This window comes from Miniopterus schreibersii, assembly GCF_964146895.1.
Source record: "Miniopterus schreibersii genome assembly, chromosome: 8".
In the NCBI taxonomy this organism is placed as follows: Eukaryota; Metazoa; Chordata; class Mammalia; order Chiroptera; family Miniopteridae; genus Miniopterus; species Miniopterus schreibersii.
Genome location: NC_138109.1, coordinates 74,035,972 through 74,108,060, shown reverse-complemented (window position 1 = coordinate 74,108,060; position 72,089 = coordinate 74,035,972). Strand labels below are relative to the sequence as shown.

General features: G+C 40.4%; 1 protein-coding gene across 1 annotated transcript; it reads right to left on the bottom strand.

Moving 5' to 3' along the window:
- Positions 1-32,012: 32,012 nt before the first annotated feature.
- BLOC1S5 (biogenesis of lysosomal organelles complex 1 subunit 5) lies at positions 32,013-69,257 on the bottom strand. The gene is made up of 5 exons (XM_081145022.1): positions 69,108-69,257; positions 63,041-63,123; positions 50,150-50,279; positions 40,791-40,849; positions 32,013-32,477 (listed from the first exon to the last, which is right to left on the bottom strand). Exons 1-5 carry the CDS (start codon positions 69,220-69,222, stop codon positions 32,298-32,300), a joined length of 567 nt encoding a protein of 188 aa, XP_081001148.1. The 5' UTR covers positions 69,223-69,257; the 3' UTR covers positions 32,013-32,297.
- Positions 69,258-72,089: the final 2,832 nt, after the last annotated feature.

Below are 72,089 nucleotides of genomic sequence, written 5' to 3'. Positions count from 1 at the left end.
ACCTAATTTTTCAAAACATGTTGACTCCTTAAGGGGAACCAATCCTGACCCTATGAGGCAGGCCTGGTCCTAATCTTGTTCCCTACGCTGACCCGTGATGGCACTTAGCACATTACGATGCCACAGCAACTTGTCTCTAAGTCATTGCCAACTGCTAGACTCCGAATTCTTGGAAGCCAGACACTGTCTCCGATTCACCTTTCCTGTTTCTAGCATTTAGCCTAGAGTTCAGTAAATGATAAGTCCTCATGTGAATACACATAATCGTAGGTTTTTTTTAATCTTTTAAAAAAATGTACAACCCAATGAATCATGTAGAGAGAATGCTCCTATATAACTACCAGAGGTCAAGAATTAGAAAATAACACCCCAGAAACCCCACCTTGAGCCCCCTCCCAGTCACTTCAAGGATAACCACTATTTTGACTTTTTATCACCACCAGGTATTAGTTTTACTATTTTGAGCATTGTATAAATGGAATAATATAGAATATATCATTTTTTATCTAGCTTGTTTCACTCAACATTATGTCTGTGAGATTCATCCATTTATTGTATGTAGTTGAGCTAGTTCATTGGAGGAGGGGGCTGCAAAATATTCCATTATATGGACACACCACAATTTATTTATACATTTTGCTGCTGGTGGATCTATGTCTTGTTTCCAATTTGGGGCTCTTATAAATCATGCTCTTATAAATAGTCTTGTATGTGTCTCACGGTACACGTGGGCGCACATTTCTGTTGGGAGTAGCCTCGCTAGGTCTTGGAAAAGTCATGTTCGGCTTTCGTAGATAATGCCCAACTTTTTCCAAAATGTGTCAGTTTACGTTCCCACCTGCACTATATAAATTTCCATTGCTTCACATCTGACCAACACTTGGTATTGTCAGTCTTTAAAATTGTAGCCATTCTGGTATGTGCGTAATAGTATTGCATTGTGGCTTAATCTGCATTTCCTCATGACTAATGTGATTGGGCACCTTTTCACATGTTGACTGGACAAATGTATATTCTTTTATGAGCTGACTATTCACATTGGTTGCCATCTTTTCTATTGGGCTTTATGACTTTTTCTTATTAATTTGTTTGGCTACAAATCTTTTGTTATAAATGTTATAAATACATTCCCCCGTTCTGTGGCTTACCTTTGCATTTTCTTAATTTTATTGTTTGATAACAAACAGTTACAAATTTTAAAGAAGATCAAGATATTAGTCTTGTTATTTGTGGTCAAAGTTTTGAGTCACCTGTGTAAGAAATCTTTTCCTTTCCAAAGATATGGTCCTAAATTATTTTCTAGAGGCTTTATAATTTTACCTTTCACATTTGAATCTGCAGTCCCCCTAGAATTAATTTTCTGCACGGTATCAAGGAAGGGGCCAACTTTATATTTATCTTGCTGGAGGTTTATAATGATTTTGCAATCTTTGGCTTTATGTCTTTTATCAATTTTGAAAAATTCTCAGCCATTCTCTCTTCAAATCGTGCCTCTGTCTCCTTTTCTCTCTCCTTTCCTTCCAGGACTCCAAATGCATGTTATATTTTTCATGACATCCCTGGCTCTCTTCTTTGTTTACTTTTACTTCACTAGTTCTTGCTTCAGCTGTATCTAAGCTGCTATCTTATTTCTTTAAATACTATATTAATCAGTTATTTTAAAGTCCGTGTAAGATAATGCTATTATCTAGATCCCCTGGGAGTCCTTTCTATTATATAGTGTTTCTCTTGGGAATGAATCACATTGTCTTAACTCCCACGGGCAGGGTTATATTTGATTGAGTTATGGACATTGTATATGAAAACTTGTAGAGAGAATGTAAGGCCTAGGATGATGTTATATTCCTGCAAAGTGGAATGTAAGTTTGCTCTGTACAGTCATCTAGGGACACTAACAATCTCAGTTACCTTAATCCAAGCAGAGACTGAGTTAATTCACAGATGAGTTACAGTGTCTGTGAGAGATGGCCTATTTCTGTCCACACTTACTATGTGGTAGCCTTTCAACTCCAGGTTGCTGGGTACCCCGCCTGCTGCCCAGACACACCCCAAACTCAGGTTTTGGCTCCCTAGTCCTATGAACTTGTCAAAAACTGCTCAGCTTTTCAGTCCCTCAGCTACCACTTTCTAAGGAGAAAGTGGGCTCAGATGCTCCCTTCTCGCTAATTCTTCATTTTCCCAGGTCTTGGCACCATAATTATTCATTAACATGTTAGCACTTCACGTATTCAACCAATTAAAAAATTGTTCTCTGAGGAGGGTTGATCTGAATTGACTAGTCTGCCATTAACAGAAGCAAATCTGCACCATAAATGTTTTATTACCATCATATATTAAATATGCATACATTCATGGTAGTGTGCTGAGGGCACAGCAGTGGAGATAGTACATTTTATATGAACTAAGTGTACAATTATTTCTAATTCATCACAGAATGTACCTGCATTATTAATTGATAGCCAGAGAGGATATCATTGTGGGTTTTGACAGGGTAGTAGGAGGCAAATGGTGCGCCTTAATCCCCTAGATTTTAGGGTATGGAGGGATCACTTGGGTCACCTCTTTATTTTACAGAGGTAGTAATAACCCCAGGCAGGTTGAGTAACTTACTCAAGATCACAACAACCAGCTAGTGGCACAAGTAAATTTTTAAATGTTATCACACTCCCTAGAGCTCCGAGTTTTCTTCCTTAACACGCTGGTTTTGTTGATTGAGAAAGCTTCTGCATGAGCTGGGATTTCAAGTATGTTTTGATCCTAAGACAGAAATGAGGCTGGGCCTGGCTAGTGTGGCTCAGCTGGAAGAGTGTCCTCCCTTGCACCAAAAGGTCGCTGGTTCAATTCCCGATCAGGGCACATACCTGGGTTTTGGGCCTGACCCCAAGTAAGGGGGTGTGCGGGAGGCAGCCCATCGATGTTTCTCTCTCTCTCCCTCTCCCTCTCCCTCTCTCTAAAATCAATAAAAAAAATTTTTTTTTAATTATTTAAAAAAATAAAGAAAACAAGGCTGGAGTATTTGAGGTGATAGGATATTAGGTACAACTTGAAAGCAAAGGCTTTGAGGCAGAGATGGGCTGATTAGGTGAAGAAACTGGTGAGCTGTTTGGATGAAAACAGGGGAGAAAGCAGACAGGGGACTGGAAAAGTCAAGGTTATCCTGCGAAAGAGTCTTAAAGCAGAGAGGCTCTTGTTCTTTTATGTGCAAAAGGAATGACCCTGTGATTTGGGTGACAAAGTAATTTCATACACCTGACCGTAGTAATGGTAAAATCAGGCAGGAGTGATGGGACGGAGGCAGCTGACTATGCCATGTCGTCGGTGCAGTGGTGCAAAGCAGGCCAAGGTGAAAGGGAGTGGCCAGGAAGAGATGAAGGCCATTGTGAAAAATAAAGTCAAGTAGAAGTAAAAATTTTGTGGAAAATTGAATTTTTTCCCCCTGGACTCACAGATTTTATAAATGTAGGATACCATTTATTCTTTAGAGTTCTCAAACTAGTCATAGATGAGTTTGCAGTGTCTTTATATTAGTTATTCCATAAGTTCAAAACATTATTACTTGTATTGTATGTTTCTATAACATATCTGCTAATAAAGTACCTGCTCAGGTGCTAGGACCTTTAATGGGAGACTTCTTCTATATGTTATTAGCATCACTCCTGAGCCATACTAATTTGTCCATTCACACACTAATTCACTCACTTGAGAAGCACTTATCAACATTTATGCCAGGAACTAAGAAAACAGACAAAAGATAGGGTCCCTGCTGCCAAGAAGTTGCTTGGCATACTGATGGAATTTCCCAGTACCCCATGTTGCTCTTGGCTATGCAAACATTAGATTTTTAGATTTTTACTCAAGGTTATTCCATTTACAAAAGAGGCTAAATGTTTTCATTGAGGTTGCCATTAGGGTATTAGGTCTGAGCACAGGCCTCATGTCAGGATCCGAGTAAACACCAGGTCCAGATCCTTTGCATGGCGACAAGACTGTATCACTTTTTCTAAAACTATGTGAAAACAGCAAAGTGATATCTTATTGCTTTTACATCTTTAAATTTATTGATTATTGAGAGAGAGAGGGGGAGAGAGAGAGAGAAACATCGATTTGTTGTTCCACTTATTGATGCACTCATTGATTGATTGTTGTGTGTGCACTGACCGGGGATTGAACCCACGACCTTGGCCAGGGCCTTGCTTTTAAATCTTAATGACAAAACTGAGAGCTAGTGCTCTGCTGAGGAAGGAAGAAAATGGCTCTGTCACTCCTGTATGTTTGCTGGGATGCTAATGTCAAATGGGCTGGGGACATAAGAAATGCTAAAGCTTAGATGACACTGTTGTTTACAGTGAATTAATACCAAATCATACTGAACATTCAGTTCCTCGGTCACACCGGCTGCATTCTAGGTGCTCAATGGTCACACGTGGCTAGTGTCTACCCTATCGGACACCACAGATACAGAACCTTCCCATCGCCACAGAAACTTCTACTGAACAACACTGGAAAAGGAATGTGTCTCCTAAAAACGTTGGAAGTTGAGATTGCACACGGTGCCAACGGCTTTAGATAGCAATGAAAGGAACTACATTCATGTGCCACATAATAACATTTCGATCAACAAGGACTGCATATGAGCTGGTGGTCCCGTTACGATTATAACGGAGCTAAAATATTCCTATTGCCTAGCGATGTCATAGCCCTCATGACATCGCAGCGCAACGCATCACACAGGTACCCCCGTGTTGCGATTGGCTACAGTATTCAGCACAGTACATGCCCTACAGGGCTGTAGTCTCAGAGCCGTAGAGGAACAAAGTTTGTCACCACAAAACATGTCTATTTGGCATAAGGATTATTTTAGGCTGGTTAATTTTAAGAAACAGCAGACATCGGGAGAAGCTCTGAAAACCAAGAAGTTGCCCTTTGTAAAAGACACATACTTGTAAGGAAAATCTCCTTTGTAAGGGTGTGTCTCTCACTATACCAGGGAGAGGGGGATGACCTTATCTCTAGAAACTCATCAAAGCAGAAGACCAGGATCTCTACCTGCATAACAAACTTAGGTCTGTTCACTGTGGTTTTTCTGGTAACCTCTCATAACTGACTGTCCCCATCCCCAGCATCTTGTTCTGCTTTTCAGCTGAAGTTGGTATTTAAGGTGGTGGCTTCTGTCATTTTGGCAAGTTACTCTGTTTTCCTGGGTACTTAGGAGGTCTACATGCTATTCAACTTTTGTTTGTTTCTCTGCTGTTAATCTGTCATTTATTACAAGGATGTTACAGCCAACAACCCAGAAGGGCAGAAGGAAACTTATTTTTCCTCTCCTACAGAGCAGTCGGCTATACCACACAGCCTCGGTGTGCAGCAGGACATAGCATCTAGGTGTGTGTACACGCACTCCGCGATGTTCACACAATAAGAGATCACCTAATGATGAATTTCTCAGAACGTGTCTTGGTCGTTAAGTGGTACATGACTGTGTATTAAAAGTCATGAGAGATGTTTTCCAAAAGTTCAGCTGGATCTTTCTAGCATGTAATTCAGCCAAATAATAATGATGGAAATAAACTTTCTGCTGCCTTTGGGTGTTTGGATGACTTACTGTTCTGAATCCTGTCTGTGGGACATGCAAGTTGCACGTCCCCGCGTCCAGCACCAGATGGGCCTGGGATTACTTAATTGTGTTTTCTATGTGTCACCCAGCTGCTGGCTGACAGAAAAGGCTCTGCAAAGCAAAACACTGAAAAAGGGAAGCACATTTGTCCTGCACACTTAACACACTGCCGCCAGCTACTGGGTTCCATACTATGGGGGGGAATCCCTTTTAAAAGCGGGTACTCTCGTTCCCGTGGTTGGCCAGTAAGGTTTGCCCTGGCCCTGGTCACATGGGAAGGACAGGATGGAGCCATTTCTCAGTGGATTTTTAGTGTGACTTACCTTGCTCATATGGACATTGTACACTATTCTACGCTCATTTACTTGCTCAAATCCGAGCCAGTTTGATACACTCTACTCTTGATCTTTAAACATAAGCAGTGCACGCGTGCAGTATTTCCCATGTGGGTAAACAAGATCGGTAACAGTGTCAAGCCTGTAACTGGGGCTCAAGGAGATCGGCAAGCATTGGTTTGTGTCTTCAGTCTACCCCCTGGTGGAGGGATTCATTACTAGTTGGAGCCAAAGGAGGAAAGAGAAAAAGAGCATGAATTATTTCCTGAATGTCTATTCAGTCCCTCCCTCAATAATCTAGGTTTGTTGCTTATACAAGGTTGCAGGCTCCGCGGGGGAAGACCTGAAACCCATTATTTCCCTTTGAACGTGTCCTTTCCTGGGAATGGCAGGAGTGGTGCCTGGCAGGGGGGCCGACCTGCCAAATGCTTAACTGGGAACCGAAGGGGCCATCACTCTGGGGGCAAAAAGAGACTTATGAGCTCTGCGGCCCTGTCAGCTCTGGAATTCTTCCCCGGGCCATGAATAATACCTAGTGATTCAGAGGAAGGACCGTCCATGCTTCAAAGCAGGCCCAGTTCATTGTGTAATGTTATTCTGAGGCACTTGAAGAAGCCAAAAAAGAAGGGAGTTGGGCAGGAATTCCTTCCTTTGCAATGATCAGCTTCCATCCCGCGCCATCAGATTTGATTCCCCATATCTTTTCTTGCATAACTACAAGTGTTATGACTGAACACAAGTGACCAGACTTCAAAAAAAAAAAAAAAATCCAGCCACAATATTTGGCTCTCTGGCTGCCTGTGGCGGTAAATTCCTTAGGCTGGCCACATACTGTGTGAAAAGCTATTTCCTTTGATTTAATCATGTCCCGGTTCTTAACTCCATCGGGTGCTGCTTGTGTTCACTTCAGAGAGCAGGCAAAAAGAAAAGTCTGCCCATTTTGCATCCCCCCTTTCACCAGGCAGTTTAATCTAACTATCCTCTAACCTTTTTCTTTCATATTGCACAGTAATTTTTAAAATCAATTCCTTTTTAAAACTAGCTTTAAAACAATTGAATATGTAATACAAGAACTGATTAAAATGATTTCGGCATCCTAACAAATATAAAAAGTAAGCATCTCTCCTACCGCACACCCGTGTCCCCCCCGTCCCCACCTCCAGGCCAGCCGTTATGGCCAGCTGCTGGTGTGCTCCAGAAATACCCAAACCACGTACCTGTGTGTTCCCTTCTTTACAAATGCATTTCCACAGAGTAAGATATCTTGGCAGTCATTCCATTTGGCCATCCTTTTTCCTGGCTTCATAGTATTCCATCTTGGCTATACCATAATTTATTTCAACCACTTCCATGTTGGTGGATATTTATGTGTTTCTAGTAGTTTGCCCATATATGAAAAGCTCCAACAAAGATATTTGCATACATATCTCAACATGCGAATACAAGTGCGTGTATTTTAAATGTTGATAGATATTTCCAAATCATCCTCTGAAGAGGTTACATCAACTTATGCTCTCACCACCAGCTGTATGTGAATCCTCACTCCCCACTTCCTTGCCAACACAATGTATTCTAATCATATTTTACCTTCCATCAAACACCAGTTTTAGCTGAAAAACCAAAGTAGGTGTAGGAACCTCCAAATAAGCTTTGGGTTCTGACACTGGGCCATCCACACAGTCTCTTGTAAAACCAATCTCCCCTGTATACGCCTTAACTAATATCTAACAGAGCAAAACAAACGAGATAGAAGCAAACAAGCAGTCAAAATGGGTTACAGGAACAAACCAACTAGAACTGTGTCGGCAGTTAGACAGACATGAGTGCAGCATGGATGACGGGCCTGGCACAGATCACCGGGGGAGAAGCCCCAGACGCCTAGCAACGGACAATTGTAGGGTGGCCTTTCCTCCCCTAGCACATCTCTGGTTGTATGGTTTGGACCCCTGACCTTTCCATCCTAGAGATAACATCTAGGCCTCAGTTGTAGTTCAGCTCCAGGCCCAGAAAAGCAACACCACCAGACCAGCAGCCCCACAGCTGACCTCAGAACCAGCTGCACTGGAGAATGACCCCTGCCCTGGTGCCCACCAATCAATCAGTGGAGACCCAGACCCTGAAGGGACACACCTGGAAAGCTGCTGAATATTCTATTGAGATCCTTCCCTGGGACCTCCGCTCAGCTCTCTACCCTTAAAACCCTCATGATGAGGACTCTCGCTTGCCCTCGTTGGCAGGCGTGTCACCTTAACCTTCCTCACCTTGTGGGCTCCAAGGGCACTCCCTTTGCCTCTATAACTTGTTTCCTCAGCCCATTTCTTCTACGAATTACTTCTACCTCTGTGATTTTCTAAATAAATGTTCTCTTATAGTTTGGGTCTTGGCTCTGAATTCTTTCTTGGCCAGACCTCAAGTACCGAGGCTTCTGAACCCAGGTCCAGCCTGACCCCACTGGTCAGACACCTGGTGCCATTCTCGCTGCTGCCAACAGACCACCTGAGGTTTCTGGGAACCACCAGGTCTGTGAACTTCTCAGTGTGTACCAATCATTGTTTGTGTATGTGCCTTCTGGGGGTTGGAGGCAGTGAGAGGAATCCATAGTTATCAGGTTCTCAAAATGGCTATGACTTCTGCCGAAAGAGCTAAGAATCAGTTACCTGGATAATAATAGAGATAAGCCAGAATTGCATAAAAATCCAAGTGCTTGATTTTATGGCTTAATGGAGATAAACTAAATAACACTGTAAACTTAAACTATTAATACATAAAATAATGAAATCACACTAGAGCAGTGATTTGTTAAAGTTCTATTACATCAACTAGAGGTGTTAACAAGAAATAACTGTTCTGTCATCATTTCATGAGAGTATTTTAACAGCGAAGAGTAAGAAAGCTATAACCTTAGAGTAAACGGCAGTCCTTTACGTCGAATACATTTAACTCTATTAAAACTCACTAAACTGACCCTCATTTCTCATTTCATCACCTAGCCTGACAATCTGAGTGACACAGACAGGAAAACTCTGTCACGTATGGTCATGTCTGGACTGGCACTGGGAAACGGCTATCGAGGACCTGCTCTCAATTCACAAGAGCCAGAGCTCCCTGCCACCGTCTTGTTTTTGATATGTGCAGCTGGAAAATCTCGAGGAAAGAGCACCAGATTCTGAGTCCTGGATTTGCCATTAATTAACATGGGTTAAACTACTTATCACCTCTTTGAACCTCAGTTCTTAATGTCAGATGAGAATAACACCTTCCCTACGTACTTCACAGGACTGACAGGTTCAAATAAAATAAATATGTGAGCAAGTTTTTTTCCATAAACTATAAGGTACTAACATTTCCTGGGCATTTTACAAGTACCAGATACTGTCTGATACAAATATTATCCAATCTAGCTCTTGCAGCAACCAAGGGAGGGAGCTGAGTGGGGGTCCAAGAGGGTAAAGTAATATGCTAAGTGTACTTAGTGAGTGAGGGTGCTGTCAGGACTCAACCCCAACACCCAACAGAGCAAAACAAACTCGGTGGAAAAACAAACAGAGTGGGGCACACGAACAAGCCAACTAGAGGTTTCGGGTCCCAACAAGTTTGTGACTATCTAGTTCCAATCACATATTCTTAATCGTCCCGATACACTCGTCCCTAACTTGCTAGAACTCTTACTATTATTATTACAATTCCTTTATTCCAGCGGCTGGTTGAATATACAATAACTGTTAATAATTTGCCAGACTCAGGCTCCTTTGATGAGTTAGCAATACCTATAGATGATAGCTTTTAGTTTAATAACCAAAGGATTAGCTCAGGGGCCATCCAGCCAGTACAGGCCACTTTTTTATCTCCAGACATTAACCTTTGTAGGTAACTAGAGGGCCGGTGAGGTATAACCACTCGTCTGTATTGCAAAGAAAGAAGGTTGGGTATGATTGTATTCAAACCGGACATATGTTATCAGGTGAAGATGTAAAAAAATGAGGGGAAATGGCATATAAAACCAGAAACGTCAAGTCTTCTGAGTAGTCAGTTTACTAAATCTTTAGTAAATTGTAGGTAGGCATTAAAACAGTAGGTAAGGCTTGCTTAAGCCAAAATATTATGTCATAAGGGACTCTCTGGTACACTGTGTTTTCTCACTCATTTTATTTAGTGACTTATCTAGAATAAAATATCATTAAGCTCTTCTTTTCATGAAGACAATCATTTCTTAGTTAACTTAAAGTTGAGTGTAAAAAGAGAAGAAACTCACGGACACGGACAAGTGTGGCAATGGCCGGAGACCTGACTTGGGGTGGCGAGCACACAGTACAGTGTACAGATGCTCTGTTGAAGGACTGTGCGCCTAAAACCTGTACAATTTTGCTAACTAGTGTCGCCCCAATAAATTCAATGAAAAGGAAAAAAATAAAATAAACGTAAAAATAAAGTTGACTGAAGCTTTGGTAGTTTAAGGTCTACGGTGGAGAAAGCGGGGAGCTGAGGCATCAGTGATGGGCAGGGTCTGCCGGCGGCGAGGGCAGCACCAGCACCAGCACCAGCACCAGCACCAGCACCAGCTCCAGCTCCAGCACCAGCACCAGCACCAGCTCCAGCTCCAGCACCAGCACCAGCTCCAGCTCCAGCACCAGCACCAGCACCAGCACCAGCTCCAGCACCAGCTCCAGCTCCAGCACCAGCTCCAGCTCCAGCACCAGCACCAGCTCCAGCTCCAGCACCAGCTCCAGCACCAGCACCAGCTCCAGCTCCAGCACCAGCACCAGCACCAGCACCAGCTCCAGCACCAGCTCCAGCTCCAGCACCAGCACCAGCTCCAGCTCCAGCACCAGCTCCAGCACCAGCACCAGCTCCAGCTCCAGCACCAGCACCAGCACCAGCACCAGCACCAGCACCAGCACCAGCACCAGCTCCAGCACCAGCACCAGCTCCAGCACCAGCACCAGCACCAGCACCAGCATCCCCCTTGCGTCCTTTCTTTGGCCTTTCGTTTCTACCCCCAGCGCAGGACCACAGCAGTCACCCTTCTCGGGTGGCCTCCAGGTTGACTTCTGTACCCACCCTCACCCCATGCGTGCTTAGAGCAACACTCTGGTCCTCCCTGTCCCACCCACGAGCTAGCTGGCTTGCAGGTCCCTGGGCCATCTACCCTCAGGCCCTCTGTCTAGCTTCTAAGGTGGAGATAATTAACTTCCCCCTGATTTATCAAACCACTTTTTCATTACGTCACCAACCCACCCCTCCTTCAGGCATGAAGACTACACCTTCCTTTAGCAGACAAAACGTCTGTTCTTACTGTGTCGGGAATTTTCTACCTGCACTCTCCACAGGGTAACACACTATAAAGGAGCAAGACTTTGGAGTCAGACAAAATTTAGGCGTGAATCTCAGTCGAATTCTCGTTTTCTGTACATAAATATAAGACACTTATTGAGTTGCTACAGTATCTCAGAAAGTATGTTAAGTTCTATGTCTCATTAAGTAGTTTCTTCATCACACTAAACCTGTGAGGTAGCTATTATGATTTCCCCCAGTTTCCATGTGAAAACACTGAATCACAAAAAAATGAATCACAGCTAGTGAGTAGAAGAGGTAGGATTCAAATTCAAAACTGCCTGGAATTCAGAGCCAGGAGTCCTAACTACCCAATGGCAACTTGCTAGTTGTAAAAACCTGAGCAAGCGACTTAGTCTCTCCAATCCGTAATAGTCTCATATTCACAGAGGGATATAAACGTCTACTCTGCAGGATCAATGAGCTTATGCAGGTGGAGCTACTGTCAAAGAGTGGGGCATGCAAGAGGCTCCAGAAATGTTTCTTTTTTCTGTCCAGTTCCATTCCGCTCATCTCTTACATCTGCCTCCTCCATGAAGCCTCCCGGAAGATGGAATAAACTAGTTCCGCCTACAGTGATTTCTCCTCCTGTACAATCCAAGAGTTCTGAACTTTAGTTTTAGACTGTTTTCTAACTATGTCACCTAAGTTGGCCTTTGCTTCTCCACCTGACGTGTCTTACAGGCAGTATCCACACATTACGCTTCCTTTACATCCCCTGTGCTTTGCAAAGTCCATCATAAGAACCAGTTACATGCTGACTGGGTTTGCACTGTAGCCCCTTGGGTGCAGCCTAAGACAGATCTTGCTTTAGAAAAAAAAATTTCATTCTACATTTTAAAATGCTTATAAAAAGGTATTAAGGTAAATACAGATTCACGAGGTATCATGGATCCAGCATGGGTAACAATGAATTGAAAATGAGAAGCAAACTTTAATGTAGCCCAGCTGGTATGGCCCAGAGGTTGACCATCAACCTAGGGTCCAGGAGATGTGGTTTGATTCCCGGTGAGGACACAGGCCCGGGTTGCGGGCTTGATCCTCAGTAAGCGGCGTGCAGGAGGCAGCCGATCAATGACTCTCTCATCATTGATGTTTTTCTCCCTCTCCCTCTCCCTCCCTCTCTCTGAAAGCAAACAAAACAGAACAAAACAAAAAACTTTGACTTTCCTACTTTATGTGCTTAGTATGTTTAGGTACCTAGTGGTTGAAGGCTAACAAACTCTTGGTGCTTAAAAGGTATTATATGTGTGTCTCACTGAACTGCTATATTACCAAGGAAGTGCTGTTGAGACTAGGAAACTTGAAAAGTACCCATCCTTAAATATAAACGGCAGTCATTAGGACTTAAGTGCTTCACAGATGTGTCGATTACTCGGAGCCCGTGATTTCCCCCTGAGGGAGTTGTGAAGACTATTAAGGTAACTGGAATTTATAGAGCTGGCTAACTATTGTGTTAAGCCAGTCCTGGGAGCGAGCCAAGGTAAGAAGCCAAAAATGATTCCACTGATACAAACTGGAGCCAAACAGCCATGACAGTTGATTTAAGGTTCCAGACATAGTTCATTCTCTTTAAGTTCTTAAACTAGGCCTAAGAACCACCGACCCGTGGCCCTGGCATACTCCTCAGAAGGAATAAGTGCCAGGGCCTTGGGTGTGGCCCCCTCCACCCCAAAAGACTACTTTCACCACCACCCCAGAACCAGGCTGGCCTGCTTCCTGTCCGTTCCTCCAGGGGCACAAGTCCTACTTCTGCTTTTAGCTTTTGGCATGGACTCTTCTTTAAATGTTCTTAAATCACCCCCATCTATACATTCTCAACTTGAGCGCAGTGACTTGAAAAGTCAGTGGGAGTAAGAAATTCTCTCGTGTGGACATGTGGTCATTAGGAGCCCAATGAAGGGGGCCAACCACACTCTTCAGCTAGGTAAGGGCCAGGCTAAATGGAAAGGTGACTTAAGGGAAGAAAACCTCAATATAGCTATTCCCGCTATTCCCAAAGAATTGGTCAATTTCTGATACAAGCAGAAATGAAAATTTTTAAATGCAAATTTCAACTACACTCCTAAAAGTTATCTCTTTCGTTAGAGAAAGTGTCAAGCAATTGGATTGTGATGTTGAGAATGAAGAGACACTGAACCAATACATAAGCTTCTGGACAGAAGATAAATGAAACCCAACCCAGCCGGACTGGAAATAGTATTTGGGTGAAAACGTCCCCAGACAGCTGATACGCCCTCCCTGAGCAATGCCACAGGGTCTCAGGTTTCTCTTCATTCTGCTAAACGTCACTCCCTGCGGCACTTACACGCCATGTGCTATACCTCCTACTTCATAGAGGGGATGTCAACACAAAGTCCAATATTGAGATGAAATTCGAGACAGGCGATCTTCTGGAAGTTTCCAAATAGCTTTTAATTGGCATTGTACAGGCTCAGCATTTAGATGACTGTCCCCAATTTTTTCTCAGCACATGAGAAAGAAAACCCGTGTGTGCATCCCTGGTGGAAGGATATATTGTGCCAGTTCTCTTCCAGATGAGAACCCCAGAAGGCAGTGTCTGTGAGAAATCTCCCTAATTTCTATTTTTTGCCATTACATTATTAAGCCACCTTGGCAATGTCCAGGTCACAGAGAAGACAGCTCTTATTATGAATCCCTCCCAACCCACATTCCAGATAAAGAAGCCACGGGTTCGAATAGCTCGCTCTCTCATGCTACTTGAAAACACGTTTTGATGAAATAGATGCTCATTCTTTCTAGAAAGTGCGCATTTCTTATCTGGAAAGTCTGTAAGAGAAGTCCCAAATTCTCTCCAGGAGCACAAGGAGAGCAATTTCATAAATAAGTACAGTTCCAGAAGCTGCAGGTAAGCTCTGGAATGGTTCCCCAAAGTGAACACAAAGGAACTCAAGGTCATCATGTCACCAGAGGCTAGAAGGCAGGACGGTGCTCCCGAGGCAGGGACAAACAACTCCCCCGGCCAGAGCCCCTCTCAGGAACTCGAGTGGGTAGCAATTAATTCACTGCTGCTGGTTACTGGACTCCAGTGACGGAAACTGAAATGACATACCTTCATTCACAGCACTGTCTCATGGAATTATTTTTTCCGGATTCCTTGGGAAGTTAAAGTATTTGAGAGGAATATCAGGAACTGTTGTTTCAGCCTGTTTCGTGAGTAGATAATTGCCTTCCAACTCCATTATTTCAGGAAATGACATGCGTGGCATTGTTCCTAGATGGGGGTAGCACTGTGTTTTAGCGAGGCCCGTACATGCTTATTAAACAAAACAAAACAGAAGCACGCAGTCCAAGTCACTTCGCTGAACTCAGACTTTTTGAATCTGGTCTCCAGATAAGAGGCTGGCTCCAGACAACCTACCCACATACCAACAACATTCTTTTGAAAGGGTGTAAGCAAAACTTGTTTTGAGAAATGAGAAATTTCACCAAAATTACTAAATGTGGTAATAAATAACTTCAGTAAATTTTCAAATTGGGTTCAGCAGAGACCTATTTGAGAAGCTAGATTTTCCTCTACTTTGGGTCTGAATCAAAGACCAGCCTGGGAACTAGAAGTAAGACACATTTTATCCTGAGAAGTCCCTTTGGTTCCATGGAATATATTAGCTGATCTTCCTGAAACGTGACATCATTTGTGGTACCAGCTGGATGGGTGTGCCATCTAAGGATTTACAAAACTAGTCTTTCCTTGGCTTTAATATGTATTTTAAGATCATAGAAAGCAGTTTAATCCAGCTAAGTGCTCCAAGGGGAACTGCTGTGGACTTCATTTCAAGAAGTTTAAATTACTTATGGTCATGACCTGTCAACCTTTTTATGGATGGCTTATAAAGAGTCAATTCCTAAATGGACACATAGAATCAATGGTGATGGTGATAAAATTGTCCTAAAAGCAAACATTAAATATAGCACTTATATATCAGGCTATGTTTTAATATATTACATAAGTTAACTCATTTAATCCTCAAAACAAACTTATAAGGTAAAGTTTGGCACTTTTACCGCCCCCATTTTACAGATGAGGAAACCGAGGCACAGAAAGGTTAAGTAACTTGCCCATGGTCATCTAGTTTATAAGCAGAAAAGGCAGAATTTGAACTCCCCGTGGACACTCTTACCCCCCGAGCTACCCCATTTTTCACGGTTCTCAGATATTTCTGATTCAGTGAGGATACAACGGTCACATCTCCTCCTATTAGAGCTTATTATTTGGATAGTTTATCAAGAAAATGAAATGTTCCAAGAATTTTCTAGTTAGAGTCTCTATTATGATTTAACATTAGTTTCCTACAGTTGCTTTAGAGAGGTTTTATTGTTCCCTGAAGAGTATGCTCTGTTACTATATGATACTTCAACAAAGTGGAAACCATTTCTATGGGATATCTATGCCTAGCTTTGTCATTCAAAAATTTAACGATGTATTACCTTTAAATAATTTTTATTTTATTTAAAAAATTTTTGTTGTTTTTAATCTTCACTGAGGATATTTTCTCCATTGATTTTTAGAGCGAGTGGAAGGGAGGGAGGAGCGGGGGGAGAGAGAGAGAAACGTCTATGTGAAAGAGACACATTGGTGCCTCCCCCACTCACCCCGACCAGGGCCGGGATTGAACCTGCAACCCAGGTATGACCAGGAATCAAACCTGTGACCCTTCGGTGCAAGGGCTGGCACTCTAACCACTGAGAAACACCAGCCAGGGCTTTAAATGCTTTTAAAATCCACCACCAAATGTAGAATTAAGCTATTTAGAAATACCTCCATTTTTCACATTACAATTTTTAAAAATCACGTGTGACAAAATCCAGGTGAAGAGTGCTAGACTACAGTATATCATCCATCCGTCCGTCCATCCATCCATCCATCCATCCATCCATCCATCCATCCATCCATCCAATCAATAACTCTCACACACCAGGCATCAGGAATACAGAATGGGTAAGACAGACAAGGCTCCTTCCCTCAGGGAGTTTACATTCTAGCTGGGGAGACATCAGATACCAACGTGAGGGTGCTATTTAGCCTGAGTGGTCAGGGAAGGCCTCCCGGGGGTGACATTTGAACAGAGAGTAAAGAAAGTGCCGGAGGAGTCTTGGTAGGAGCTGGGGGAAGAGCAGGTCAGGCAGAGGCTCCGGGTGGGAAGGGGCCTGGGTATGTTGGAGGACCAGCCATGCCAAGGAGTGTGGGTTTTACTGAGTGGGAGAGGAAGGCATTAGAGGGCTTTAAGCAGGCGAATGACACGCTCTGGGCCGTGCTTCCTGAAAGACACACGGCTGCTGCGTGGAAAATGGATCAGGGGCACGTGAAGAATGAAAGCAAGGAGGCCGGTTAAGCAGTAACGTAGGTAACGGAATGATAGTGGCTTCAGCTGGAGTCGCAGCAGTAGTTAGGCTGGGGACAGAGCAGAGGCAGAGCCGGCCTGGCTAACTGGCGGCCGCGTGGTGTGCGGGTCGTGCAGGGCGCCTCGATCCTGACCCAGGCCGCTGGAGAAGCAGAGGCGCCGCACACTGAGTGGGGGACGGAGGCAGGGAGAGAGGAGGTGAGGTCTGACCCTGAGGCACATCAAATTAGAGGCTGGAAAGAAGAGGAGTCCCCAGAGAGCCAGAAGGCAAACCAGGACTGTGCGGCAATCAGAACGTCCTGTGGAGAAAGTATTTCTAGAAGCAGGGAGTCACCTGCTGAGACAGACTAACATGAACTCGGGACCCGTCAGTGGACTGGGCCCTGTGGAGGGTGCGGGTGCCTCTGACCGGGGGTCTCAGTGGAGCGGTGCTGAAAGGCGGCGGGACAGGGCTCGGGAGATGCGGGGAAGGTGAGTGGAGGCAGCAGGAATAGCCGTAGCTCTCCCAGGCACTGGACTATAAACAGAACAGCAGCTAAAGGGTAAATGTGGAGCCCAGGGAGGGTGTCTTGGGTTTCGCTGGCAGTTCTAACACATTTGTCCTGTAAGTTAATGGTTTTGCATAATCTCTACATTTTTATCTTTTCATCCTTCTGAAAAAATGGAAACACATGGATGGCTCCTTCCTTCATTCCTGCCGCATGGCTGAGATGATGTCGGAGCATTTGAACAAAGGTTTCACTGAGGACCGGGGTGGGGAGTTACATTGTAGAAACAGCCACAAAATAAAGCACAACTAGATGATCTGGTTTATAAAGCATAACTCACTCATCTTTGGTTCAGGATCTCCTGCCAAGATGACTCCCTGACTCCCTCCATGTGGCAGAGGTTATCTGTGACCCCGGCCCACTGGGAATGCTATCAAGTGTTCCTGGACTCCCAAAAGTCCCCATGAGAAAGGGGGGGGGGAGGAGAGAGGAGAGAGGTTCTCACATCACACCCCCTTGGTCCTCTCTGAGAATCACCACTTTCTCAGGTGATTAATACAGAGCAATGTCCACACGTTCCAGGCCTCACATAGGGCCTACTCTGTGCCTTTAATAAAATACCTACATGAGATTATAAGACAATAAACTCAAGACCGGTAACAAGAAATACACATATGCACATATAGCAGATTCATGGGGAAGGTGGTTTGCTACGCTCATCACTGCAGACGCCACTGCAACCTGGCATCTCCAGGGCTCACTTCATGGGGGCCCAGGGCTGCGATGGCAGGACTAGCCTGAGCAAGAGGGAAGGGGGAAAGAAATGAAATAAACCCTCGGGGGCTGCTTTCCACTCCCGCCTGCCATTCCTCCAGGCCCAGGGTAAGCCTGTAGGCAGCAACCTCACAGCCAACCATTCCCCTCACAGAATATCCCCCACTTGGAGAACCAAGGACAACGTCAGGGAAGCCCAGCGATTCTGTGAAGTGGGCTACCTTCACCCAGTGATGGGTTTCAAGAACTATCATTATCACCTAAGTACATTTAAAAACATGTCTCTGGAGGGGGGGAGGTGCTTTTCTTCTCTCACCTACTTTTTATTCTCAACAAATCATATTAAAAACTTGAAAATCTCTTCAGCACCAGAAAAGAGAGAAACTGTGAGATTTCATTTGCAAGTAAGATGAACTTTGCTTTGAGACAGTCAACGTAACAGCAGAGAGGGCAAGAGCCTGGGGACCAAGGATTCGGCCTAAATTGTAGAAGCCTCCCTTCAGAGCTAAGCGGTTCTGCTTCCCCTGTTCCTACCTGGCAACGTGACTGCAGAGGGTACAGTCCAGCTCCCACAAGTTGAACCTCTGGGTACACATCTCAAAAAGAGATCATTACGCGCAGTGGCTGATGACAGCTCAGAGCGTCACACGCTCCTGGCCTCTCCCTCCCGGCGCCGGGACAGAGGAGGCGCCACAGTCCTGTCGGGTAAGAGCCTGATCCTACGGCCAACACTGTTTCCATCTGGGGGTTGCTTGCAAGTTCTAAACAGATAACCTAAATTTTTTAAGGAAAGAGAAAGTGTTAATTGGGAATAATTGTTTTTTTCAAAAAGATGACTTCAAGTTTCTACTTTCACCATATACAGTTTACCTTAAAAGCTTTCCCGAGACAACTAGCAAATATCACAGATCAGGTGATGATCTGTGACGAGAAACCTGCTGGTGTCGACTAAGAATGAAACACATCCGTCTAGCACTTACCTTCACATTCGCTCACTGCAACACAAACACAGAGGGGCAATTCAGACCTTCCCTATTCAAGCCCAGGACTGGCCCTACAATAGGGAGAGGACTTTCCTTTTCAGAGACAGAGCACACGTTCTAAGCATGGGATATAAAACAGCATAAAGCACATTCTTTGTGCTTGGACAATTTTGTCTTCTGGGAAAGGAAATGGGAACTCCTTAAACAGGGGCAGCTGCTTAATAAAAGCCCATAGAATTTTCTAATTATATAAAAACAGAATATTTATCTAGACAAGGATATCTTTTTGGTATCTTAATATCTTTTTAATTTGCCTAATTTACAGAGCTTGGTGTTCTCAAAGAAAAAATTCAGTCTCTTGGGGTAACAGTTATGAATATATATATATAAAAAGGCAATAGAGTGATTACCTAAATCTGCAGCTGCGCTAGTAATTGTCATAAGTAAACAGTACATAGACATATCTATATATGGATGTTAAAAATTGCCACTATCTTAAATTCCAAACTAAGAGCTTCATCTCTATCCCTGCTCTGTCTAGACTAGGAATTGCTATTTTCAGCTACATTCTCAAAAATCCATGCGCAGAGCAGTAATTTCCTCTATCAATCATACATCTGAATCTATGGAGTAACCTTCCTGTAACATTTCCATCATGCCACTTATTCTAATAGTCTCATTACCTTCAGAAAATCACAGATTATTAAAGTTGGAAATGGTGTGAAAATTGTCTGAGTGATGTGTTCAAGTTCCCGTATAAATTTAGTGACAGAGGCATGACTAAAACACAGGTCTTTTGACTCTCAAACCAGCGCATGTTACAATGTCCAGTCTTATCTACCACTGTTTTCAACATCAAAGAAGCCTATTAATTATCACTTGAGTTTGCCAGTATTTCCATCTGTATTTTTGATAAACAAGGGCAGAGAGAAAGCTTTATTTACTTTTTTGGTATTCGTAGTATCTGTCCAGGAATATAGAGTGGGGGGAACACAGGTGCTCCATAAATGCTTACTGAACTAAACTGAAGCCCTTGCTGGGTGGCTCAGTTGGTCAGAGGGTCGCCCCAATGCACCAAGGTTTTGGGTTGGATCCCCAGTCAGGGCACATACAAAAATCAACCAAGGAATGCACGGATGGGTGGAACAACAAAAATCAATGTTTCCTCCTTCCTCTAAAATCAATAAAGAAAACATTTAAAAAACGCTTATTGTACTAAACTGAATTGGGTATTCTGCCACCTTTTTTCATTCTCTAAATCTTAATCAAAATTTTATTTGTACTATGAATAATTCTTTTATAATAAAGACAGTTCCTCCTGGAAATCACATCATCATAATCTGCTTTCTTTGTGTATCATGGCTTTTAATATCTTATTTAATATCATGGTCTTGGTTTTTTATTATAACATGTACACAACTCGATTATAAGTTCCTTTAAGATGGAGTGCTATCATTGACTATGTTTCTCTCAGAACAGAATCCAGACACAGCACAATGTTCCAATGAATTGATTAAGTTCTACTTTGGCTTCCAGACTAGGTGGGGGAAAAATACCCTGACAACTAGCTCTTTAATTCCTATTATTATATTCTACCAAGTACCATATTTTTGTCTCTAAATTTATCAATTCTAACTCTAAATTTGGAGGAAAGAACTGAAAGTTTTTCAAAATCCATTTTAAAACTTTACTGGGAATATTGTTTCTTAGTTTAATTTTGGTTACATGAGTTGTAACCTAGTAAGCCCACTACTCTCTACTTCAACATAAAGTCCAAAACATCACCGGGGGATCCTACTGTACTTTTACTGTTAATAAAACCTTGAAATGTGAAGGAAGTTAGGAAAGAATACAGTCCTCAAAAGTACTCCTAACCCTCCAGGACACTATATATGTTTTTCTACATTTTGGTATTTTTGTTCAGTGATGCAACTTAAATTCACTGTCTCTTATACACCTTTGTTCATGGATTAAATTATGTAGCCATCCACATGGAACTGCTTAAAGGGGAAAAAATCACATCTGTTATCACAGTGACACCTGCTGGTTTTTAACTACAGATTTTTAGATTCCATGTGAAGGGACAGATTTAGGGTCAAATTTTTTCTTAGTAAAATTAAATATTGATGCTTTCCATTTTAATAATTTATTTGATGCATAATTAATCTGAAAACAAATTTAATACACAACTGACCACATAAAATTTTGGGGGGTGACAATGATCTCATTGTAATTTTATGATTTTTTTCTTTAAAACAATACATTTCCTAAAAAGCTGCTTACACATTTCAGAGTACATGATTTTTTTTTTTTTTAACTGGTTTACCTTGTGGCTTTCTTTTCAAATTCTTTACAAGTCATATTTTAAGGGAATGCACTACATTAAATTTTAAACATATTTCAGAGAAAAGAGTTGTAATTTTAGCAATATGGGCAATTCCATATAAGTCAAGAATTACACCTATGTAATAATAGAGAAACTTTTAAACATAATCTACTGATCTTATACATTGAATTTTTTCTCCCAATTTTATTAAGATAGAATTGACATAAACATTGTATTAGCTTAAGATGTACAACATGATGGTTTGATACATGTATATATTGTGAAATGATCACACAATAAGTTAACATCACCTCACTGTTACAATGTTTTTGTTGTGACGAGGACTTTTAAGATCTACTGTCTTAACAACATTCAAATATACAGTACAGTACTGTTAACTATAATCACCACGATGGAATCACAGTCCCAGAATTTATTAATCTTTAAACCTGAAGTTTGTACCTTCCGACCCCCTTCACTCATCCCACCCACTCCCCACCTCTAGCGACCACCAATCTGTTTACTGTTTCTGTGAGCTTGGTGGTGGCGGTGTTTTTAAGATTCTACGTATGAGATGGTGCAGTGTGTCTTTCTCTGGCTTATTTCACTTAGCACAATGCCGTCAGTGTCCATCCATATTGTCACAATTGTATTTCCTTCTTATCTATAGTTGACTAATATTCCATGGTATATATACCACATTTTAAAAAAAATTAAATGTATTGGGTGACATTGGTTAAGAACATTACGTTTCGAGTATGCAATCCTCTATCGTCTATATACCGCATTGTGTGCTCGCTACCCGGCGTCTACTTGCCCTCCGTCACTGTACATTTGACCTCCTTCCTTTACCCCCCTCCTCCCCCACCTCCCTTCCCCTCTGGTTACTACCCTTCTGTTGTCTGTGTCTGGAAGTGGTTTTGTTTGTTTTATATCCCACCTGTGGGTGAAATCATGTGGTTCTTGCCCCTTTCCATCTGACTTACTTTGCTTAGCGTGGTGCTCTCACGTGTACCACGGCTGAGCAGTACCCACTGTATATATGTACCACATCTGTATCGAATCACCCATCGAAGGACACCTAGGTTGTTCTGGCCAGCGTAATGCTGCAATGAACACAGGGGTGTGTACGTGTGTGTGAATACATATATATATATATATATGTAATCTTTACAAATAAATGTTTTCAAAGTTTTGGGGCAGATACCCAGAAGAGGGCTTGCTGGGTCATATGGTAGCTCTATTCCTAATGTTTTTGAGGCGCCTCCATACTCTTTTCCACAGTGGCTGTACCAATTTATATTCCCACCAACAGTGCATGATGGTTTTTCTCCACAGCCTTTTCAACACTTGTCTCGCTAAAAGTGGCTATTCAAACGGGTGTGAGGTCGTATCTCACTGTGGTTTTGATGTGCATTTCCCTTACAGCTGGTTGAGTTGAGCATCTTTTCATATATCTGTTGGCCATTTGTATGTCTTCTTGGGAACAGTGTCTGTCAGGTCCTCTATTTTTTAATCGAATGATTTTGTTGTTGAGTTGTAGGAGTTCTTTGTATGTTTTGGATATGAGCCCCTTACCGTAGGTATTGTTTGCAAATATCTTCTCCCATTCGGTTGGTTGAGTTTTTGTGTTGGTTTCTTTTGCTGTGCAGAAGCTTTTTAGTTTAATATAGTCCCATTCATTTATTTTTACTTTGACTTCCCTTGCCTTTGGGGTTGATATTCATAAAATTCTCTGAGACCAAGGTCCATAAGCTTAGTGTTTTCTTCTAGGTATTTTATTGTTTCAGATCTTTTAGTTAAGTCTTTACTCCATTTTGAGTTAATTTTTGTGTACATACGGTGTCAAATAGCACTTTAGTTTCATTCTTCTGCATGTGGACTTCCAATTTTCCCAACACCATTTATTGAAGAGGCTCTCATTTCTCCATTGTATATTTTTGGCTCCTCTGTTGCCCATATACATGTGGGTTTATTTCTGGGCTCTCAATCCTGTTCCATTAATCTGTGCATCTGTTTTTCTGCCAGTGTCACACTGTTTTGATTATTGTAGCTTTGTAGTATAATTCCAAGTCAGGGCATGTGATATCTCTGCCTTTGTTTTTTTTTTCCTCAGGACTGCTTTGGCTATTTGACTTTTTTTGTGGTTCTATACAAATTCGATGATTTTTTTCTATTTCTTTGAGAAATGCCATTTTGATTTTGATGAGAATTGCATTAAATCTTTATATGGCTCTAGGTAATATGGCCATTTTAACTATGATGATTCTTTCCATCGATGAGCACAGAATATCTTCCTACTTCTCTGTGTCTTCAGTTTCTTTCAAGCATGCCTTGCAGTTTTCAGTGTATACATCCTTTACATCCTTTGTTAAGTTTATTCCTATATACCGGTAGCACACCACTTTTTCTTTATGCACTCATCCATCCATGGTCACTTAGATTGTTTCCGTGTCTTGGCTACTGTAAATAATGCTGCAATGAACATGGTATGGATAATGCTTCCGGATAGTGATTGTTTCCTTTGAATATATACTCAAATAAAATTGCTGGATCATATGGTTATATTTCAATTTTTTGAAAAATCACCATATTGTTTTCCATAGTAGTTGCACAAATTTACATTCCCACCAACAGCGCACAAGGGTTCCCTTTTCTCCACATCCTTGCCAACATTTCTTTTTTGGTACAGCCATTCTAACAGGTGTAAAGAGGTATCTCATTGTGGTGTTGATTTGCATTTCTCTGATGATCAGTAATGTTGAGCCCCTGCTGCCCATTTTGCATGCCTTCTTTGGAAAAATGTCTAGTCAGTTCCTCTGCCCACTTTTTAATCACATTGGTTTTGGGGTGGGTTTTTTTTTGCTATTGAGTGACACAAGTTCTTTATATTTTTGGTTTCTAACACCTTCTTAGATATATGATTTGCAAGTAATTTCTCTCATTCCATAGGTAGCCTTTTCAATTTTGTTGGTTTCCTTTGCTGCGCCACTTTTTAGTTTGATGTAGTCCCATTAGTTTATTTTTCACTTTGTGGCCTTTGCAACAACAAAATCATTGTCAAGACCAATGTCAAGGAGTTTTCCCCCTAAGTTTTCTTCTAGTTGTTTTATGGGTTCAAGTCTTACATTAAGTCGTTAATCCATTTTGAGCTGGTTTTGTGTATGGTGTAAGATAGGGGTCCAGTTTCAATCTTTTCTGTTTCCCCAACACCACTTATTGAAGATACTGTCCTTTCTCCATTGTATATTCTTGGTTCCCTTGTTGTAAATTAATTGATCATATATGGGTGATTTCTGGACTCTGTTCAATTGGTCTATGTGTTGAATTTTATGCCAAAATCAGTTTTGATTACTAGAACTTTGTAATATTGAAATCAGGAAGTGTGATGCTTCTAGCTTTGTTCTTCTTTCTCAAGAATGCTTTAGCTATTCGGGGTCTTTTGTGGCTCTACAAATTTTAGGACTGTTCTAAAATGCCACTGGAATCCTGATCGGATTGCATTGAATCTGTAGATTGCTTTGGATAGTACGGATATTTTAACAGAATTAATTCTCCTGATCCATGAGCACGGAATATCTATTTATTTGTTTCTTCTTCAATTTCTTTAATCAGTGTCTTGTAGTTCCCAGTGTACAAGTCTTCCACCTCTTGGGTTAAATTTATTCCTAGGTATTTTACTTTTGATACAATTGTAAGTGGAATTGTTAAGTTCTCTTTCTCATGGTTTATTGTTAGTGTATTGAAACACAACAGATTTTTGTATATTGATTTTCTATTCTGCAGCTTTACTGAATTTATGATTTCTAAGTCTTTTGGCAAAGTCTTTAGGGTCTTCTATACATAATATAAATAAAACTGCCTATGTGAAGATGACATCAATTTCTCTCATAATCAAAATTTTCACTCATAAATGGTGATGTTTCTATAGAGGATGACTTTTCTATGCCCACCTGGTATCAACCGAATTTTATTTTCTTTTTTAAGTTTAAGGGGGGAAAACAGTTACCCCAAAGAATGATGGAAACCAGATATTCTGCATCCAATTCAATTTTTTAAAAGTATAGTACTGCCTGGGTTGGCTGTGGAGTAGTCATAGTCACAAGGGCTGATGCATTGCAAGGGGCTGGATCTTCCTCATTCTCTCTCCCCTTCTGCTTTAAGGAAATGCTGTACCACTTGAACCTGGTGTGTGTTGACTGTTCTCAGTGACCTTGAACCACACACTGGTCTCTCCCTAGGTGGCATTCATGTTATATTCTCTCCTGTGGCACAGCCTGAGCACCCAGTAAATTGTGAAACAGTAGTAAATACCTTTAATAATTCAGAATATTTAAGACTGAAATTTCACATATTATATTAATGTTTGTAGTAAAGAAAAATTTGGGGATACATCTGTACTATGGGTTTTCATGCTATCATTGGTGGAATTTTTTTAAATCATAAAAGTATCATTTATTCTATTTATCTGATGTGTTGTTGTTGGCCCAATGTTAAGTAAGCAAAACACCAAAATCCCTGTATTTCTACCATTGTACTCTTTCTCTAAAAGAAAGTGAGTACATCTTGGTTTTAAGGTAAAGTAAGATTAAATTACATATAAGGTTCTTAAAAGTATACTGTAAACTGCAAGCTGTAATCTGTGTTTTACAAATGGAAGTATTATGTTTACTTAAATTGATTTTGACTATTTCTTCAGAGATAATTTCAATCTTAAATTTTTTGAGGATCAAATGTTAGTGTATTTATTAATTTATTGCTGTGTCGAGTGCATCACATTTGAAAACCTAAGTTACTTTTCTCTTGTTTATGGAACATAAACAGAAAAAGTATCAGAGGAAATAATGCTTTGCTAATACTGGCAGACAAGTCACAAAAAAGCACTGTTTAGCCTGGCTGGCGTGGCTCAGCAGTTGAGCATCGACCTACGAACCAGGTGGGCACTGTTTTATTCCTGGTCAGGGCATATGCCCGGGTTGTGGGCTCGATCCCCAGTTGGGGGCATGCAGGAGGCAGCCGATCAATGACTCTCTCATCATTGATGTTTCTATCTCTCTCTCCCTTCCTCTCTTAAAATCATAAAGATATATTTTAAAAAAGAAAAAAAAAGGTTTACAGCAGTTAAAATTAAAAGATGAGAATAACAAAAGCAAGCAGGGTGTACGTGATATAGCTGATTACAATCCTACTTTCGTGTGTGGCCACCATGAGTTGCACTAAATCAATATAATATTAAGATTCATATTTTATTGGAAGTAAAAATTAAAAATAATTATAAAACCTTTCAGAAGAATTAATAATCTACTAGAAAATATATTTTCTATAATGGTAGCTTCAAATATTTTGATTGAATTAATGTTTAAAATATTTTTCTGGAATATTTTATTCTGACATAAAGACTTACAGTTCCAAATGGTAAAAAAGAACCCCTAGGGTACAATGTTAGGAAAAGCAGTCATTATGCTAAATTCCAAAGCAATAAAACCCTCTGCCTTTTAATTTGCAATGGCAACCAGAGTCCAATATATTAAAACACATGTGTAGGGTGTGGCAAAAGTAGGTTTACAGTTCTTCATATGGAAAATAAAATAATACAAAAACAAACTCTGTGTTGCGTGTACTCACAACTGCATACCTTTTGCCCCACCCTGTATATTACAAAACAGTTCAGAAAGTAAATGGAAGTTTTCAGATAGAAAGCCTATGTGTTATAGGAGCAAAGATTTAAAGAAACTATCCAGAGTATTCCTGATTAGGCTGGGAGGCATTTGTGACTTCTACAGATTTTCAAGTATACTTTGGGTTTAATACCACAGATCTAGTACTTCTACCTACACATCCATAATAAAAAACCTGGGCATTTTCATATACCACAATAATGTCCTAAAAAGAAAAAAAAGGAAACCTAAATAAAGTATTCAGGCAAGAGTTATGCAGGTTTAGAACAAGACCACAGTAATCTTATTTGCTTTCATTAGTTCACAAGTAGTAAAAAGAAAGAATCCGTACAATAGAAACAATCAAATTAGTTCACAGGTAGTAATAAGAAACAAATAGAAAATAGCAGAATATTTGAAAGAAAAGTTATCATCTTTTATACTAGAATGTGGTCATATTCTTTGGGGGAAATTTTAATATAAAAAATCAACATATACTTGTCTAACATGCCATTTCTATACAGAGAATTCTCACTAGCTACTGAATGCCAAAAGGATAGAATAAAATTTAAAACCAAATAAAGATCAGGAAAAAGTGAAATTCTATAGGGTAATTTAGCTCTGGAACGTGTAATTGTCCTAAAGGCATCGCTCCCTCCCTGCAGCCAGAAGTATCCCAGTTTTAAGGAGCCATGCCCATATGTGGGACAAGAATCATGGTCTGGGGCTGTAACAGTCTGCTCTGGCTGCCACAGTGAAGTATCACAGATGGCATAGCATAAACAAAAAATATTTATTTTCTCACAGTTCTGGAGGGAAGAAGTCCAAAGATCAAGGTCCAGAAAATTCCATTTCTGGTGAGGTCTCTCTTCCTGGTTTGCAGGTGGCCACCTTTTTGCTGTGTCATGTGACCATCTCTCTGCATGCCTGCAGAATGTGTTCTGTTGTCTCTTCCTCTTCTTAAAAGGGCACCAGTGCTATCAGATTAGGGACCCACCCTTATGACTTTATTTAACCTTAATTACCTCCTTAAAGGCCCTATCTCCAAACATAGTCACTTTGGAGGTTAGGGCTTCAGCATATAAATTTTGAGGGACACAATTCAGTTCACAACAGGGACCTGAGCTGGATGAGCAAGAGAAATGGTGAACCCCTACAGGGCACCACTTTCAGTGAGCGAACTAGGAAAAGACCTCAACTTTCTCTTCTTTACTTGAAGTAGAGCTGTGAAGGGGGAAACAGTCTCCCCTAGAAATACCTATCACAGCCCAACACTCACATATGTTTAAGGATGAAATTCACACTGCTTGTAAGTGTGTGTGAGTGTGCATGTGCTACAGAACAGGGGAGGGAGAGGCAGAAAACCCAAGGCGAACACTGACTTAGAAGCCATCCAGGGTTAGCAGTGCCACAAGAAACAAACCGGTGGTGCTAGAAAAAGAAATCTTCTCTGTTGAAACATACTTTAAACAAAAAATTCTCCAATATCAAGGTAAGAGGAATATGAACTCACAATCAAAGTCACTGATCACATTACAAAACAAATCACCATAAACTTGTTTCAGAAAAATCAGCAAACGACCAACTGTGAGTCAGATCCACAAAAAAAGTACATTTAATATATTTAAAGAAAAGAAAGAGGGAATACTGGAACTATCCCAAATCACCAGGAAAGTGTGAGAAAGAACCAAACACCACTCTGGAAATGAAAAAAATATATAACCATAATTTAAAATTTGATAGATAGGTTAAATAGGTTAGAGACAGTGAGAAGACAGAATTAGTGAACTGAAAAGACTTAAAGAAATTATCCAGAATTTACATGGATGGCCAGAATTCCACATAGAGAGAAAAAGAGATAGAAAATATAAATCAGAGATATGCAGAACAGGGGCGAGGCAATAAATATGAGTCTAATTTGATTCCCTAAAGGAGAGAGTAGATAGAATGAGGGAAGTGCAATATTCAAGGAGATAAAAGTTGAGAATTTTTAGAATTTATGAAAAACACTAAGTCTCAGATTCAAGTAGCTCAGTCAATCAGAACAGGATAATTAAAAGAAATCCATAGCTGGATACACTGCAGTATAATAACATTTGATTGTAGACAACCAAAGATAAAAACCGTAAACATAACCTTTGTAGCACTGACAACTGTCATTTCAGAAGCAACAATGGCAGCAAGACAACAGTGGGATAATATTAAATACTGAGAAAAAATATCTGTCAATCCACCCAGCCAACTTCCAAGGATAATGAAATGATAAACTTTTAGGTAAATCTAATAAATATTGACTGCATAATTATTTTTGGAGTTAAACTGACATAAAAGAAATTCTAGACACTAATTTATAAGTTGAAGGAGGAAAATCAAGACTGTTCAAAAGTCTCTTATGTTTTGAAAGAGAGTAAAGATTTTATGCTAACTCTGCAAATTAAATTTACTGGTAAGCACTAAAACATAAAAATTGAGTTTTTTGCTTTCTAAACTAGTAGAGAGAAAGTAAATGGAAAAAATATACACAACTTACTCAATCTGAAAGAAGGCAAAAAACTCTACAAGGGCAGTAACAGAAAATGTGTGATGAAAATCACAATAAGATGGTATAAGTAAACCCCAATATATTAGTAAGTTCAATAAATGTAGATCGGTTAAACTCTGCCAGTAAAAGAAAATCAGAAAGAAAAATTACACTTTTTATGAGGCACATCTAAAACGTAACAGAAAGATCCAACAGAAGGATAAAAAACCACATACATACAAATACTAACCAGCTGGTGTGGCCTAAATATTTTCTAAAGCATAGATTTTAAAGCAATGTAGGATGAAATAAAAACCTTAGGTGATGACTATAAATATAAGACTTGATTCTAAACTTGGAAGATAATTCTAAACTTGTATGTACCTAATAACAAAACTGCAAAATATACAAAACAAATATTGACAGATTTATAGGGAGAAATAAAAAATAAAAAATTTCAACACATAGAATCTGAGAGATCAAATAGAAGGAAAAACAACAGTCAAATGGAGACAATTTGAATAACACAATGAACAAATTTGGTTTAACAGACACCCAACAACTGGAACATATGCAGGCTTTCAAGCACTAACAAAACATTTACAAAAACTGACCATATTTTAGGTCATAAGGAAAATCTCAACAAATTTCACCATATCAACTTTATATGGACCGATTCTCTGGCCACAATCCAATTAAAGAAGAAATCAATAATGAGAACAGAATTTAAAAATCTACATGTTAAGAAATGAAACAAAAACCGCACATATGTGAGTAAAAAAAAAGTCATTATAAAAAATAGAAAATATTCAGAACTTAAAAATAAATATTTCCATAGCACTTAAACATTATTCAAACAAAATAATCTTGTGAACTACACAGAACCCATATTATCTCTGCTCAATAGCATAAACAGCAAAAATGTTGTAAATTATGTAATTGTTACATAAAAAGCTAATTTATAGGTATAAAATACATATCAAAAGGGATTTGGAAAATGGGAAATATAAGTGAAAGTGTTCACTACTGAAGTGTTAAAAGAATGGCAACCCAGCCACCTTTTTTAGAAGTTATACTGAATAGCTAAAGAAAGAAGTTAGTATCTTAAATGTTTAAAGGTAAAAAAGCCCATCAATTCTTTTTGGTTTAAGAAATCCCTTCGGTCCTTATATAATAAATACAAATTCATATGGCAAAGTGTTTATTATTCCTATGCGATGGACAAATACTATCAGAAATCCCTGTTGCACCAGTTGAATAACCACAGTTAAGAGTACATTCCTGCTCACACGCAGTCCTGATTTCTTGGTTATGGCATCTGTTCAATGATGCACTGGCAATTAACAGCATTTCAAAAACTGCCTACAGTACAAAGGGAATTTTCATTTAAGGCTCCCCTCACTTTTCATGTGTGGGATATTTTTGGAAGTATGTGTTTTTTTTTCCATCCACTGAAAGAGAATTAAGAAAATTCCAACATGCCTTAGTGTCAGCAAGTGCTCTTTTTAGTCCAGGTACCAGAGGATGATTGATGAACCTGTCAAGCCTACAGTAGCGGACAGAGAAAGTTGGCAGAAGTTCAGTGTTATTGAAAGAAATCTCAAATACTTATTTCATCTCCTCTATTAACTTTAATCACATTTTCAACATGCAGCCAAGAATGCAGCTTTGACAGTGAGCCATAAATTTACACAAGCAAGCATTGTCACTTTCTGCACTAGCAAGACTGAGATACATGAGAGAGTTGGGTATTTTCTTTCTTGTACCTTTCTTTACTGAAGAGCAATAAAAATATCTGAAAGATTTATCCATACCTCAAATTCATTTGCCATAAATCTCTTGAAATACTGCATTTAATTTTGCTTTATTTATGGCAAATAAAAAATCAACTTAGTTCCTCAATTAGACTGTTAAATGCAAATTTTTAAGGATCACAGTGATGACAGAGTTGGTACACGTTTCACCATAATACACCTGCTTATGAGAACGATGTTAAACACTAAAAAGGATTTACATTTAACATGGATTACTTGCCATGTGGGCAAATACTTCTGGCATATTCAGAGCCAGAAGCTGTATATGGTTCCAGAGGGACTCCTTGCAGATTTGGCTGATTACATCAAACAGCTGAAACATGTACAGACATTATTTGTCTTACAAAGCTCACCCATAGCAAAACAGACACAAAAATGAGGTAAATACTATGGGCAAGATTATGGTTCTTGGAAATGCTAACAGTCAACTATATTTTTGGTACGCTTTTAAAGCATGTTTTAAAAGCTGAAAATATTAAGTGCTGGAAGGCCACAAAACTTAACAAGTGTGTCCTGTCATCAGTGAAACACGTGGCATTATGCTGCACTGCAGAATCTGTGAACCTTCCCCAGTAGGCAGCTCAGAGACCAACATGGCCACCTTGGCCACGGCAGAGACTGTTTTACTCTCACCTCTCTTAAATGTGATCTCTGTTCCAAGGACCACTGTTTTTGTCTACATTACTCATGGAATAGCACTTTACACATTCTCCCAATAGCCAAAGAGGCTAAAATGGGCAGCTATTATATCTGCTTTCTAAGCCACAATAACAAACTAATATTACCTCTGTGTAAGGATGAATTCAATTACTTTTCTAAGAAGTCTATACTTACAGTTCTCTGAGATAATCAATAAAAAAGAAGCCAATTCTGACTAACAAAAAGTAAATTTATCCCATTTTTCTTCCTACCCTTGCCCATTCAAATAATCATATGTAGGCACTTAAACTGGAAAGATGTAGCACTCCTCTTCTACTAAACATTTAATTAAGACTCCAGGAGAGGTTTCTTTCTTCTGCTACGAGTGCCATTGAATATATTGCTAAGCTTGAAGCAGAGGCTAAACGGTTTGGTGGGAATAGTTCAAGTTCCTAAAAGGCTGAGAATTTTGCCAGGTCCTTCTCCATCTCAGCGTATTGCTCTTTAAGCCTCTCCGTAGCTTTTCTGTGTTCTTCATCCACTTCAGCCTGTTTGTTGTGTTGATCTTTCATGAAATCTTCCCACTGGATTATGTGCTGGTTTTCACTAGCTATTAAATGGTCATTATAAATCTGAGAAAAGAAAATTTGAAAGTCAGGTAACATTTTCTAGGCAATTATTTTTCTATGCAGAAGAGACAAACATAACTTTAACTCTTGATATTTGTATATTATAGCAATCAGCTTGAAAATCACAATGATAAAACTGCATTATAGTTTTAATGTCCAACAAGAACATGACATTAGAAACATTTAAGGCTAAGGCTTTGCTTACTCTGACTAAACATGGGTATTCACATTTCTGAAATTTCAAAAATGTCTAGAATCATTAAATGAAAAAATCAAACACAACTCAAGTAAATTTCATATCTCTATTTCTCCTCAAATTCCACTTAACTGCATATAACTTCTAAATCAAGTTTAAAGAATATATGCCAAAAGAATGATTATTATAAGAAACTAAAGTGCATGTCTTACACTTAATATTTTTTAGCTGCATTAAAAAGAATCATACATTATTAGTCACTGGAAGAGAACTCGAGAACTCTTCTGTTTCAGTTCCATTCTTTAAAGCAAGCAAACACCAAAAGCACCTTTTGTCAAATATCTAAGTTGTTCTGGAGATGCTCCTTAGTATTTCTATATAAGGATGAAAAATTTTTTCTTTTGAGTAACACAACAACAAAGATGAAACAATGTATAAGTTAAAATGGCATACATTTATTATTTATAATAATAAATTAATTTCTTTTGATTATCTTTGAATATGCACAACAATGAGCTAAAGAGAAAAAGAGAGTATAAAAAATAACTTTTTAATTCTGCCTCAAATAATCTACACGTCTTTATAAGTTAAAGTTTTGACATAAGCTAAGGTCTATTCAACAAACAAGCAAAATGCAATAGATGCAAACCACAAAAACCTGCAAAGCTTGAAGTCATTACTAATTCCAGCACTCTAATGTAAACAGGACACCTGCAGTGCACGCTGTAACTCAGCTGCTGGAAGGTAGCTACTAGGAGAAAGAGAAACCGGGTTTTCACGTGGCTCAGAATGTCCTTGCTGCTCTACTTTCTCTCTTATCTGAGACATGAGAAGCAGGAGGAAGTGCTGGATAAGCCATCACGCTCTATTTATGAAACGCCTACTTACTTCTGCTAGTTGTTCTGAGTATCGTATCTACTTCTAAAAGCCCCCTGTATAATTACCTTAGTCTCATTTTACAGATGAAGAAATAAAGACTCAAGGACACTACATTTACTTCTCCCCAGGTCACTCACCTATGAAGTTGTAGAGTCAAACTGAAGTCTAACACCTATGCCTTTTCTATCACAAAGTGCAAATCAGATCTTTCCAGAGGAAGTGCTAGATAGGCAGCTAAAGTCTTTCACTAGACCAAATGAAAAAGGCTATTGCAAGAGCTTTTTCTGCCAATGCTATGTGAAGTTCCTCAGCACAGAGGCTTTTCAAGTGAAAAGAGGTTGAGGGCCTGACATTTGAGTTACAGTAAAACATTCGCCTAAAATATGTCCCACAGACCTTTGGGATCTAAATCGGCATTACAGGAGTGAGGAAAAAGGGATAAGGAGTGTTTTTGCAGATCCAGTAAATTTGGGAAGCAGGTTAAACAAAATTCAAAACATTACTTTTAAACATTTTAGCCTCATGGATTGTAATTCTCCAAAAGATGAATAAAACATGAAGAGCTCATTAAACTCTTTCATTGGAACTTTTGCACAAACTATTCTATTCTGAGAGAAAAGCTGTCAGACTAAAAAAAAGCAAATAAACTTCCTCAAAATGGTATCTTGCTTTTGCTGTAAATTAATTTTTAATAAATACAGAGAATATTAGCATCCAAGCTCAGATGTTGTTTAAAAGATTATTTCCTTTTTAATTGAAACATCGTAATTGGTTCAGCTGACCCTGTGATTCGGACCACAAGGCAACAGCCCTGGTTCCACTCTCTACCAGGCAGCACATTATCCAGGGCAGCTCAATGAAGAAAAATGAAGATTTGGGAGGCAGATAAACCTTGCTTCAAATTCTGGTTCACTTATTACCAGTTGTACGATACTGAGCAAGTTAGTTTCTTTAACTTTAAAATGAGGAAAACAATACTATCCAAAGTGACCTACAGATTTGATGAAATCCATATTAAAATCCCAATGATGTTTTTTGCAGAAACAAAAGAATCCACCCTAAAATTTATATGAAATTTCAAGTGACACCAACAGTCAAAACAAAAACAATTAGTGATTTGGATGTCTCATACTGTGTTAATGATGTACTCATGACGCTTTCACATCTGGGCCTTGCTGACCCTGGAGAGACTGTCCGTCCCGGAGCTAGTCTATTCCTAGAGACAATAAACAACTCTCCTGTGAGCATACCTTTTATATGCAAGCCAACCAATACAAAGCTCATACCTTAGTTACCTTCTTTATTGGACTCGAGAATTCTGGGCCACTATCTACCTGCCCTAATGACCCAGGGCCAGGTACCAGACAACAATGGCCAGACCCTATGCACCAGAGCTTGATGAAATTATTCAAACTAGACAATCCTAAGCCTCATTACCGTTTCACATGTTACTTTCTGTGGAAACCACAATAAAAGCTCTTGCCCATGTTTTCCCCTCTTTCACTTTGCCTGACAAACCCTAGTGCATTCTTACATGGTCCTGTGTGCATAACATGCCCCTCCTTTTGGGAACTATGAGTAACAAACTGTGTTTCCATGGCAATCATCCCCAGTCTGTTGGCCTCACCATATCAAAATAATAATAAAACCCACATTGCCTAATTTCAAAACATACTGCAAAGCTACTATAATCAAAACAGTGTGTGATACTGGCATAAAGATAGACATTTAGACCAATGGAAAAGAACAGAGTTCAGAAATAAACCCTTGTATATACAGTAAAGTGGTTTTTGATAAGGTGCCAAAACCATTCAATAGGGAAAGGACAATCTTTTCAACAAGTGCTGGAAAATCTAGATATCCACATGCAAAAAAATGAAACTGGACCTTACCTTGTATCATATACAAAAATTATCTCAAAATGGATCAAAGACCTAAATGTAAGACCTAAAACTTTAAAATGCTTAGAAGAAAACAGGGAAACTTCATGACACTAGATTTGGCAATGATTTCTTGGCTATGACACCAAAAGCACAGGCAACAAAAGTAAAAATAAATTTTTTTGACTTTCTCAAAATTAAGAACTTTTGTGCATCAAACAACATTATCAACAGAGTGAAAAGGCAATCTACAGAATAAGAGAAAATATTTGCAAATCATATATCTGATAAGAGGTTAATATTCAAAATATGTAAAGAACTCCTACAGCTTGATTAAACAACAATAAAACAACCTGATTAAAAATTGGGCAAAGGGCTTGAATGGACATTTCTGCAAAGAAGATATACAAATGTCCAAAAAGCACAAGAAAAATGCCCAACATCACTAACCATTAGGGAAATGCAAATCCAACCACAATGAGATATCCATTAGAGCGGCTACTACAATAAACAAACAAACAAACAAGCAAGCAAATAAATAAATGACAGGAACTAACAAGTGTTAGCAAGGATGTGCAGAAAATGGAACTCTTGCTCCCTGCTGGTAGGGAAATAAAACTGTCCAATTGCTGTGGTTCCTCAAAAAATTAAAAATAGAATTACCATCTGATCTAGTATGTCCACTTCTGGGTACACACCCAGAAGAATGGAAAGGAGGACTTTGAACAGATATCTGTCACCCAAGTTAATAGCAGTATTATTCACAATAGTCAAAAGGTGGAAGTAACCCGGCCAGGCATGGCTCAGTGGTTAAGCATCGACCTAGGATTAAGGAGATCACAGTTTGATTCCTGGTCAGGGCACATGCCCGGGTTGTGGGCTCGATCCCCAGGCCAGAAGCCCCAGGCCAGGAGCGTGCAGGAGGCAGCTGATCAATGACTCTCTCATCATTGACGTTTCTCTCTCTCTTTCTCCCTCTCCCTTCCTCTGTCTGAAGTCAATAAAGATATATTAAAAAAAAAAAAGGTGGAAGTAACCCAAGGATCCATGGCGAGATGAATGGATACACAAATATATCCATTCCACTTAGAAGGAGACTTAGAATAGTCAACTTTTAGAGATAGAAAGTGGAATGGTGGTTACCAGCAGTAAGGGGAAGGGAGAATGGGGGGGTTGGTGTTAAAGGGGTATGGAGTCTCTGCTGGGAGAGATGGTAAAGTTCTGGAGATGGATGGATGGTGGTGATGGTTGCAGGACAATGTGAATGTACTTAATGCCACATAACTCTGTACTTAAAAAATGCTAAAAACTGGTAAATTTTATGTTAGGTATATTTCACCACAATAAAAAAAAAATTCAAATCAGGTTTCAGAGGGTTCTTCATAAATGAAATCAATTGCATTCTTCATAAAGTGGATACAACTGATTTTCTAAAGATAAATTTAGAAAATTCCAACTTTAAAAAAAAATGAAGAGAAAGTGTGTTATGAGCTATAATTGTGGAGTAACTAGCTGTAATCCTTTTGTCTTTCTACAAAGGAGAAAAAAATAGTAATAACAAACTGGCTTACATATATCCCATTAGACATAAATTTAAAGAGAAGCCAATCTTGAAGCCAAACCATTTTAGGACCAGGTCTATAAATGAACTCTGGGATATGTAATGAAAACACATTTCTAGATGCTTTAGTCTAAGTCAATGATTCCCAACTGGGGAGTAAATTTTGATGCTTCTGTCTCCCTGATTTTTGGTTGTCACAGCACAGGTTAGGGGGAGGTGCTCCTGACATATAATGGGTAGAGGCCAAGGATGCTGCAAACATCCTACAAAGCCCAGTCCCCACAACAAAGAATTATCTGATCCAAAATGTCAACAGTGCAGGGACTGAGAAACCCCGGTCTGAGGGAAAACTCTGAATAAGTCAACTAAGGTCTAAAAGGCCCCTTGGAACATCTGTCAGTAATACACATGCCATTAATTTCACATATGCCTTACACAGGTAAATAAGAAAGTATTTCCTTTGGTAAGAAGTGTCAGAATGACAACTGTCAGCAATTATTTAATTAGAATTTACCTACCGATCTATTACTCTGTATTTTCACACTCTATCAAGAAGAATGTATAATCTATGCTATCTCACTGACCTCATAAAAAATCATACAGGGGTATAATTAAATCTAATAAGTATTAGTGGACAAGATGAATCAAAGGATTCATGTTTACTTTATTACTATCTCTAATTTGGTTGAATACAGCTTCAACCAGAAGTTGAGGCTTGTATATGGAACCTAAGTTTAAACTATTCACGCATATTAACATATTAATGGCATATTTTTAAGAGTCAGTGAATTTTGTAAGCTAAATGTATTTTCAATGCACCACTCTTTTTTTTTTTTTTCTTAATATACCTTTATTGATTTCAGAGAGAGGAAGGGAGAGGGAGAGAGACAGAAACATCAATGATGAGAGAGTCACTGATCTGCTGCAGCCCGCAACCCGGGCATGTGCCCTGACCGGGAATCAAACCCTGATCTCCTGGATCCTAGGTCGATGCTCAACTGCTGAGCCACACCCGGCTGGGCTGCACCACTCTTATTGCTAGCACCCAAAATGCGACTTTGTATTTAGTGTGTCCTTTTCAAGACATATGTCAAATAAATGGGGAATGTGCATTTATTGTTCTTCTGAATGTACTTTTAGATATCAATTGTGGGAAATGTGATTTGGATGAATGACGTTTATCATAATTTACTTCCCACAGAATTCCACAAATTGTCTTGACATAAAAGAATTAATGATTAATGGCAAGAGTCTATTTTATTCCATTACTACTCCCATCTTTCTTTGTTCTGAGAGCCATTCAAATACACAAAATGTAGCCAACAGCATAACTAAGGGCAACAATTAACATTAGAGTGCAAAATATAGCTAGAGGTCAATTTTGCTTTGTACATATTTGCTAGATGAGAAATTAAACTTTATCTCTGTGTCCTTTATATATTTGTAGTCTGAAAACTCTGCCACGTCAAAGTTTTGGCAAAAGCAAGATATGACAGAAAAAAAAGGCCTTAAAGGTCCATATTTCAAATGTTTTGCTAACTACATAAACACTGAAAAATAATGACTAAATGTTCAATTGCCTTGGAAGAATATAAAGAATTTTTACTTTTCTCTGAGCTCTGTCTGAAAAACACATCTTAGTGTGACTTTCACCTGGTTAATTTTATTAAATTATCTTGAGAAAAGAAAATACTCAGGGTGGCTGATTATGCATGTAGGTTTCACAGGCTCCATACCAGTCCTTAGTGAAACACCGTGTTTTAGTATATTCTAAAATAGTAACTTTAATGTGTACTCAATAAAGAGGTAGTTGAGTAATTTTCTCTGATATAATACCTGTAAGAAATATATTTAACACTAAAATATTCTATGGGCTTTATTATTTGAGGCCACTTTTTTTTTTCTTTTTTTTTTTTTTAAATCATGGGACAGTATATTTTAATTCAGAAAATAATGAATGGACAGGATTTTCAAGGGCTTCACCAACTCTAATAGACCATAGCAGGGCTCTTACCCACAAAGTGATTGCGTGCATCTTAAACAAATGATCGTGCAGGCAGGGGAAAAGTGCCACCTTACATGTGGAGAGTGAGATACAATCTGCAAAACCATGTCATAAATTATATAATACAATATGTCACGTAAGTAATCCATCAAGTTGAATAGAACAGGTATTTATTTTGCAGATGAGGAACTTGAAGCTCATGTCATTGTCCGAAAACATACAGCTAGCTAATAAAGGAAACAGCCAGAAATAGAAGACACCAGTATTTTTAACCTAATCTGGTCATTTTCCTACTTATATATGTAAATACAGCAAATGTAAAAAAAAATTTTAAGTGCTAAGAGGAACCATTCAAATTATAATTTAATTTCAGGTGAGCTCTACTCGATGATGAAAAGAATCACCATTTTATCAGAATCATAACTACTTTTGACGATGTCTTTAGAAAGACCAATAACATGTGAGAGCATATCCACGTGAATCTGCTTAAATCACGCAGCAACACGTTAGAGAGGCAACATCCTGGAAAGGACACCATTTTAAAATTTTCATTTTGAAAGCCAAGAGAATTGCATATGTTATAGCTAGTAACAGCCAGTACAGCCAGTGTTCTTACAGAGAAAGTCTTCCTGCTTCTCAAGCACAGAAATGCTCCTGTTGCCTTCAGCAACAAATTGTTTAATACAGCAATCAAGGTTCTCCACAATCATCTTCTTTATAGTTCTCCACATCTTTACAGTGCTTTCTAGACTGTGCAAACACTCCGCCCAACACAGATTTTCCTGCTCATGGCTTTGCCTTGCCCTTTTATGAAGGTGCTCAGCAATGGTCCTACTTCCAGACCTGGCCTGCTAGAAACAATCCTATTCTTCTTGGGCAGCTTTCCCAATTGGCTAAAATGTTAAGTCCTTTCAGTAGGCTTGATTCATCAAATTGTTCAATGTTTAAGCTTTATATCAATATTTAAACTTGAGCAGAGGGTGCAGAAATTTAAACTGTAGCAAGGTTCATTCCATTGTATTTTTATACAGTGCCAAATGTGAAACATTATTGTGGATTAACCACAACACATTCCAGAGAAATGGGGACAGTAATACTCATTGATATATGTACATACAAAGTGTATTTCAGAATGACTTAGTATTTTCAACATTTCTTAGTAAGTGTATCTTTATTAGTTTAAAGCAATAAATAAGTACTATAACTACTTTATGAAAATTATATGTGAAAATACCAAATTATCACAGGAACTTAAATTCTTTTGCTATTTTTCCACATCTGAATTTAGTTAAGATATAATTCAAATAAGCAAAACACGATCCAGCAAGTGAGTCACACGCTCTTGCGACTATTCATTAAATAACCCATCCACAGGCATGAATGCTTCCTTTTCTAGAAGAAATATACATACTATACTCAATGCTTCAGGCGCGAAGGAAAGATTTATATTTCCAATCTGGTGGGTATTTTTTTGTTCCATGTTAAAGTCTTATTCTCTCTCTTCCATGGGACAAATACCACTTTCAAGGAAAAGATGGACACGTTGAAAAGGTAAAAAAAGAAAAGAAAAAAAAAGGTCTATAATTTGAATAAAAATATGGATGGTGCAATCATGTGCCCATACCTCTTCAAAACACCTTGAATGAATTAGCCATTTTAAAATCTTTTAAAATTACTGCATAAAAAAAAAAAAAAATTCAGATAATTTCTTTTTATCAAAAGCAAATGCTGATAATATGATGATACTTAAAGCCCTGGAGTTACAGGCTCCAATATGCAAACGATCTACTTTTACCTTTTTTCGTTCCTGCTCCCTCTGTTGTAGTCTACAGACTGAGTCAGTAGCTGCTTGCACTGAAATAAAAGAGAATGGGTTTTCAATCAGCAGCCCTTGCTCAAGGAAAGAATTACCTGAAAAAAAACACACAACTTGGATTGTCTTAGATCTCAAAAAACGATGCAAAAAACAACCTGGTATGATTTTGGTTGTGGTGGGGTGGCAAGAAAAAAAAGAGAAGTTCTGCCAATATATTCAGTATGTCATAATTAGAACTACCATCATTCTTGAGTTTTGAGTTGGAAGCCAAAGGAATTTAAGTACTAATTCCAATGACAAACTGTCAACAATAACCTCAGAATTCCCTAAAAAGATGTAACACCTAATAATCTTACCATTACGTTTTTTAAAAAATTTATCTTTATCGTTGAAAGTATTACAGATGTCCTCCTTTTCCCCCTATTGACCCGCCCCCCGGGCCTTCACTGCACTATCGTCTGTGTCCATGGGTTATACATATGTGCATATAAGTTCCTTGGGTCATCTCTTCCCAAATGCTCCCTCTTCCCTCTGAGATTCATCAGTCTGTTCCATGCCTCTCTGTTTCTGCATCTATTTTGTTAATCAGTTTATTTTGTTCATTGGATTCCACATATGAGTGAGATCACGTGATACTTGTCTTTCTATGACTGGCTTATTTTGCTTGCATAATACTCTCTAGGTTCCTCCATGCTGTCTCAAAGAGTAAGAGATTCTTTTTTTACAGCTGCATAGTATTCCATAGTGTAAATGTACCACTTTAGAGAAAAAAAAAAATCTTTATTGATTTCAGATAGAAGAAGGGGGAGGGGGAGAGGGAGATAGAAACATCAATGATGACAGAGTCATCAATTGACTGCCTCCTGCACACACTCCCACTGGGGATTGAGCCTGCAACCCAGGCATGTGCCCTGATCGGGACTCGAACCTTGATCTCCTGGATCATAGGCCGATGCTCAACTGCTGAGCTATGCAAACATCTTTTTTATCCACTCATTTACTGACGGGCACTTGGGCTGTTTCGAGATCTTAGCTATTGTAAATACCACTGCTATGACATCAACAGAATCAAAAGGGAGCCCACTGTTTGGGAAAACATATTTGTTAATGATACATCTGATAAAGGGTTAATATCTAAAATATATAAAGAACTCATACAACTTAACAAAAGGAAGACAAACAATCCAATTAAAAAATGGGCAATGGACCTAAATAGACACTTCTCCAAAGAGGACATGCAGATGGCCAAGAAACATGAAAAAATGCTCAAAGTCACTAATCATCGGAGAGATGCAAATTAAAATCACAAAGAGGTATAACCTCACACCTGTCAGAATGGCTCCATCAACAAATCAACAAATGACAAGTGCTGGTGAGGGTGTGGAGAAAATGCACCCTAGTACACTGCTGGTGGGAATGCAGACTGGTGCAGCCACCATGGAAAACAGTATGGAGGTTCCTCAAAAAATTAAAAATAGAACTGCCGTTTGACCCAGTGATCCCACTTCTGGGGATATATCCTAAGAAACACCAATTAGGAAGAATACGTGATCCCCTATGGTTACCATTACATTTTGACTGACTGTGCCTTTACCGTCTTTCCCAATCACCAGGCCCCTTTCCTTCTGTCTCATTCATACTACTGCTCTCCTGTAGGTAGTACTTGATATCTAGAATGCTTAACAACTTTCTACTATTCTTCTTGCCCCTGCTCTCTTGTCTTCTAATTCATCCTGCCTGCCACTGCCAGATTCAAATTTCTTTGGATTGTTTTCATTGAGTCATTTCCCTTTCTAATGGACCAAAACTGTAATAATTATTATAGTTATTTATTATTAGTATGTGCCAAGACCTGTGCTAAGTATACTTTCCATGTATGACTCCTCTCAATCCCACTTTCCTATTTAGAAGAGGATCACTATCACATTTTACAGAGTTTCAGCATCTGTAAAAAACAGGTGTAAAGAGGCGAGTGTCACTCAAGAAGGTAATATGACTAATAAGTACAAAAAGAAGGATTTAAAATCAGATCTGTGACTCCAAAGACTTGATTCTTATTAAACTCGATTCCTCTTATGATTCATTAATGAAGCTCATTTTAAAAAAAATGTTTTTACTGATTTTATAGAGGAAGGGAGAGGGAAAGAGAGATAGAAACATCGATGAGAGAAACATCAACATGTGTCAGCTGCCTCCTGCACGCCGGACTGGGAATCCAACCAGCAACCTCCTGGTGCATAGGGTGATGCTCAACCACTAAGCCACAATGGCTGGATAGAGCATTAATCCATCAGTTATTCAAACCTCTTAATTTACTTTATTTATGTAGACAAATGTTTTCACTCACTTCACTGTTCAGTGTGCTGGCTAAAGTGAGACTTAGCTAAATCTAGAGCTGAGCACTTACTAGTCGTATCACTGATCTTGGGCATGTTGTTTGCTTACTCTTTCATTCATTTCCCAAATATTTATTGAGAATTTCCTATATGCCAGGTGCTGTTATTATTACTGCTGCTGATTTTGCAGCACCTTAGTTCCCCATTTGTAAGATAAACATAACAACTAATAAGAGGACTTCAAAATTGACATAAGAATTAAATAACACAGTAGGTATTATGCTTAAAAATATTTAGATATTAATAGAAGTCACTTCAAGCCGTTTTCACACATAGTAAGCAGAGTGAAAGATCAGTACATAATATTCTATTTAAAATTTCTACTGACAGGTGGCATCCTGACACTTCTTACCAAAGTAAATACTTTATTTGTCTGTATAAGGCATGTGTAGAATTAATGGTATGTGTAATACTGACAGATATAAGCAGTCAAGAAATGTTACTTTCTATTATTAGAACTATTATGCTACTTACTGTATTATCCCTACTGAAAGTGCTTTCCTTATTTCTTTCCTCTAACATGTTTTACTTGTTTCAAAAGCTCAGTTCAAGGCTTACTGCCTTCATAAAATCCTCCCAGATTAACCCTTTCACTATAAGAACTTGCCCTTGTTTGGGATGTAGTGCTCTAACCACTTTAGCTTGCATTTGCTTCAACAGAGGTTCCCCTAGCTATTTTACAATTAAGCCTTCCTATCTCACCTCAGTCTGGCCCCAAATAAGTCACAAGGCCCATAGGTCACAGGGCAGGACTGGGCTTCTCTTTCAGAAGAATGCTAGGGCCCACCCTGTGAAAATACAGTCAGGAGGAGGATTCTGCTTTTAAAAGTCAGGTTTTTATCAGTAACCACTCGCTTTAGTTATATCAAAGATAGTATTTTAGTACTGAAAGTTAGGTTCCCTATCCTTGTTTGTTCTAACAGAAAAGATGAAAACAAAACAAAATAGCTGATTAGAGCTGCCTTCTTTCTGTGGCATATTAATATTACATCATCTTTCCTGAGCAGTGGTTTTTACCATTTCCTGGTTGTTGTTGTTGTTTTAATGGTGTGGGGAGGGGAAGAGGCTCTGAACATAACTTAAAAAATATCCATTTTGTGGTCTATAGGTGTTTCATTATTTTCAGGTCTTTCTTGGCTTAATCTGACAAGAGCTACAGGACTATGACATTTATTTTGTCATTTGTTATATTCTTTAAAAATTTAATTAGAACACATCTGACAAAGTCACACTTTTGTTCCTTATTGGACTGTGTTGGTGCTTAGACAAAATATCCATTTTTAGAAAATTCAGTTTCTTTGAAGTAATTTACTTTTTAATTCTTTAGCCACACAATAAAAAAGGGTTTAGTTTCTGAATTTAATAAAATCTGCTTTTCTAAAGTACAGGAAAATCACCTCACTACAGCAAACATTCCCCTTCTGTACAATTAGACTGGAAGAGGAGAGGGTCCCTTTACCCAAACCTTCCTCTCACGTCCACAGGACTTACTGGTCAACAGGAAGCAGTTTCCCTGTTGTCTGTGTGCTAAGACACCATACTGACTTTAAAAAGTCAAGAATTTATCAAATTATTTTCTCTCAACCAAAAGATTATTCAAGGAGATTAGTATCACATACAGTAATTGTGCCACATGACTTCACATAAAAGAAACAGTTATCCTGTCATGGTGTGGATGTGCAAACCTCAAATACATACACAAGAAAATAATTCTGGTTTGGTATTAGGAGCAGATGCTGGCAATTCTTATTCATTCATTTCAATAAACAAATAATTAGCGGATACAATGTGCCAGCCACTACTGTTCTAGGTGCCAGGGATACTGCAGAGAACCGAGTCCCTGAGCTAGCTCATGAAATTTATTTTAGCTGGGGAGACAAACAGCATATAGATAAATATTTAGCATGTCAGGAGGTGATAGGAAAAAACAAAGCAAGGTGGGGAGGCCAGAGAATGGCAGAGGGAACATGAAAGAGTGGCTCAGTTAGGTCTCACTGCTGACATGTGAGCAGAGACAAACAGAAAATGAGAATATACAGAAATCTGAGAAAAGAGGATTCCAGAGAGCGTAGGACGTGCAAAGGCCCTGAGGTGAAAGTGTTCTTGGCATATTAGAGGACCGCCAGAATAAGGAGGCCAGAGTAGCTAGAACAAAGTGAAGGGAAATGTAGAAAATAAAAGTCACTAAGCTGGAAGGATTCGTTATTAAACTACATGGAGGGGAGGAAGGAAGGAAGGAATGAAAAAGGGGAAGGAGTAAAGAATGGAGGGGGGAAAGGAGAGGGGATGGAGAGGGAAAAAGGAAGAGGAGAGAGATGGAGGAGAAGGAGGGGAGGGAGGGAAGAGTAGAGGAGGGAAGGAGGGAGGTGGAGATGCAGTGGGGGAGGGAGCACTCCGGGGGAAGGGGGAGGGCAGGGGAAGAGAGAGGGATAGGAGCTCAGGTTTTTCAGCCTGAGCAGCTAGGGAAAGGTGATGCCATTCACGAAATGGGATAAAATGAGGTAAAAGCAGAACTGAGGAAAGAACTCAAGTTTGGTTCTGGACATGTTATACTGAGATGCTTATTAGACATCTAAGTAGACTAGGCAGTTGGATGTGAAAGCCGAGCATTCCAGAGAGGGGTCTAGAGGTGAAAACATAAATGTGGAATTAATGACTGGCACACAGATAACACTGAAAGCTGTGATTCTATGAGAGATCGCCAAGCAAGGTAGCACAGACAGAAAAGATCCCAGAACCAAGCCTAAGGGCACTTGGTGTTAAAGGTAAAGAAAGATGTGGGAACCAACAAAGTAGAATGAGAGGAGGAGCCTGTGTTGCAGGAGGAAATCCAAGAGAAAGTGATGTCTCAGAAAGGGTGGACTTTGCTTACTGCCTTCTCAGACACACACAGAAGCAATATTTTGAAGCTGAAAGAACTTGAGCTTTGGAGCAGAAGAACTAGATTTGCATGATAGTTCCTCCAATTATTACTGGAAAGCCACAGATGCTAACCCACTATAAATTTCAGTTTCTAGAAAACAAGAAGGTAATAAGTATTTACCTTCAGGAAGGTAATAAGTATTTATTTTACAGAGTTATGATAGTCAATGAAGAAAATACAGGTAAAAATTCTAATAAAGTGCTATAAAAATAGTATTGTAAAATCATGCATTCTTAAAGATTTCTGGGTAAAGAGGCAGAGCGTAGCAAAAACAGACACACTTAGTCCCTTAAATACCTCACAAGATGCACAGACCATGAAAGAACAGTTCAAGGTGCAGGGAAACATGCCCACCCCACTGAGCAGAGTTAACTGCATGCTATAGACCTGGCAAGGTGGCAGCCAAGATTAGGAACACACATGCTAACAAAGAACTGACACTCCTAATTCCACCGTAACTGCTCCACGCCCAAAGGTTAGAGAAAGAGAGTGAGCGGACGAAACTCTTAGCACTCTAATATGCTTTCATTCATAGACAAACAGATATGGGTGAGGGAGGGGGAAGGAAGGAATACAATATGTGAGAGGCAGGTAAGACAGACAAAGCATCCATTCTGAAAGAAAACCTAATAAAGTCCTCCACTGGTACTCTGTAATAAAACAAAACAAACACCTCAATTGAATTTAATAAAAGAGATCAAATATACAGCATGAAATGAAAATGTTGACTGTAAAGCTAAGGAAACAACTGAGAACCATAACAACATCATTACAGATCTAATAAATACACCAGAAACAGAAAGGAATTGAATAGTGTACAACTATTAACCATTGGCAGCATTATAACTGCAGAACAGAAAGCAAATACTATAAACCCTGCCAAAGTTAAAATTCATAAGTGAGAGGCTGGGGAAGATGCAAGAGAAAAGGTATAAAAGTCCTAACCCCTCCACCTCTCATGGCAGTAATTAATGCAGAAACAACGGCATGATGCTAACTTCAGAATGTCTTTTATTACTTTACTTCGAATGATTTTTTAGTAACTACTAGCTTTTATAGTAAAGAAACAGTATTTTAAAGTATTTCAGCTTTACTTAAGTTTTTATTGTGTTAAATTCAAATAAAATTTAAAATTAATACTTTAACTTAAAAAGACAATAGTGTGGTGAGGGCCAAGTGAGGAGGGGTGGGGGCTGGGTGAAGGTGGGCAAAGGGGGTGAAAATGGGGGACATCGGCAATAATGCCAATAAAAAATTTAAATTAAAAAAATTATATAATCTCATTCCTATCAGAAGTTCTCTCCCCCTTCACACTTTCCCTTCGGTTCATTCAGCACTCATCCTGCTATCCATCCTTCCATCTGGATATCTGGAATGATGTCCTCTAAAGTTAAAAAGCAATGGTTATCTTTAGGTAGGTAGTTATTAAGGTGACTTAGTGTTTCTCCTTTTTCTTTCTATTTTCTTCTTTTTCTTAGTGCTAAACATTTATCTTTTGTTTAAATAATACAAAAATAGTCACTGCTCTTAAAAAGAGAGAGGGAGGCAGGAAGGGAGGGAAAATTTATTTTACTATGGTTGTATTAGTTAAATTGAATCAGGATTAACCTAGAGGCTGTCTATCCTTCTTACTCTCTAAAATCAAGGACAAGATCTCTAGATAACAAACTTGGTGAAGTATACTAAATAATTAATGGGAAGAACACAGACACTACTAGTGTGTTCAGGATGAGAGAAAAGAAAAGGCCACATCTTGAAGAGTTACTTTATGGGTTGCTTTTACATATCTTCTTAGAGTAGCAATTCTCAACCTGTGTGCCGTGGCAGGCACCAGTGTGCTGCAAGAATTTTAAAACATGCACTACCTGATTACTTAGGGGCACTGACCTCTTTTCCCTTAGACTGTCAAATAAAAAAATGACAACAGCCAACACAATGGTTGGCTGGTGTGAATGAATCAAACTTATGCCTATTTCTTTTGTTAAATATATTTTTTGGCATGCCACAAAATTTCAGTGATTAGTTAATGCGTGCCATGAGATGAAAAAGGTTGAAAATTGCTGTCCTAGAGCTTTTTGTGGTGTTAAGGAGAGTTTCAGTTGTAAAGGCTCTGCTCACACACAGACACTTGGCAAGGTAGGTGGCACTACACAGCCAAAAGCAGAAACAGTCCTGAGCTGCAAATTCTATAATAGGTCTCCATTCAAATAATTCCAGATGTCCCCACTTTACTGCTGCACAGTTAATTGGTTTTGTATACCATGTTAGACAAGGATCCATACCAGTTAGAGTTCTAAGAAGCAGCTGATTGCACCTCAAACATGCGTAGAAGAGATAAACGCACAGCTGTCAGACATGCATAGAAGAGATAAATGTGGCCGTACTAACAGGCACAGAACAAAACTCAACTCATCACTAGTCTTGTAAAGTATTACTCAGATCAGAATACATTCCATATATAAATTCGCTTGCATGATCTTGCACAGCTCCCTGATCAGTTAGTAGTGAAAATAAGCCAGCACTATGACTTAAAATGACAAGTTTTTAAACGGGAAATTCCCCAGGAACAACAACTGAATTTTTAAACTACATCAGCTTTAAAAGCAGGCAATTATCTCCATCATACCTGTGCTGCTCAGGATAACTGCTACAAGAAAACACTTATATTGGAGCCTACTGAGGAAACCTTTCCTGCTTATAGCAGGAAAGCACCTCCAAAAGCCATTGCTTTGTTTCTAAAGCTAAAAATAGGACCCAAAGCAGTCCACATATGTTAAATCTTAATTATCAACCTTGTGTTTTATATGTTTTAATTCTTCCTTTCAGGAGAACACATTTAAATTCTGGATTCCATATTAGCAGTTTTACTTTTCTAACGCATTGTGAAGACTCTACTTTTAAGAGGCTAGTCCTCACATCAGAAATAACTTTAGCCCAAGAATGAAGCCAGTCAAAATAACCGTTTATAGATTTTTACCAAGTTTTACCCAATTTATTTTGATATACTCAAAGTGTGGAAAAGGAAAGTTATAGGCACAGCTCAAATGCATACATAAGCATTCTTATTAAAAAATAATTTAAGTTTTATTTTTAGCATAAATCCAGAATGTTTGTCAAGGTTAAGGAAGTGACAGTGTAAACAAACAAGGGCAAATCCGTAGTAAATGCAAAAGCCTAAGGTTAATTTTAGACTCTTTGCTGCTCTACTCAAAGAAACCAAATGTGATCTTAGGGGATTTATTCTCTCCAATCTTCTTTTAGCACTAGCCTACACAAGACTAACTTGAACTTGCACAAAAAGACTTAACTCAATTATTAGCCAAGGTCTCTCAGCTGCTTTCCTTCACTGGCCAGTTTTTTCTTTTCTCCCCCGAGGAAGATATTTTTTTATTTTGCACTTCAGTAATCCGTCATTATTGACCAGCTGACCCTTGGACAAGCTGAAGAGTGTCAATATAGATACAAGGAGAAGTGCCTTGCAGTTCTGATACACTTTTAATTTTAAAATCAGTTACTAGTAAAATGCCTTTTATGTTATGATTTGACATGTTTAATAAATATTCTTTTTGATCAACTATGTCTTCATATGAAAATATTTTGCTTAACGAAGATAAGCGATAAAATACTAATATGATGACAGGATTATCTTTGAAAAAAGTTAAAAAAACACTCTAGTATCCTATTTGAAAAATTTTATTTCAGATCCTAATTCTTGGTTATCAAACTTTTCCTAATGGATAAATTTTTTTAAGGTAAAAAACTGTTTCAATTTTCTTATATCCTAAAAGGATAACCTTGTGCACCGCAGATGCACACTTCTCACTTTGGAGATTAAGGCTCGCAACATCAATGGCAATACACGTTAATCACTAGATAACCACTTTCTCTGTGACAGGGCATCAGTCTTCTGTGTTCTGGTTAAGAATTCTCTCTCTACCTCCCACCAACATACTCAAGGAGACACACTTTGGCATGGCACTCATTTGCAATAAAGCAATATAAAAAAAGAGCTGGCTTACATCTCTGCAGAACCTGGTTTAAGTTGTCTTGCATTGTTTCTCTGCATTTGGGAAGCGTATGCTCATTGGTTTCATGGATCATATTCTTCAAATTCTCAAGAACTCGCATTTCTCGAAGACCACGTTTTTCCTATTAAAAGAAAATAAGTGACTAGCACATATTGTGTCTTAAATCTTAGTAATTACTTTCTGGGATTTCCACCCAGGTTTTGGTTGTTGTTATTACTTAGTACTGAAACTAAGTACTAATTCTAATTAAGCCTTCTTCTAATTATGTAGCCATAAATGAGGTCACAAACTGGAGGCATTGTTTTAAATTATGAAATGCTTCAAAAGTTGAAAAGTTGCAATATGAGTAATAGTTTTACAGCAATATTTTAAAATGGGCATGAAAAATACTAAAAGAACAAAAAAGAGGCCTACATTATCACATATTTCATTCTGTACAGCAAAGAAAGATATTAGATGCCCTTAATTTGATTTTAAATTGCATTTTTTTCATTCTTACCATATTATTTATACTCTATATTTTTTATCACGTAAAAATATAAAGTAAAGGTAATATGAAGATACTTCCCTGTGCAGAAGAGTTAACACTGAAGACCCAAGATTACTTATCCTTAGAAAGGCCTGCCTGCAAGACTGGCCTTTGGCTGTGGGCTGGGACCCTTGATCAGTAAACAGTTCCTTACACTGGTATAAAACTTTCTATAAGTGATGAGACATCTCTTTCTTCCCAGGAGTCAGGAATTTGGATACAGGCTAGGCAGACACTGCCTGCCTGACCAGTCCCCAATAAAAATCCTGGACTCCTAGGCTGAGACAAGCTTTTCTGGTGGATAACATTCCACACGTGTTGTCACAGCTCACTGCTGCGGGAAAGCAACACATGCTGTGTGACCACTGGGAGAGGATTCTTGGAAGCTTCTGCCTAGTTTCACCCGGACTCCTCCCCTGCACTTGTTCCCTTTGATGATGTCGCTCTGTATTATTTCGCCATAACAACACTTGGCAGAGCAACCACATGCTAAGTTCTTATGTTCTTCTGGAGAATCACTGCACCTGGGGTGGTCTTAATACCTACCCCACTCCCACTTGAGGGTAGGCCAGACTTAGTGAGTTGCTTCCAAACAACAGAGCAGGGAAAAGGGAAAACATGTACTCCATACTGGAAACAATGAAGGCTGACATCATCAGTGATGTCAAGGTGACAGCATCCCCTGATGTAATGTGATGAGAAGGGCAATTTACCTCTGTGGTACTCTTCCCAAACTCACAACCCCAGTCTAATCTTAAAAAAAAAATCAGACAAACCCAGATTAGGGGACATTTCACAGGATACTGACCAGTACTCAAGACTGTCAAGATTATGAGAAACAAGGAAAGACTAAGAACTGTCATAGACCAAAACTAGAGAGACATGACAAATGCTAATGTGGTACCCTGGATTAGATCCTGGACAGAAAGAGGACTACAATGGAAAAACTGGTGAAATCCAAATAATATCTGGTGTTTCGTTAGTAGAAACGTACCAAGGCCGGTTTCTTAGTTTTCCCCAGTGTAGCATGGTAACATGAGACATTAATGATGAAAGGGGGGAAGAGGATACAAGGATTCTCTACATTGTCTTAGCAACTTTACTGAAACTCTAAAATCAACACAAAACAAAACATTTATTTTAAAAAGGTGGTAAGCTTGATCATAACGAAACAGAAGGTAGTTGTTACCTGGGGTTTGTTTTGCTGAGCCATTCTCATGGAGCAGCTATGCCAGATTTTTACTATTCCTAATTCTTCCATAATAAAAAATTTAAGACTTATACAGAAGTTGGGAAAATGAAACAATGAATCCTCATATACCTATCAACAAGCTTCAAAAATTCAGCTCGTGGCTGATTTTGTTCCTTCTATAACACTCCACACATCTCCCTACACCATCCTCTATTCTTTTGAAGCAAATCCCAGACAATGTATCATTTCAACTATAAATATTTCAATGTCTACCTTTAAAAGACAAGAACTCCTCTTAAAGAGATACAGTAAGACCACCTCTCTCACTCAACCCCGGTACATCACTGGAGTCAAGGCAGCCATCCCCCAAGCGCTGTCAGTGCTTTTACCCTCCAGTTTGTTTCAAAACAAACTCCAAACTAGTCCCTCCCACTGCATGTGGTTACTATGTTTCTTAAGTCCTTTCTAATCTATAGATCTGTCCTCCATCACTTTTTCCCCCTTGCAATTTGCTGGAAAAAAGGGAGTCAGTTTCCCACACTTGTTTTTTTTTGCTGAATGAACCCCTATGGTGTAATTTAACATGTTCCTTTGTCTCTTCTCTTTCCTGTAAATTAGTAGCTAGAACTAGAGGCTTGATCAGAGTCAGGGTTTTATTTTGTTGTTTACGAAGAGCACTTCAGAGGTGGGTTGTGTACTTTGGACAGGATGCTACTAGCATTCTGTCCTTGTGGATCAGCAGGGATACCTCTAGAACGAGAAATTTCCCCTCATCGACTATCAGGTTACCCTGAGGGTTGTGTGTATATTAAAGGCAAAATAAAACACTTATCATTTCCCTAAAACAATGATTTGGTTTCCTAGTACTCTCTAAAGGTTTCTGTGTTTTTACATATTCCTGTAACTCACAGATTTAAAACCATTTGAAGTTTTTCATCCATTACAGTATTTCTCCTTATTGGTGCTTAAATTGTCCTGTCTCTGTCCAGCGGGAGCCTATTCAAGCTGGCTCTGGAAGCCTTTAGACAGAGCTCCTGTGTTCTTTAGTAGCTTCTTTGCTTCTGCTATGACCCGATGCTCCACGCTCATTTTGGACATTTCCTGGCCCAGACTTGGCGTTAAATACCACTAGTATTTAAAAATAGTACTCAGACACTGAGCACTAGGGGTGTTCACTGCTACTGGGTTGGTCATTATTTCTAGGCCTTTCAGTGAACAAGGCTAGGAAATAGACATTTTTAAAAAAAGAAAAGATATATTTTAAGTTCACAGTCAAACTTAAATTCAGAACTATAGGGTTTTTAATTACCCTCCTGTCTCATCTCTTTCCAGTTCTCAAAGCACCAACATAATTACTCATTTGCTTTATCACTAATTCAATCAAAAAACAATACTAATACTAGCATCAACAAAATGATTACCGAAAAGAGTCTGGTTTTTTGTTTTTTGGGGGTTTTTTTGTCCTGAAGGGATATTCCACTAGGAATGTTGTCAAATTATTGTGTTTTAAAGTTACTTGGAATAACTTCTCTCTGCATCACAATGCCAGCATCTACAAACATAGGTTTGCTTTTTTATATTTTTACTTGATTTGAGGGCAATTGCTCATTAAAATTTAATTTTCTTTTAATTATGTAAAATATTTACATGGCTCCAAAATTATACCTCTAAAAATATGTATGTATTCAAAAAAGTCTCGCTTTTATCCCTATCATTTATATCCTATTCCCTCTATCACTCTCTCCTGAGGCAATTATTTAAATGTTTGTTTTTTTAAATGTTTTCATTAATTTTACAGAGAGAGGGAAAGGGAGAGAGAGAGAGAAACATCGATGAGAGGGAAACATCATTCGGCTGCCTCCTGCACGCCCCCTACTGGGGATGGAGCCTGAACCTGGGCATGTGCCCTCACCGGGAATGGAACTGTTGACCTCTTGGTTCATGGGTGGACGCTCAACCACGGAGCAACCCTGGCTGGGCAGTAATTATTTAAACTTTTTTATTCCACCATTGTTATAAGTATATACATCCACTTGCATCTATAAAATGTATATAAACATACGTATGTGTACCTATATGTATTTTTTTCAATTCTCTCCTTCTTAAACAGAAACATGATGTACAGACTTATCTTACTTTATGAGTCATAAACACACATAATACATATAATCTTTATGTGGTCATGTGGTCCACTGGTTCCAGTGTTTAGAAAAGTTGGCACTTTTGCTCTATGTTTGTATTAATACTTTACGGTCTCCACTTTTTTGGCTACTGTCTACTAGTTGCCTACAATAAGCAATATTAATAGGTGATTATCTGTTCTTTCTCTAGCCTTCCTTTCTCTCTCAGGACCCAATTTGAAATAGTATCCTTTTACTCCCAGTTAATATTTATAAGGCAACAAGTGAGGATATTATGCTTTTCATCTACCCTCCCTTCTCCCTCCATTTTCTGATATTTGACTATATCTACACTGTCAGAACACAGAGCTGACATGTTATACTGTCTCCCCTATAACCATAGTTTAGTCTAAGTTCCGTAAGTAAATATATATTTAATATTTACCAATTGTGATTAGGTAAAAGTCTCTCCAATCATTTTGGTTGTTTAAAACTAATTGTTGATTATAAAACAGATTCCTCAGGAAAGGCTCATGTGAGCATCAGTCCCAGAGTCTTTCATGAGCTTAATCCGTGCTCCCTATACCTGGGGGTCAATTTGGCTAGATATAAAACCCCTAGCTGTTACTCCACTGTCTTCTGGCATAAGACAAGTAAATCTGTTAATAATTATATTTTCTTTCACTAATAAAGGACTTAGCCATTTTGTTGGGTTGCCCAAAGAATTTTTTTCTATAAAGTCCAACAGATTTATTTAAAAATGTCTCAGAGTTGGCTGTTCTGGGCAAATTTTCCCTGAATGCAGTGCACCTTTTAATAAAATTTCATTAATATTTTTATTTCAGGAAAGTTTTCTTGAATTCTAGTTTTTACATTTGTTTTATTACATTGCTTTGACTTTCTCCTCTAGGGGCTCATTATCACGCACATACTGGATCTTCTGTATTTATCATCATAACTACTCTTTTCTCTTGAATTCTTTTTATATCTTTAGTCATGTCTTTTAAATTTTAAACCTTTCTATTATCGGTTTCACTTAATCCATTGTGTGTATTCACCTTTGCGTTCCTTCTAGGTTAGTTTTCATTTCTAAATCACTTTTTAAAATTTCTTTTTCCTGATATTTTTCACTTTACCTTTCATTTTATTTCTACTTTATCCAATCATTTATGAGTTCTGATTCTGACTTACACCATTCTTTCCTTCCTTCTATAATTTTCTTACAATCCCTAAGCTCATTTAAAAACATTAGGTTATAGCCCTAGTGGTTTGGCTCAGCAGTTAGAGCGTTGGCCCATGGACTGAAGGGTCCTGGGTTCGATTCTGGTTAAGGGCACCTACCTCAGTTGCAGGCTCCATCCCCAGCCCCAGTCAGGGGGCGTGTCAGAGGCAACGAATTAATGTGTCTCTCACAACAATGTTTTTTTCTCTCTCTCTCCTCCTCCTACTCTCTCTGAAAAAAGCAATGAAAAAAATATTCTAGGGTGAGGACTGAAAATACAGTAACATTATGTTACAGTTTTTATCTTTTTTTGAGGTCAGATCTTTCTTACTTTCATTGCCTTAAAGAACATTATTCTGTTCATCCTCTAATAAATGTGTATGGGATTTGTTTTCCTCCATCATTAGAAGGGAGGAGTGGTCAGGACAGCCTTTATAACTTCCAAGTTCTAAGACTCCCATTTTGCTCTTTCACGAAGTGTTCCATTTTTATAGCTTCTCCAGGGTGCAGGGCCTTGTTCTGGAGGGCGGACTCTTACCTCAGCTCCCTGAGACTTTCCTGCGGTTTGTGAGCACTCGCTCATCAGCTGGGGCCTGTGGAGTCCGTGCAGTTTCCATTGCTGTTCTCAGGCTGGCCCACCAAGCTGTTCACAGATACCTGTGGTAATCTGAGGTTTCCTAGCCCTCGAGGCTTCACAGGAACCTCTGCCTCCTCCCCTCTTCCTCCTGCAGTTTCTTATACCACAAAAGCCTTTCAGCTGTTGGTGATTTGGTCATTTTGTACTTTGAAGATAATTTTCCCCCCGATTTTACAGGTGTGGCTTTGTTTTGCTATCGTACTTGTTCTGTTTTTACAGACAGATTCGAGGAGGGAAAGTTAAAACTATACCCCAGCTGCTGCCATCTTCTCCAGATGGCATTGAAATTGGGAAGAATCAAGACAAGAGACTATTGCACCCTTTAGAGCAAATTAATTTCTTAATTTCTTTTGAGATGCAAAAGGATGGCATCTCAATTCAGATAGAAAGACAACGAAGAACAGAGAGGGGAGCTCTACAGCTCCATTCAGAGTACAGGTCTTACTCTTGGGTCCATGGATGGGCTTTGGGGTTCCAGAATCCTCTTGAAATTACACTCAACTTGGATATATGTGTCCTCTATATATTTTTTCTGAGGGGGAAAGAATTCTCCAAGCAGTCCATGACCTCCTAAAGTTAAGAACCACTTTATTTAAAGAGCTATTTCTTGTAGCAGGCAAATTTATAGCCTTACCTCTCTAATAGCCTATTAATGACAATTAATTCATTTATACAACAAATAGGCCCAATGATAGTGTTACACGAAACAGGATGTCAGAAAGTCTCTGCCCTTAAATTTTCCAACTGTTATGTGCTTGTTTTTATACTGATATTTTTGACTAAGGCATACTACTGACAGCTATTACAAAAGGAACATTATAGCATCTTTTTATTTGTATATTCATGTTATTTCTAGGGTGAAAAGTCTCAGAGCAAAGCTTAGCACTAATGAAACTTGGTTTCCAATGTGAAACACCCCCCAAAATTTCATATACGGTTAATTTTTCTTAGGTTGAAATTAATAACAAGTGCTTGTGTAAATGTGCTTCAAACAATGCCCAGCAGCTAAAGCACTTAAAAATGTTAGCAACTGCCGGCCACTGTGGCTCAGCGGCTGAGCCTGGACCCATGCACCAAGAGGTCACTGGTTCCATTCCTGGTCAGGGCACATGCCTGAGTTTTAAGCTCGTGCCCCAGCAGGGGGCATGCAGAAGGCAGCCAATCGATGTTGATGTTTCTCTCTCTCTTCCCCCCCTTCCTCTCTAAAAATCAATAAAAACATATTTTAAAACCATGTAAGCAATTATTAATACTATTAGTACAGTTACTATAATATTTACATTAAAATTTAATTTGATAATATTAGAGAGGAAATGAGAAATCAATAATTTAAAATTTTCTTTCAATTACAAAACTGATTAGTCCTCAAGATTTAAATTTATTCTGTACACATACATTTCTTACATGCTATATGGGACAGGTTTCATACTGATATTTCATAATCTGACAGTTACTCTAATAATCTAACTAAAAATGAGGTCAGGATGTCAAGTGAAATTCTAGTTTGTCCTGCCTTTCAAGAAATTTTCTCTTGATCAATTCAACCCACATTCAAACTTGTCAACACAATCCCTGCCAGCTCCTATAATTGCTGTATTTATTTGAACACTTTTCCCCTCTAATTTTAATCCTCCATTTTTTTCCTATCTGGATAACATCTGTTTTCCTTTCTCAGCTCTAACATCACCCCCTTTATGAAAATTTTCCTCCAAGCTCTCTTGGGAGTTGTTTCCTCCTGGGTGATCTCAAGTACTTTGTGCTTATTATATCATAATAATTCCACCATTAAAACTCTGTTTATATGTCTTTCTCTCCCTAGATTGTAAAGAGGTAGAGACTGTTTCATATTTATTTTTATATATCTAGTGTGAGAGATACTTCTGGATCCATTCTCCTCTTTCTTCCTAGCAACACCCGAATATTATTTGGAGTGGTAAATGTGCCTATAACAGAGACTGCTAGATGATTCTCACCTGCCTTCCTTTTTGCTACATGAAATGCAGATGTCAAGGCTGGAGCTCCAAAGCCACCTTGTAAACATAAGAATAAGAACACCCCAGGGAGGTAGAAGGAAAGAAATCAGAAAAAAAGCTGACATCATAGAGCCACCATACCAGCCTTGGGCTCTGGGGACTGAGAGAGAAAAATCAGCACTTGTTACAGCTACTATTTCTCAGGTCTTGTTACTAGTAATTAAACAAATCCCTTACTGACATACCTAGGTACTCAATAACTAATCAATAAAGCATTCAAAGAATCAAGTTTGCTAAAAATAAAATGAGGAACTTGTACAGGACCCTATACCTCATAGCAAGCACTACACGAATGCTGACTGACATGGGTCCCTCCCCTGTTCTACATGAGAGGCCATGAATCTCCTGTGGCTACAAAGACAGTGGTGCAGAAGAGAAGGCCTCTACCTGCGGACACTACCAAACTAATGCTCACTTGCATGGGCCCCACTGGCATCTCTGTTCACATGTTCACTGGAATCAAGGGAACAAAGATTTGTATAAAACAAGAGAAAGACAATCAACAGTCCAGAAATACTAGCAAACAGAAAAGGAAAGCTTAAAATATTTTAACAGAACTTTAATAATTTAAGCAATGCTGCCACCATGTGGCACTTAGTCCCTTCTTTTAGAAATAAAATTTTATAAAGAAAAAGACTGTTGCCATGAACATTAACTTTTTAAAATACATAAACTACAAACAATTTTAGTTTTAAGTACTAGTCAGTTTTCTTAAAGTGAACTACATTTAAATGGTGTGAAGCAGATGAAACTTCCAGGAGTACGGATGACTCTGCTTCACCATCCTCTCTGTCCAACCATGCAGTTCTGGGTGACGACCACGCGGACAAGTTAGAGGACGTTATTGTTTGGACCAAGATAGAAAAGAACTGTAAACAATGCAGATATCCTTGTAACTCTAAAGTCCTTAAAATGCTTTCAGCCTTTCTCTTCTAATTTGAGGGAAAATATTAGAATATAATATACAGAAAAGGCAGCTGAGCCTGATATGTAGAAAAGTTTCCGTGTTACACTAAACCCTCAGGAAGACCAACTGTGTGAAAAGACTGGATTGGGTACGTTTCAAGAAAATGTTATATTTAGTTGCAGATAAGGGCTCAAACTTAGCTGACAAAATACTGTTGAGCCCTTCAGAGACTATTCCTCAAGGACAATATAAGACTGCTTTGTGCACCTAAAGGTCGCCAGTTCAATTCTGAGTCAGGGCACATGCCCAGTTTCGGGCTCAATCCCGTGGGGGGGGTGCAGGAGGCAGCCAATCGATGTTTTGCTCTCATGTCGATGTTTTTCTCTCTCTCTTCCTCTCCCTTCCTCTCTCTCTAGAAATCAATAACAATATTAAAAAAAAAAAAAAAGAATGCCTTGCTTTGTGAAGGGTGGGTCTGTGTCTGTCTTATTCACCAATAGAGCATTAATTTCTGACATTCTGTCTCAACAAAGTAAGTGCTTAAGAAATTTACATAGCCTTGTATCTACCATACCCAGGGTGAGAATTTTATTCCTTAGTAAACATATTCCTCAGGTAACGCTTATGCCACTTGCTTAGCAAGTCCCTACTTTCCCTAAGACATTAAAAATTAAACCCAAATTCATAAAATTTATTGCAAATTCTGAATTAATATTTTTATTTGATTGTACCTGCTACCATTTTCTCTTAATAAGGTACCAACATTTGTCTAATATCTCTACACAAGGGATTTTTTAAAATGTTTCACTTAATCCTCTCAAAACTTCTACAGTATATATTATTGCTCCCATTTTTAAAATAAGGAAACTAGCCTCAGTAAAGAAAGTAATCATAACTAGTAAGAAGAGTGCCAGGACTTGAACTCAGATATATCAAACTCCAAGGCCCATGTTTTTTCTACTCTTCAACACAGCCTCCTCTCCAAAAAGTCTTAGAGGGCTTAACAATGCAGAATGCAGATACAGCTGTTCCTTGGTATAGTGGAGGGACCCCTTGACCCCAGATACCAAAATCCAAGGATACTCAAGTCCCTTACATGAAATGGCATAGTATCTGCATATAACCTAAGCACATCCTCCTGTATCTGTATGTGTGTGTGTATGTATATATATGTATATATACATATATATATTTAAATATGTTTTTACTGATCTCAGAGAGAGGAAGGGAGAAGGAGAGAGATAAAAACAATGAGAGTCATTGATTGGCTGCCTCCTGTATACCCTCTACTGGGGATCAAGCCCACACTTGGGCATGTGCCCTGACAAGGGAACCTCGACCTCCTGGTTCCTAGGTCGAAGCTCAATCACTGAGCCATGCCAGCTGGGCCCTCCTATATACTTTATATCATTTCTAGATTATTTATAATAAATACCTAAACAATGTAAGTGCTTTATAAACAGTTGCTATACTGTATTATTTAGGAATAATGACAAGAAAAGAAGTCTTTACATGTTCAATACAGACACAATCATAGTAGGCCTAACTATATAATATACACTAACAACAACGTAACTTTTTTCCTGGATATTTTCAATTCCCAGATGCAGAACCCATGGCTACAGAGGGCCAACTGTAATTCCTCTCCTTTCGGACATGCTCCTGGCAACTATCTTCCATCCTAGTTAAAAGAGGTATTGGCTTCAACAGGAAGTGAGCTCTTGACTATAGCATATTCAGCAGCATAAATGTAACACTTCTTTCGAGACTCAGTTTCACAGAAAACTCCTACATTATTTAAAGAACACTGATATAAGTATAATGACACCTGTATTCTAGGGATAACTTAGCCACTAATTAGCTGCATGACTTTTCACACACAGTTTTCCATCTCTGGGCTCAATTTCTATGAAGTGAGGGAACTGAATTAGAGAATCCACCACTATTCCAAAATTCTATGCTTCTTTTAAAATAAAGTAGATCACCCTAGCCGGGTAGCTCAGTTGGTTAGAGTATCATCCCAATATGCCAAGGTTGCAGGTTCAATCTCGAGTCAGGGCATATACAAGAAGCAACCAATGACACATAAATAAGTAGAACAACAAATAGATGTCGCTCTCTCTCTTCCTCCCTCCCTCCTTCCCTCTCACAAATCAATAAATAATATTAAAAGTATATCTTTAAAGGTATATTTAAGAAAATTTTAATAATAATAATTATTCAGTATTTCAAATTAACCATACTGGAAAATTGATGACCTTATGACAAAGATGATTTACGACATCACCAAATGTCAGAAACCCAAGTTTTAGTCAAGCTCTGCTACTTGTTTTTCTGAATGATATTAAGCACCTACAATGCAGCAAACACTGTCTTAGGCATTTTGAATATAACAGAAAATAAAAAAGATAAGTACCTATTCTTGTGGTGCCTATATTCTAATGAAGCAAGACAGGTAATAAGTAGGTAACTAGAAAACTATCAGGCATTTATAAGAGCCTGTGGTAGGCAGGGTTCTAAGATGGCCCCCGAGACCCCACTCCTAGTGTACACACACTTCCTCTGTTATTCAGTCATACCCCAGTCTAGGTGCTGCTGTGAAGATACTCTGTAGATATACTTTAGGTCCCAAATCAGTTGACTTTAAAAAAGGAAGATGGGCCTGACTTAATCAGGTAAGTCCTTATTAGGGACTGGGCTCCCCCTGGCAAGCACAAGAGGGATTCCATGTGATGGAGATTCCACTGATGGCTTTGAAGGTGGAGGGGGCCATGTGGCAAGGTATGTGAGTGGCCTCTAGGAGCTGAGAGAGGGCCCTGGCTGATAGCAAGCAAGGAAACTTTGTTCTACCATAGCAGAGAAGTGAGTCCTGCCACTATCACATGAATTAGGAAGAGAACACAGAGCCTCAAATAAGAATAAAGTCTGGCCAACACCTGGATCTTAGCTCTGAGAGCCTGAGCAGAGAACACAGACAGCTTTATTCTCACTATTCTAATTTAACCTCACTAAGGAATCAGTAATAATCTTTATCTAGTATGATAAGGGAATAGTCTCTGGGTCATTTTCTGTGTCCCACATTATTGTTCTCCCACAACAATAATATGATGAAGATAGCCAACAGCTATTCCCAGGTACCAGACAGTGTTCCAAATTACACACATACAGATGCGTGCGTGGTGCACATACACACCTTTAATCTTCACAACCACCCTTTGACATAGATATTATGCAGATTTTGAACAACAGAATCTACTGAACTAAAAAATGGTATCTAATGCTGCAGCTCTGTCTCTCAATCTTCACTGCTCTGTACCAAAGGCTTTTTGTAGTTTTAAATGCTTTATGAAAAGATTCTCTCCTTTTGGCAGGTTTAGACTTCCTGCTTGGTTAGAGTCTCATTTGAAAATAGAAAATCAACTTACACAGAATCACAAAATTGTTTGTGTAACACCATTTACCATCTATCCAAAAGTAGCTCGAGATGTTACTGTTTAATGCACAATGAACCAATTATGTTTGTGCAAAACAACAGTAATGAGACAGGATGGCAGGTTGGTGCATCAGTATTGCTGCAACATAGCATACAAGGTAGAGAGGCAGATGGTTAAGCCAGAAAGGTGGGGAACAGGTCACAGAATGATGGTTAGACTTCATCCTGTAGATGGCGAATATTATCAAAGGGTTTTAAAAAGTGAAATAATGCCAGAGCACTCTGGCAGCGGAGTAAAGATCGGATTTGACTGGGTTGATAAAGGAGGCACACAAGCCAGAAGGGTTATAGGGAATAGAGGTAACATTCAGAAGACTTAAGTCACCAAATATGGGCCCTAAAGGTGAGAGAATAGCTAAGGATAATTCTCATGTTTTAACTTGAGTGCTCTGGGTGGGTGCTGATGTCCCAACTGAGAAAAAATATATAGAAAATGGGTCTGGAAAACCTAGACCAATCATTCTTTAAAATCCTTTTTTCACTGTAACTCATTGTATAGATGAAAAAACTGAGATTGACAGACATTAAATATGCCAGAGTAGGCCACAGAACTTCACCCCAAGTCACCTGCTGCCTAGTCTTATGCTCCTTCCATTAATAGTAAAACTCTTAACAGAGTTTTACTTATGTAGGTTTTATGAACACATGAACAGAAATCAGAAATTTTAAAACTAGAGAATGTCCCATCCGTACCCGAACACACTAACAATTAGGGCAGTATTTTTACAAAATAAGTTTTAAATACTCACTTCAAATTCTTTCACAAAATAACGGGTTTCACCTTGAATAACTGGTCTGTGATCTAACAGCCTTGAGTGAATTTCTCCAAGATCTGTAAGACAAAATAAAATTCAGGATTAATCCACATTAAGTGGCACAATCTCTAGCTTGTTCTACTCTTCCTGTTTCCCATAAATGTATGAAGGTTAAAATCTAGTTTAGACAATGTGTCAAGTGGAAATCTAATCCACTCCCAGTAAATTGAGACAAGTACTTTTGAGAGCAATTTGGCAATATCTAAGACAGCTGAAGACATGTATACCTAGCAATTTCATGCCTACCTATGTGCTCTAGAAAAACTCTTACCCAAATGAAAGAGACACTTACAAATGGTGTAATGTCAAAAGAAAAAAGGGACAACCTAAACATATTCATATAATGAAATACTATAAATCAGCAAGTAAAATGAATATACTAGTTACATTTTTTAATATGGATACATTCCACAAATATAATGTTAATACACAAAAAAGGTTTCAGTAAAATAAAGCTATTTACATAAACTTTAAAAATATGCAAAATGATACTTCCTTTTTGGGATACAGACAGAAACAATAAAACTATAAAGAAATGTATGAGAATAATAAATAGCAAATTCAAGACAGTGGTTACCTTTAGAGGAGGGAGCACAATGCAATTAGAACAAGATACACAGTGGTCTTTTAATGTTTATCTTTTAAGATGGGTGGTGAATGTTCATTATAAGTCTCTGTACTTTTTGATAGATTTGAAAGTCATAATTAAAGAAAAAAGTTCTGAATTTTAACTGTTTGGGATGAGTCATTATACTCATTCTACTTAGTAATAACTATATAGTTTAAGAGGTAAAGGTCAAAATTCCTGGAGGAGTTAAATTTCCATATAAGAACATGTACCATTTCACTCACTGGTATAATCTGTTCCTCAAATTTCTTACTTTTGCAGACATGCAATGGGACAAATTTCAGTTCTCTAATGAGTTTTACTGGGATACATTGTGAGAAGTATGCTAAGTAAAAATATATAAATAGAAGTACTACTTTTGCTTAAATCCTTCAATGGTTCATTACTTAGAACAGTTCTCTGAGGAGATACAAGGAATTCATTTTTTAAAAAATTCTACTTAAGTTTGGAAAACAGTTAGATAGATTCCTTTACCTCTGATCTTCTGGGAGTCAATAGCATACTGACACGAATTATGAATGCCCAAGTGAGGACTATGCTACGCAGAAATTTACAGGCCTTATTTGACAAGAGAACTTATTTGCAAAGAATATCTCAATAAACACCAGTGTCTGGCAAAAGGCTAAATTCCAAGCCTCCTCAGAAGCCACATAAGGGCCTCCACGGTCTGGCTCCAGCCTCATCTCCCCACCTGTCAGCAATTCTGAACTCCTTGCAGTTTTCTAAACACATCATGCTGCCCATGCATCCTTGCCACAGTTCATACTACTGCCACCACCTGGCATCACTCCTCACCTCCCTAATCCCTGCGCTCTTCCTTCGAAACTGCTCAGACATCGTGCTTCCTTAAAATTTTCATTAATTCTATCTAGCTTCCTCCTAGGTTTCCAGGAGTATTCCTACTGTATGTTCCCAAAGTACCCAGGGCATATATTTCCATCATACCACTTCCTGTACTGTCCTAAAATTATCTCTCCTCCAGCAAGTATCTCAGAGACCAAGTTATTTACATGTCCACAGTGCATATCTGAGTTAACATGTATTTTCCTATGTGACTAAGAAGTCATGAAGCTTTGTTGATTTTGTGAGATCTGTTTCTGTGGTCTGATATAATGGGAATTTAGTTAAGCTTTGGAGAAAGAATTCAATTCTGTTTAGACATGGACAATGATCACTTCTAAAACCATGACTGTGCTCCAGAATTTAAGATCGTAAAGATGGAGGGGGAAGGGGGATTCTGAAATACACATTACTATAGAAATTAAGCCACTAGTTTTGTTCTAACATTGTAACAACAAAACAAGAACATGATAATAATTCAGAGTTTGTAGGAGTTCCCAAGGATTATAAATAAATTCTCTGTAAATAAATGTAAGCTACAGATTTCCACACAGCTACACGGGAAGCATTCTTTTGTTGTTTGATATACAAGACAAAAGATACCATCTTTTGTTCTCTGAAGTTCATACTCTATTGTGGGAGTTAGACAAATATCCCTTCACACAAAAGACAGGATAATCACTTTAATGTAAGATCAATATGCTCTGTGACTATGGAACAAGGAGGAACACAGTACGTTGCAGCTCTCTCATCTAATAAAAGAAATTTTTTTCTCTGGTCCTAAATTTGGAGACCTTTGATGTAATATGTGGAGCTTTCTCTATCTTAAACAATTTACCGCATAGCAATTTTTCCTAATAAAACCCTTTGTCACCATCTAAATGTTATTCTTCTTCACAACGTATAAAATCGTGCTTTTCCATCCCTGCCTGTCTCACTAGGACTACATCAACAGTTGGTCACAGGTCTCTATAACCCGCTCCATATAGTCAATTCTCATTATTTGCAGTAGTTATGTTTACAAAGTTGCCGTGAACACCGAACTAGAGAATACTGAGCCATTGCTCCTAAAATACAGGATTAGGTTCCTACAAGCCTCTTGTGACATTTCTGTCAACCGAAACGCAATCTGTGTCATATAGGTTGTTTACCAAGATGCTTGTAAAACACACCAGCCTCAGTGTTGAAGATCTGCTCTTCCAGTAACACTTTTCCTGTATAACACTTAGCAGGTATTTTTAAAGTTCTTCTACAGCCTCCTGATCTGCAGAACCTGCTTCACAGGCAAGCCTAACATTTTTCACCCTGTACCACCTTTGAAAGTGCCAGCCAGCACTAGCCCAGAAGGGTTTCACATTTCTGTGACCCTTGGTAGCTGAACTATAGATTTTTTTGGCTTTCAGCTTTACACAGTGCTGTCCACTGCACTTGCTCTATCGGTCATCATCTCATAAATCTACTAATTTAGCTGCTTTTCCATTGCTTCACTACATACCATAAATGTTACCTTGGCACTTTCTGAAGTGGTCTCACATACAGATTGGTGAATTTTCTTCTTTTTTCTGGATTGCTGATTAACACTGAACTCACAGCAAACAGCACTGTATGTAACTCATACTTCACAGAAACTTCTCTAATACAGGTATTTTCTAAGGCACATCACACAGCTTGCTTGTTCTTGCAGCCACTTCAGCACTATACCTGGAAACCACTTTAAACAGCAAAATCGCCAACAAAAATTACAAAAATGTGAAAAACATGGCACTAAATAGAGAGCAAAAAGGACACCTTTTTATGGTATGAGGGCTGAAACAAAAAGCAGAGTGTTGCGTTGTTCAATCTCAGCTCCCGAAAGAGCACACACAGGGCAACTAAAATTTTTCTCTATGTGGGAATGACTGAAAGCACCACCAATATTGATTTTGGAGTTATGAATTTATCTTAGCAAACAGGCAAATTCACAAATATGAAATCCACAAGATGAGGACCACTACTCTCTGAGCACTCTACTTAAAATACAAATCTAATCACATGATTCTCATACTTATTATTGGATAGTTTACTACACTGAAGAAAAAGTCTTCTATGGTCTCATTTCCACCAAACTCCACCTCTCTCAGACTCACTGTAGCAATATGTAAAGTTACCCAGACACACTGGGCAGTTTCAGGCCTCCATGCCTTTGCTCATGCTGTTCCAAACTAATTTCAAAACACTCTGGCCCTCTTTTAACTGCTAATACTTTATTTCTCAAGACTCAGATCAGATACTCCATCCTCAGGAACCCCTCCTGTCTCTCAGTACCCACCTCTAACACCCGCCCCCAGGCAAGAAACCCTCAAAGGTCCAGGCATAAGTACTGAAATAATTTATTTATATGTTTCCCTTTCACTAGACTCTGGCAACAGAATTAAACAAATATCTGTTCACAACTGACAGTCTTCAAATAAGATGAACTAAAAATAGATTTCTTCAGAATGAAAAGAACAAATGGTTCCATTGAAAAAGCCAAGGAAGTTCAGACATATTTTCAATTACACCTCAATTTTGGATTGACTTGAAAAAACTTCCCTTGAATTATCTTTTTTTTAAAGTAAATTAAAATTAAAGACTTCTGTACATGAAAGGATACAATCAACAGTGTGAAAAGGCAACCCATGGAATGGGAGAAAATATATGCAAATCATGTATCTGAAAAGGGGTTAATATCCAGAATATATAAAAAACTCCTACAACTCGAAACAAAACAAGACCCCCAAATTATTTGACTTAAAAATGGGCAAAGGACTCAAACAGACATTTCTTCAAAGCAGCTTTACAGATAGCTAATAAGCACATAAAAATATGATGAACATCACTATTCATTAGGGAAATGAAAACCAAAACTACAAGATACGACGTCATACCCATTAGGAGGAACTAGCAAGGAAACAGAAAATAAGTCTTGGTGAGGGTGTGGAGAAATTGGAACACTAGTGTACTATTAGTGAGAATGTAAAATCACAGAGCTTCTATGGAAAACAATATGGTGATTGCTCAAAAAATTAAAAAACAGAATTATCTTTAATCCAGCAATTCCAGTTTTGGGCATATATTAAAAAAAACTGAAAGCAGGGACTCAAACATAATTTGCATACCCACTGTTCACAGCAGCATCATTCACAATAACCAAAAAGGGGAAGCAATAGGCGTGTTCATCCACAGATAAATGGATACACAAAATGTGGTATATGTACAATAAATATATCATATATATATATATATATCATATATATAAAATATATATACATACACAATAGAATATTACTTAGTTTTAAAAAAAAAATTCTGACATATGCTACAACATGGATGAACCTTGAGGACATTGGGTCAAATAAGCCAATCACAAAATGATAAATACTATGATTACACTTACATAAAGTACCTAGAGTAGTCCCATTCAGAAACGGAACAGAATGGCGGTTGCCTGGGGATTTGGGGAGCTAGTATTTAACGGGTACACACTTTCAGTTTGTGAAGATGGAAAAGTTACGTGGGTGGATGGTGCTGGCAGTTGCACAGTGTGGGTGTAGTAATGCCACTGAACTGTACACTTAAAATGGTTTATAAGATAAATTCTGTTACATGTATTTTACTACAACTAAAAAAATTAAGTAGTTCACTAAGATTACACATATTAACAATGATAAGGGCACCCACACACCACTCCCGCGCTCCTCATGAGATTTGAGAGAGAACCTGAAGTCTGGAAACAGCCGCGGCCAGCTGCGCTGCGGCCGCGCACGGCCGCGAACGGATGCGGTCACCGTGACCCAGGCGGCGTGGAGGGGCGCCGCTCCAGGGCTTCCGCAGCGTGGCGGGCGGCGGGGCACACAGCGCAGGGACCGGGCAAAGACCGACCGGCGACGAGAAACTGGCAGAGACGCTGCTGCAGGAAACAGGGTGCCGCGAGCTTTGGGTTCTGTGAGAATCCAGGCTGCAAGCCTCTTGCTCAAAGCACACAGGACAAATGGAGGACTGTGCAGGTGCATGGAGCTTAGTGCTGGAAGACGCTTTCGTCCGTCATCCCACCCACGCCTCGGCCCGGCCCGGGAGCAGACGGGGCTGGAGAGCGGGGAAAGCGACGGGACCAGAGTCACAGGGCTCCCGAGCCGCCCGCCCGGAGGCGCAGCCCCGCCCACTCCCAGTCCCGGGTTCTCCGCATTACGGGGGCGTCGCGAGGCCGCGTCCAGAGGCCCCGCGCCCAGGGGTCCCGGGCGTGGGGAGGGGGCGAGGCGGCGGCCCGGAGGCTCACGGCCCAGGTACATTTTTTCCCTCGAGGAAGGACGAGAGATCGGGTTTGTAGTTACTGGGGGCACCCGGCGCAGAGAACTGGGGGAGTGAGGGGGGACGGGCCACAACCCCGCTCCCGGAGCCACCCCCCTAACCCCCAACCGCGGGCCGGTCTGCGGCACCGCCGCGGGTCCGAGGGCGCCGCCTGGGAGGTGAGGCCGCCCTGGCGCCCGCCAGCGCCGGGTCCCTACCACTCCGTACCCTTGATAATGAGGTGCGCTGGCGAGCCCGCCGTCCCTAGCGAGTCCCTCTTCCTGTGGCCGCCGCCCGCGGCGGCCTCACTAGCAGCAGCGGTCTCCGTCCCTCCGCCACTCATCCCGACCAGCTCCGTCCACCGCGGCCGCGCTGCGCCTGCGCGAACTGGCTCCGTCCCCTTCGCGGGCTCGCGCTTTGTCGTCATCAAAGGGCGTCGGGGCCGAGTCTACCCGCGGAGAGGCCCCCAAGGCCCCCGTAGCGGCGCTGGGGTGTGGGCGGGAAGAAGCCGACGCCGCCATGCTGGGTGCGGGCGGTGCTGCGCCGAGGGCCTGGAAGGTCCGCTGAGTTCTACTCTTGCTCCCCGAGCCCGCTGGCATTTATTGTGATTTAGAGAGTTGGGGGAGAGGGGATACAGTCGCCGAGTAATATTAATAATAGTCCTATACATATGTTATGTGTATTAGGACCTTCCGCCAGTAGTTTGTAAAGCATGTTGAGGTACATGCATGGCCACGTTTGGTCACCATAGCAATTTGGAGACACAGTTTTATCATTTCTTGCTAACAAATGAAAAAACAGGATTAGAGGTTAAGTAATTTGCCCAAATCACTTATCAGGCCCATTCGTGCCCAGGTGAAGAAAAAAAATCTGTTTTTTTGTATTTACAAAATTTCAACCAGTTGTTCGATGGGCTAAGATAAAATGCTTGTCATTACCGACGGCCGGTTCGCTAGGCTGCGTTTCCTGGCTCTGGGCCTGAAGAGACGCCTCCGGCTGCCGTCCGTCCAGCTGCTCCCTGCGCGCTCCCTGAGGTGGACCCCGGCCCTCAGCGCGGACCCCGCCTGTCCCCAGCACAGCCTCCCGCCTGTCCCCGCGCGTCCTCCTGTCTGTCCCCGCGCGTCCTCCCGCCTGTCCCCAGCGCGGCCTCCCGCCTGTCCCCGCGCGTCCTCCTGTCTGTCCCCGCACGTCCTCCCGCCCGTCCCCAGCGCGGCCTCCCGCCTGTCCCCAGCACAGCCTCCCGCCTGTCCCCGCGCGTCCTCCTGTCTGTCCCCGCGCGTCCTCCCGCCTGTCCCCAGCGCGGCCTCCCGCTTGTCCCCAGCACAGCCTCCCGCCTGTCCCCGCGCGTCCTCCTGTCTGTCCCCGCGCGTCCTCCCGCCTGTCCCCAGCATGTCCTCCCGTCTGTCCCCAGCACGTCCTCCCGCCTGTCCCCGCGCGTCCTCCTGTCTGTCCCCAGCACAGCCTCTCGCCTGTCCCCAGCACGTCCTCCTGTCTGTCCCCAGCACAGCCTCCCGCCTGTCCCCGCGCGTCCTCCTGTCTGTCCCCAGCACAGCCTCCCGCCTGTCCCCGCGCGTCCTCCTGTCTGTCCCCAGCACAGCCTCTCGCCTGTCCCCAGCACGTCCTCCTGTCTGTCCCCAGCACAGCCTCTCGCCTGTCCCCAGCACGTCCTCCTGTCTGTCCCCAGCACAGCCTCTCGCCTGTCCCCAGCACGTCCTCCCGTCTGTCCCCAGCACAGCCTCCCGCCTGTCCCCGCCCGTCCTCCCGCCCGTCCCCCGCGCGTCCTCCCGCCCGTCCCCGCGCGTCCTCCCGCCCGTCCCCCCGCCCGTCCTCCCGCCCGTCCCCAGCACGTCCTCCCGCCCGTCCCCCCTGTCCTCCCGCCTGTCCCCGCGCGTCCTCCCGCCCGTCCCCAGCACGTCCTCCCGCCCGTCCCCCCTGTCCTCCCGCCCGTCCCCGCGCGTCCTCCCGCCCGTCCCCAGCACGTCCTCCCGCCCGTCCCCCCTGTCCTCCCGCCCGTCCCCCCTGTCCTCCCGCCCGTCCCCGGCACGTCCTCCCGCCCGTCCCCCCGCCCGTCCTCCCGCCCGTCCCCTCGCCCGTCCTCCCGCCCGTCCCCGGCACGTCCTCCCGCCCGTCCCCCCGCCCGTCCTCCCGCCCGTCCCCCCTGTCCTCCCGCCTGTCCCCGCGCGTCCTCCCGCCCGTCCCCGCGCGTCCTCCCGCCCGTCCCCCCTGTCCTCCCGCCTGTCCCCGCGCGTCCCCCCGCCCGTCCCCAGCACGTCCTCCCGCCCGTCCCCGCGCGTCCCCCCGCCCGTCCTCCCGCCCGTCCCCGCGCGTCCCCCCGCCCGTCCTCCCGCCCGTCCCCAGCACGTCCTCCCGCCCGTCCCCGCGCGTCCTCCCGCCCGTCCTCCCGCCCGTCCCCCGCCCGTCCTCCCGCCCGTCCCCCCTGTCCTCCCGCCCGTCCCCGCGCGTCCTCCCGCCTGTCCCCGCGCGTCCTCCCGCCTGTCCCCGCGCGTTCTCCCGTCTGTCCCCGCCCGTCCTCCCGCCTGTCCCCGCGCGTCCTCCCGTCTGTCCCCGCCTGTCCTCCCGCCCGTCCCCGCCCGTCCTCCCGCCCGTCCCCAGCACGGACCCGCAGTGGCCCGCTCCGTCCAGGGGGTTTGCTAAGCGCCCCTCTTCCTGCCCCCCCCCTCCTCTCCCTGCACAGCCCTTACCCTCGGGTCCTCCCGTTCAGAGCCGAGGAAGGAACACAAAGGCGCGGTTACCGTGCGGGGCCTATAAAGGACGCGGGGAGGGGCCGCCCGCGGGACAGTGCGGTGGGGTGGCCAGGACGCCGGGGAGGCCGCGTGCCGAGGCCGGAGACGAGATGTCGGCCCCGGGGGGGGGGGGGACTCGGGGGTTTCTAGCAGAGGAAATAGGGCGGAAAGCAAAAAGGCAGAAGGCGAATTAATAAATACATGTCAGTTTGGTTAACTGCAGGTTGCCGGGCCCGGCTGCTAGCCTCCCCAGCCGTCCTTTCATTTCCCGGCGTGAGCACCACCCCCTGGAACACATCCCCATTTCTGAAAGCCCCCGTCCTCCCGTCGCTGGGCCTGGTCTTCCCCTCCTCCTGCACCGGCAGCCCGCGGTCCTCCCAGCGGGGCTTCGTGGTGTCTTCGAACCCCGAGAACCTCCGGAGGCTTACTGTACACAGTGAGGCTCAGTACTCCCAATGAACGCGGC

Coding starts and splice junctions, on each gene's coding strand:
- BLOC1S5 (XM_081145022.1), bottom strand. CDS start 69,222: ATGAGTGGCGGAGGGACGGAGACCGCTGCTGCTAGTGAGGCCGCCGCG. Junction 63,124..69,107: donor AGCGCACCTCATTATCAAGG/GTACGGAGTGGT, acceptor TTTGTCTTACAG/ATCTTGGAGAAATTCACTCA. Junction 32,478..40,790: donor GGGAGCAGGAACGAAAAAAG/GTAAAAGTAGAT, acceptor TTCTTTTCTCAG/ATTTATAATGACCATTTAAT.